The sequence below is a fragment of the Bos indicus x Bos taurus genome, chromosome 2 (assembly GCF_003369695.1).
Source record: "Bos indicus x Bos taurus breed Angus x Brahman F1 hybrid chromosome 2, Bos_hybrid_MaternalHap_v2.0, whole genome shotgun sequence".
NCBI lineage: Eukaryota > Metazoa > Chordata > Mammalia > Artiodactyla > Bovidae > Bos > Bos indicus x Bos taurus.
In genome coordinates, this window is record NC_040077.1 from 6,504,643 (window position 1) to 6,576,731 (window position 72,089).

A 72,089-nucleotide genomic window follows, 5' to 3' on the forward strand; every position below is an offset into this window, starting at 1 on the left:
AGTCGGACATGACTGAGCGACTGAATTGAACTGAACAATGAACAGAGTTAAAGTCTTTTTGCTGTTGAACTCAATGGTGAGAGTAAGGGCCTCTACATTATTCTTTTTTATCTAGTACCCCTTCTGATATAAATGCTTTATTAATCCTGAGAAAAGTAAGAGACCAGAGAAAGGCTTTAAAATTATTACAGTGAGGCTACATAAAACTGGATAAGAACAATAATTACAAATGAGAGCTGTAGATATATTTTTAGTCCTTAGAATATGTCAAGGTTTTAGAAAAATATTAGATTAGGAGTAATTTGCCATGGACTTTCCTGGTGGCTCAGATGGTAAAGCATCTGCCTACAATGTAGGAGACCCAGGTTCGATTCCTGGGTTGGGAAGACCCCTTGGAGGAAATGGCAACAAGGAAATTTGCCATGATTGGAAGTGCTTTCAAGATGAAAGGCACTTTTGGTAAATACAAAGAATGGGTTTTTTAGTTAATAATAAAAGTAATTTAGTACTTTTATATAGAGACTTCAATGCACTTTAGATACATGATTAAACATTCCAACAGGCAGACTTTTTCCTAGATGACTGAATGGACAGAAACTGATTTATGAAAGTTCACAGAACAAGTTACCAACCTAACTTGAATTTCAGTCTGTGACTTATTCCCAATCCAGGTAGCTACCTATGATTGTACACCCATAAGGTGTATGTTTATTAATCAACATTGATCCAGTAGTGACTATGTATCAAGCATTATAGTAGGTGCAGAGTTTCCAAAATGAATAATATCTAGTTCTGTCTACAAGAAGCTCATGGCCATTCTATGTTCACCTAATCACCCTGCACTGCCCACATGGTTATCATGGAAGGGGCAGTAGCCTCTTCAGTTTTACTCTGCCTTCAGCCTGGGAATTTGTCATGAAATATACCTGAGAAATATGTTTAGAGCTAGACTTGCTTAGGCTATTTGTGTAGCAAACAGTGAAAAATACAATTGTGTATGGATATTTGGGTTGGGACCAGGACTTTTTAAAAAATGTGAATATGTAGAAATGCCCTTTTGTAAGTTTTCAAATATTAAATTATTGACAAATAAAATATACTATCATCTTTCTTTCAAATTTTCTTTTCTTATTTTCCCTGAAATATTTTCCTTGAAATATTTTCCTCTGCTCTTGAGCCAGTTGGTTCTAAGCCAGCTGGTTCTTGCCACCAAAACACTCCCTATGGTTGGCTTCCTATCATAAATTTATTTAATGTTTATTTCTGACTTTGAAGATCAAAGGTTCTTAGAAAACTTCTTTTCCCTTTTCTGTGTAATAGGTAATCCAGTGATTGCTTGTTAACTTCTTTGTCTTCCAGACACAGATCCCTAAATGTTAGAGTGGAAGAGACCCTAGAAATGGAAACATCTCAACTTTCATGTTCCCTCTGACCCTAATTTATTCCCTGGAGAAGGCAATGGCACCCCACTCCAATAGGGATGCATTATGTCTCTTCAGTTTCCATATATAGTGAGCATAAACTTCTCAAAAGAATGAGAGAAGCAGTTACAAGCAACAAACCCAAGGCGGTAATTCTTACTGCTCATCAACTTTTTATATTATGTTGATATTCTACTATATTCATAGCCCAATTTAAATGGTTTTTTAAAAAAATATTTGGAATAGATGGGTAGTTGCTAAAGGAAGGCATGAAGGGAGCAAAAATATATAAACTTCTAATTATAAAATAAATGTCATAATATACAGCACATTGGCTATAGTTAATAATACTCTATTGCGTATTTAAAAGTTCTGGAGGGAGTGGATCCTAGAAGTTCTTACCTCAAGGAAAAATTCTGTAATTATATATGGTGATGGATGTCAAACAGATTTATTGTGGTGATCACTTCACTATATGTACGAATATCAAGTTACTACACTGTACCTTTGACATTAGTATAATGTATGCAATTTTATCTCAAATTCCATCAAATCCATAGAAAAGTAGTGTCCAAATAAAAGATATTTGGAGTGGTCTTTACCACTATGTTCCCTATTAGCAGGGATAATTAAGAGAGATGATTATATGGCTACACATGTCTCTGGAATGTGTTTTGAACTTTATTTTATTGTATGTCATGATGAAAATCTACAAAAATTCAGATAAAATAATGAAGCTTTACCATGAAGCTGAGACTCCTAAAATACAGAAATTGCCAGCTTTTCATGACATCGGCTTTTGCTTATTTCCTCACTTTCTACCAACCCACTCCAGTATTCTTGCCTGGAGAATTCAATGGACAGAGAAGCTGGGCAGGCTACAGTCCATGGGGTCACAAAGAGTCAGACATGACTGAGCAACTCTCACTCACTCACTACCTTATGTTTGGGATGGCCAGCATCTTCACTTGGTCTAAAGAAACATCAGCCTCAGCCTAAGCAGAGATGACTTCCTCCACTCCCATCCCGAGGACCCGCTGTTGGTCCCTCTTCTATGTTTGTTAGGAAGGTTAACTAAAATTTTTACTCTAAATAGTGGTAATTAAAATCTTTCCCCCTTAGTTTTTGGTAGGCTGTAAGGAAACATTGAGGAAGCAGTTAAACAGGAAAATAGTATCATGGACCTGTGCAACAAAAAAAAAATATGTACTGCTGTTGATAATAGGAGCAGTTAATATTTATTCATTTCTTTAATCACAAATTTTTACTATATTTGAGGATTTTTCATGTGTGATAGAAAATTTTGCAATTATATTTCTTTTTCTCAGTATTGGATTTCTTCCACTGAAATTATCTAGCCAGTCAACAAACTTTTGTCTGTAATGTGCCTGTCTGGACATGGCTCACTTATTCCAGTGAGAAGGCAAATACACTGGACAGTTTCATTTGTTTTCAAGAAGCAAATGAAATTCTTCCTCTTTTCTTCTCTTCAAAGTATGTATCCTTTGAGGTCAGAAAGGAAAGCTATCCCCTTTGTTTATGTCTTAGATTCTCAGCATCGTTCATTTTGAAGATAAGGATCAGAATCTGGAATCTCTGCTGTGATAACTGGTGCTGCTCAGGTGAAGGACCTCTTGTGACTTCATGTTGTTTGTTTATAAGGAATTCTCATGGATATAAGAAACCAGAGTTGTATAGCCTTTCGAGATTGCTGAAAACAGCCCCGCAGCCTACCTTAAATTCTCTAAGCATCTTCTTTATTTAGGCAATATCCAGGTATTGTTCCCTTTAAGAGGGAAAGACAAACACTTTTATACAGTGTCAGATCCCTTCCTAAAATACAATGAATAGTAAATAATGATGCTGAGTACTTGACAGTTTAAAAAATGAGGATTAATCATTCATTCTAAAAGTATTTACTGAGTGTCTTCTATGTGCTCACATTGCCTCAATTTGAAGATTCCAGGTATTTCTATGATTGTTATTTTCATAGACTACTGATTATAGTCCATAGTGTAGTCTTGTCTACTTAGGATCCAGCACAGGCAGGAGATCAGGATTTTTCAGTTGCTATCAAAGTTTTATCTGTTAGTCTCACAAGTCAGTTGGATGCAGAATGGTACAGTCTAGAGCTTTAAACATAGTGTGTGCACAGTAGATGTTAGTTCTTGATCTGTATCCACTACTCCATACTTTGCTACTCTGGTTGTTATTTAGTCACTCAGTCATGTCCGACTCTTTGCAACCCCATGGACCACAGCACGTCAGGCTTCCCTGTCCTTCACCATCTCCTGGAGCTTGCTCAAACTCATGTCCATTGAGCCAGTGAAGCCATCCTACCATCTCATCCTCTGTTGTGCCCTTCTCCTCCTGCCTTTGACCTTTCCCAGGATCAGGGTCTTTTCTAATGATTTGCCTCTTTGCCTCAGGTGGCCAAAATACTGGAGCTTCAGCTTCAGCTGCTTCAGGTATAAGGGATCAATATCCCAAACCCTGAGTTGTCATAGTGGATGTAAGCCTGATAGGGGTAGAGATCTTGTCTATTATACTCACTTCTGTATTTCACTACCTGGATTAATGTCTGCCACCAAGTAGGTGGCTGCCTAAATGAGTGTCCCAAAGAAAGGCAATGCCAAAGAATGTTCAAATTACTGCACAATTGCACTCATCTCACACACTAGCAAAGTACTGCTCAAAATTTTCCAAGCGAGGCTTTAACAGTATGTGAACCAAGAACTTCCAGATGTTCAAGCTGGATTTAGAAATGGCAAAGATCCAACGGCAATGATCCAACATCCGTTGGATCATTGGAAAAGCAGGAGAGTTCCAGAAAAACATCTGCTTTATTGACTATGCCAAAGCTTTTGACTGTGTGGATCACAACAAACTGGAAAATTCTTCAAGAGATGGGAGTACTAGACAACCTGACCTGCCTCCTGAGAAATCTGTATGCAGGTCAAGAAGCAACAGTCAGAATTGGGCATGGAACAACAGACTGGTTCCAAGTTGGGAAAAGAATACATCAAGACTGTATGTTGTCACCCTGTTTATTTAACTTCTATGCAGGGTACATCATGGAAATGGCAGGTTGGATGAAACACAAGCTGGAATTAAGATTGCTGGGAGAAATATCAATAATCTCAGATATGCGGATGACACCACCATTATGGCAGAAAGTGAAGGGGAACTAAAGAGCCTCTTGATGAAAGTGAAAGAGGAGAGTGAAAAAGCTGGCTTAAAACTCAGCATTCAAAACACTAAGATCATGGCATTCAGTTCCTTCATTTCACGGCAAATAGATGGGGAAAAAATGGAAACAGTGACAGACTTTATTTTCTTGGGCTCCAAAATCTTTGCAGATGGTGACTGAAGACATGAAATTAAAAGACTCTTGCTCTTTGGGAGAAAGCTATGACAAACATAGACAGCATATTAAAAAGCAGAGACATTACTTTGCCAACAAATGTCCATCTAGTCAAAGCTATGGTTTTCCCAGTGGTCATGTATGGATGTGAGAATTAGACCATAAAGAAAGCTGAGCGCCAAAGAATTGATGCTTTTAAACTGTGGTGTTGGAGAAGACTCTTGAGAGTCCCTTGGACTGCAAGGAGATCAAGCCAGTCAATTCTGAAGGAAATCAGTCCTGAATATTCATTGGAAGGACTGGTGCTGAGGCTGAAGCTCCAATAATTTGGCCACCTGATGTGAAGAACTGGTTCATTAGAAAAGACCCTGATGTTGGGAAAGACTGAAGGCAGGAGAAGAAGGGGACAAGAGAGGATGAGATGGTTGGACGGCATCACTGACTCTATGGACATGAGTTTGAGCAAGCTCTGGGAGTTGGTGATGGACAGGGAAGCCTGGCATGCTGCAGTCCAGGGCGTCACAAAGAGTCGGACACGACCGAGCGAGTGAACTAAACTGAATCAGTGTCCACAACCACAAGGATGAGCCCCCCAGCGCGGTTCAGGACCTGTAGAAGCAACTCTCCATGCCTTTTCCCCCAACCTCAGTGTAAGCACCAGGTCCTTTTATCTCTTCTCCAGATTCTTTGGACGCCTCAAGATTTATGAGGTAAAAACAATAGCAAGATTAGAAAGCCATGCCTCATGTTTTCCCTCAGTTTACCTCTTGTTTTTTGCTCTCTAGTTTGATTAATTTATGTTTTCTTTAACATTGATAATGTAACAGAAGAGGTGGCAGGGATACACAGAAGAACTGTACAAAAAAGATTTTCACGACCCAGATAATCATGATGGTGTGATCACTCACCTAGAGCCAGACATCCTGGACTGTGAAGTCAAGTGGGCCTTAGAAAGCATCATTACGAACAAAGCAAGTGGAGGTGACGGAATTTCAGTTGAGCTCTTTCAAATCCTGGAAGATGATGCTGTGAAAGTGCTGCACTCAATATGCCAGCACATTTGGAAAACTCAGCAGTGGCCACAGGACTGGAAAAGGTCAGTTTTCATTCCAATCCCAAAGAAAGGCAATGCCAAAGAATGCTTAAACTACTGCACAACTGTACTCATCTCATGCTCTAGTAAAGTAATGCTCAAAATTCTCCAAGCCAGGGTTCAGCAATATGTGAACCGTGAACTTCCAGATGTTCAAACTGGTTTTAGAAAAGGCAGAGGAACCAGAGATCAAATTGCCAACATCCACTGGATCATCGAAAAAGCAAGAGAATTCCAGAAAAACATCTATTTCTGCTTTATTGACTATGCCAAAGCCTTTGACTATGTGGATCACAATAAATGGTGGAAAATTCCTAAACAGATGGGAATACCAGACCACCTGACCTGCCTCTTGAGAAACCTGTATGCAGGTCAGGAAGCAACAGTTAGAACTGGACATGGAACAACAGACTGGTTCCAAACAGGAAAAGGAGTACGTCAAGGCTGTATATTGTCACCCTGCTTATTTAACTTATATGCAGAGTACATCATGAGAAACACTGGGCTGGAAGCAGCACAAGCTGGAATCAAGATTGCTGGGAGAAATATCAATAACCTCAGATATGCAGATGATACCACCCTTATGGCAGAAAGTGAAGAGGAATTAAAAAACCTCTTGATGAAGGTGAAAGAGGAGAGTGAAAAAGTTGGCTTAAAGCTTAACATTCAGAAAATGAAGATCATGGCATCTGGTCCCATCACTTCATGGGAAATAGATGGGGAAACAGTGGAAACAGTGTCAGACTTTATTTTTTGGGGCTTCAAAATCACTGTAGATGGTCACTGCAGCCATGAAATTAAAAGACGCTTACTCCTTGGAAGAAAAGTTATGACCAACCTAGATAGCATATTGAAAAGCAGAGACATTACTTTGCCAACAAAGGTCTGTCTAGTCAAGGCTATGGTTTTTCCAGTGGTCATGTATGGATGTGAGAGTTGGACTGTGAAGAAAGCTGAGCATGGAAGAATTGATGCTTTTGAACTGTGGTGTTGGAGAAGAGTCTTGAGAGTCCCTTGGACTGCAAGGAGATCCAACCAGTCCATTCTGAAGGAGATCAGCCCTGGGATTTCTTTGGAAGGAATGATGCTGAAGCTGAAACTCCAGTACTTTGGCCACCTCATGCGAAGAGTTGACTCATTAGAAAGGACTCTGATGCTGGGAGGGATTGGGGGCAGGAGGAAAAGGGGAAGACAGAGGATGAGATGGCTGGATGGCATCACTGACTCAATGGACGTGAGTTTGAGTGAACTCTGGGAGTTGGTGATGGACAGGGAGGCCTGGCGTGCTGCGATTCATGGGGTCGCAAAGAGTCGGACACGACTGAGCAACTGAACTAAACTGAACTGAATGTAACAGAATACTTGAGGCCCCATTTCATAGACTTAGCTCCTAAAAAACCTTCTTCTGACAAGAGTAACAAAATTTAAATGTCTTGTTGGTCAAATATAAAAGTTAAGGAATTGTTCTGACCTTACACTTTGTTGGTGTTTATTTTCAGTTAATCTATCAAAGACCTTCAGAATTATAAAAAAGAAGGAGGCACACGTCGCATTTAACTTTTAGTCATGTATTTTGTGGAATTACAGTGGTTCCAAGGGAGGCAGGAAAACTCTTACTATACTGTGTGTAAGTTTTAATTATTTGCAATTCAAATATGTAGTACTTGCAGAAGAAATTTGTCCTTATAAAGCTGACATCTTGGGTATACAGCACTGCTTCTAACCCAACAATGTAACAGTGTGAGCACAAAATTGCATGTAATATGGGCACCCTGAATAGTTATGCTATTTCAGACTGTACTCAGTGGATGCTAGGTACATGGCAGCTCGGATCATCGCTCATCCATAGCTGATCTGATAAGATGTAAATTCTGTTTGCGATTCTTTATTGCCATCTTAATTCTCAAGAGAAGACTGTACCATGTACAGAGTTATTGAGATTGTGCAAGTTCTACCTGTGTGGTAATATGATTGGAGAGATTGTTTCAAGCCAAGTATTGGAAGGTAGAGTATATTAGGGGTTCACTACTGGTCAAGGATTTAGTTTCTTAGTCCTCAGATCTAGAAACTCAGTAAAATGCTCCTCAAGAGATCTAAACCTCAGTTTCCTTGTCTGTAAGGTGGGCATAATCATCGTGCTTACTTCATGGTTTACTATGAGAATTACATTAGAAGATGTAAAGTATTTAGGGAAGTGTGAGGCACGTAGCAAGGACTCCATGTTAGCTATTATTATTGTTTATTATTATAAGCAGAATATATTGCTGAACCCAAGAGATGCCGGTTTCTACCACTGTTTTAATTTGCAGAGAGGCATATCTTTTCTAGGGAAAAGAGTCCTTCCCTAGTACACCGTCTGGCCAGCACTTTGTGATCTGTGGTATTAAATTAGTAAATATTAGACTGCTTGGTGAGAACTAAGTGAAAGGAAAGTGAATTGGATGGCTTTAAAGGATTTTTGAGTAAGTGTGGCAAAGCCAAATGAGTCTCCTGTCTACTATTATGATCTTTCTTGGGCTATTTGCCAGGCAGTTCTCTTTTCTTTGGATGGTGCTGACAATCAATTTCTCTTCCCCTTCCTTCCTTCTTTTCTTCTCTCTCTCTCTCTCTCTCTCTCTCCTGAGTAGGGACAGCTCCTTTCCAAGGAGAGTTTAATCTCTCTAGAGAGACTTCCCATCCCTAGGACAGCCTCAGATATTTCTAATTAATTGTGACTACTTATTGTATTAGTTTGCTAAGGCTGCTGTAGCAAAGTACCACAAACTGGAGGTTAGAACAGCAGAAGTGTATTTGTCTCATTGTTCTGGAGGTCAGCAGTCTGAAACCACAATGTCCACAGGGTTGATCCCTTCTGAAGGCTGAGGGATCTGTTCTCTGCCCTTGACCTGGCTTCTGGTGGTTTGCTAGCAATCTGTGGCAGTCCTGGCTTGTAGAGCTCTGCCTTCACCTTCATGCGGCATTCTCTTTATTTGTGTGTCTGTGTCCAAATTTAACTTTTTATAAAAGGATATTGGTTATATTAGATTAAGGGCCTACTCTACTCCAGAATGACCTCATCTTGACTACATCTGCAATGATACTATTCCAAATAAGGTCACATTTTGAGGTACTGGGGCTAGGATTTTTAACATAGGAATAGGGGTAGACACACAATTCAACCCAGAGCAATTATGATCCCAAGATTCCATTTTTCAAAGCTCATGTGCATGGAGACCTGTCCTTTGAGTTTGTACCCTACCTGAAAAATATATAAACAAAAATTCACCAGCCAAAAACACACAGATGAATCTATTGATCAGCTAAACAACACATTGCCAGTCATTAATTTTAAAGCTCAGTTGACAAGTTGATTGAGATAGGCTTCATCTCATAAGCACAGATTCAGAAATGACATTCTCTTACATTCTTACAAGGACCTAAAACCCAGTAGGTTGCAGTGTAAAAGGTAAGTTCTAAAAAAAGAATGAGTAAGTTGATAAAACAGAAAAGAACCTATTTTGAAAATTTTCAGATTTTATATAATCTACTGACTAGGAAACTGTAATGGTGTCACCTGTCCTGTATTCTGTGGAATTGTTCCAATCTTACCAGGAAAATCTTACATTCTATAAACAACTTTCGTATCTGAATAAATGCTTAATATGGTCTAGAGTGGCAAAACAAGTTAATGGTTGATAACAATTTATTATATTACCATCTCTTTTTTCCTGGCACATAGTATAAAGTGTGGAAAGTCTACCAACGAATAACTGAAGATATTTTTAGTAGTTGCCTTTTATAGCATATAACATTTAAAAATAAATGACCTTTAATTGTAACTATTGGCTATTTTTTAAAAGGTAGAGGTGAGTGTTTTGGTTTAATAGCCAGGTTTACCCTGACACATGTCTGTTTTTAATAAATTCTAAAAACAGATGCACTTGGGGCTGCCCTGGTGGCTCAAGAATCTGCCTATAATGGAGACCTGGGTTTGATCCTTGGGTTGGGAAGACCCCCTGGAGAGGAAATGGCTACTCACTCCAGTATTTTTGCCTGAAGAATCCCATGGACAGAGGAGCCTGGAGGGCTACGGGTCGAAAGAGTTGGACATGATTGAAGTGACTAAGGATGGACATTTGGGAGCACAGTTATAATGAACAATTAACAAATTGAGTTTTTATCCTTTTATCAAATTTATAATCCTTAATACTTATTTAAAATTACAGGTAACAGGTGCTTTTTTTTTTTTTTTTTTTCTGAGGCATCTTTACTATGACACAGGAAATTTTATCACCTAAAACTGACTCAATGACATCATCACCGACTCGGTGGACATGAGTTTGAGCAAACTCTGGGAGATGGTAAAGGACATGGAAGCCTGGTGTGCTGCAGTCCATAGGGTCTTAAAGAGTCAGACATGACTGAGCACTGAACCACAGCAATCACCTAAAACAGTATATCTGAAAACTAAGCAATGATTTTCTCACTAGTAGTAACAATCTGCAATACCTCACAAAGCAGAAAAACCCTTTTAGATCATAAATACTGCATTGACTACTAATTTCTAAAACCTTGTACTTTCTGGTTTAATTTGAGAATGATATTTTGAGACCAAGCTTGTCTTTTCATAAACAGTTTCAGTTCAGTTCAGTTCAGTCGCTCAGTCCTGTCCGACTCTTTGCGACCCCAAGGACTGCAGCATGCCATGCCTCCCTGTCTATCACCAACTCCCGGAGTCCACCCAAACTCATGCCCATTGAGTCCGTGATGCCATCCAACCATCTCATCCTCTGTCTTCCCTTTCTCCTCCTGCCTTCAATCTTTCCCAGCATCAGGGTCTTTTCAAATGAGTCAGTTCTTCCATCAGATGGCCAAAATACTGGAGTTTCAGCTTCAGCATCAGTCCTTCCAATGAACACTCAGGACTGATCTCCTTCAGGATGGACTGGTTGGATCTCCTTGCAGTCCAGCAGACTCTCAAGAGTCTTCTCCAACACCACAGTTCAAAAGCATCAATTCTTCAGTGCTCAGCTTTCTTTACGGTCCAACTCTCACATCTATAAATGACTACTAGAAAAACCATAGCTTTGACTAGATGGACCTTTGTTGGTAAAGTAATGTCTCTGCTTTTGAATATGCTGTCTAGGTTGGTCATAACTTTTCTTTCAAGGAGTAAGTGTCTTTTAATTTCATGGCTGCAATCACCATCTGCAGTGATTTTGGAGCCCCCCCAAATAAAATCTGTCACTGTTTCCACTGTTTCCCCATCTATTTGCCATGAAGTCATGGGACCGGATGCCATGATCTTAGTTTTCTGAATGTTAAGCTTTAAGCCAACTTTTTCACTCTCCTCTTTCACTTTCATCAACAGGCTCTTTAGTTCTTCTTCACTTTCTGCCATAAGGGTGGTGTCATCTACATATCTGAGGTTATTGATATTTCTCCCAGCAATCTTGATTCCAGCTTCTGCTTCATCCAGCCCAGTGTTTCTCATGATGTACTCTGCATATAAGTTAAATAAGCAGGGTGACAATATACAGCCTTAACATACTCCTTTTCCTATTTGGAACCAGTCTGTTGTTCCATGTCCAGTTCTAACTATTGCTTCCTGACCTGCATACAGGTTTCTCAGGAGGCAGGTCAGGTGGTCTGGTATTCCCATCTCTTTCAGAATTTTCCACAGTTTATTGTGATCCACACAGTCAAAGGCGTTGTCATAGTCAGTAAAGAAGAAATAAATGTTTTTCTGGAACTCTCTTGCTTTTTCGATGATCCAACAGATGTTGGCAATTTGATCTCTGGTCCCTTTGCCTTTTCTAAAACCAGCTTGAACATGTGAAATTTCATGGTTCACGTATTGCTGAAGCCTGCCTTGAAGAATTTTGAGCACTACTTTACTAGTGTGTGAGATGAATGCAATTGTGCGGTAGTTTGAGCATTCTTTGGCATTGCCTTTCTTTGGGATTGGAATGAAAACTGACCTTTTCCAGTCCTGTGCCCACTGCTGAGTTTTCCAAATTTGCTGACATACTGAGTCCAGCACTTTCAAAGCATCATCTTTTAGGATTTGAAATATAGTTTAATAGGCTCCAGTTTCATCCACCTCATTAGAACTGATTCAAATGTATTCTTTTTAATGGCTGAGTAATTATACAGAGTGAAGTAAGCCAGAAAGAAAAACACCAATACAGTATACTAACGCATATATATGGAATTTAGAAAGATGGTAACAATAACCGTGTATACGAGACAGCAAAAGAGACACTGATGTATAGAACAGTCTTTTGGACTCTGTGGGAGAGGGAGAGGGTGGGATGATTTGGGAGAATGGCATTGAAATATGTAGAATATCATATATGAAACCAGTCGCCAGTCCAGGTTCGATGCACGATACTGGATGTTTGGGGCTGGTGCACTTGGACGACTCAGAGGGATGGTATGGGGAGGGAGGAGGGAGGAGGGTTCAGGATGGGGAACACATGTATACCTGTGGCGGATTCATTTTGATATATGGCAAAACCAATACAATATTGTAAAGTTAAAAAATAAAATAAAATTAAAACAAACAAAAAAAGAGAAGTAAGAAATATAGTTTAACTAAGTTAAATTTCAAAAGGTTGGATTCCACTTTTTTGATGGCTTGTATGATACTGTATACTAGATATAATATCTAAGGCATCTATGATACTGGAAAGCTGTTTGGATTTTTCACTTTATGATTCATGATTTTATTTTTGTGGTCACTGATTGGTAGGGCAAACACAAGTCAATAGTCTTATGCTCACAATAAAAGATAAGTTTTCAGAATCAGTCCAGATCTTAATTGATTTCTTTTCGTTGAAACAGATCTTATTTCCTTTATGAAGACAAAAAGCCATTCAGATACACACCTTCAGGAATGGTAGCAACATCACAGACACGGACAAAAAATCTGAGGGATTATTAGTTGTTTTCCTTGAATTATACACAGTATTTTATTTAAATTATTTAATTAACATTAACAAATTAATTAACATTGCCTTAGTTTTGCATTCACTTCTAGCAGTGGTAACTAAAAGCACTCATTTTATGCCTAGCTATCGCCGAAGAAAATGAACAGTACACTGAGTTTTAACAATCCCTCCAGAGTAGGTTTGAGGATGGCAAAGCTGTTCTCCTATTTCTTCTTCCTTGCTCACAGATGTTAGCTGGGGATCCAATGATCTCAGGGAAAGTGGTCCTAGTTTCTGGGCCTAGGAGTGAGAATGAAACCCAGTTCTGACCAATGAAGTATAAGGGGCAATTCCCTAGAGGTCTCCTATGAAATATTTTCCTCTCTGATAAGAGACAAGGAAGCTCTCTGCTCTGTACCACTAGTTACATCTGTTCTTGCACATGGTCCTTGGAAGACATGACGCCTGGGACTCCTGCAACAATCTTGCCAGTCACAAAAGTTCAAGGACTCTCAGAGGCTCTAAACCTGACTTCATAGGGCTACTGGGCCAACATAGGCCCGAACAACCTTTCTCCAGACTGTAAGGGGGAGAAACTCTCATTTATTTAAGCCACTGTTGGATAGGCATTCTGACTTGCAGTTGAAAGCATTATTAACAGGTATAACCAGGTATAACATGTAGTATCTCACCAAAGCGAACACATGGGTAGATTCTTTTTTTAAAACTTTTTATGTTGTATTGGGTTATAGCCGATGGACAATGTTGTTGTAACTTCAGGTGATTAGTGAAGGGACTCAGCCATACGTATATATGTATCCATTCTCCCCTGAACTGCCCTCCCATCATCCAGGCCACCATAGCATTGAGCAGAGTACACGTAGGTCCATTCTCAATGGCATCTATTTGCCCATGCCTTCCTTCAGTCAACAAACATTTTTTAAGCAGCTGCCATGTGATAATCACTATGCTAGACACTAGAAACACACTGTTAGGCAAGACAAACATGTTTTCCCGAAATTCCAGTGAAATGGGGTGAGTTATTCAACTCAGTGGCTAACGGATACCCCACCCCCCTCTGCATCCCTGCTTTTAGGCTGGGTGTGCATACCCATTTTACACCCCACTTCCTGTTTGTAAAATTATCTAGGAGGTTTGGCCGGTCAGTACTACCCAACTCCTTAATAAGATCAGAAGGAAGATTGGTTGAGAATTTTTCAATGAGTTCTAACCCCTAATGTGGGACTTTAATTTGTAAATAGGAAGATTTAAAGGAGGAATGATTGAATACAAAGAAATTATAGAAGGCAGAACAAGTGAGCATGAACTTGAGCAACTCTAATCAGGGTTCTTTTCTGACAGTTTGAAAATGAGCTTTCAAGGTAAATAAAATAATGAATGTAAACAAATGGACTATTTTTTCCAGATAGGGAGTGATAATAAATTTATGTTACAAAATCAAAACACAGATTGAGGAAATGTGGAGATCAGTGAAAAGATAACTCTTAACATGTTTCTAAGGTGTCTGTCTCTAAGTTCTGATGAAGAAATTGACATTTGAGGTTCACCACATACCAATGGCATTTCATTTATGCCTTACATTGACTATGCAAAGAGACACCACTATCTCCAATTTATTCAAAAAGGAAGCTGAAGTCCAGAGAGTTTGTAATCTCATCACATAGTTAATAGGAAGTAGATTGAACTCAGATTTGTCTAGTGAATGTCCCACCCTATGTCTTACTATTAATACTTCCTTAAAGACAAAGAAGCAAGCCACTGTCGTCTTCTCACAAATTATCCCTTTGTTCCAAAGTTGGAGACTAAATCTTGGATCCAGGTTAGTTCCTTCTGACATTTAGAGTCCTGTTCTCGGGAATAGTTTAAACAACAGTGTCTAACTTCTTAACAGCAGAGCCAGCAAATAAAATTTAAGTTCAGAGAATCTGGACTAAGTATCAAAAGGATCTTCTTTTCTCTTTTAATTTCAAAATAAATGGATTTCAGTAGAGATGTTTCCTTTCCCTTGAGGAAGTAATATTTACACAGGGATAATTTGAACAAAATTTATACCCAGAGTTGACCTGAACATATATAGATAAAGGGAAATGTATCAGAGAGATATTTTGACCAGTAATCCTTATAAACTTCCCAGCATGGTTACCCACTCTTTTGTTGGTTGAGCCGTTAGTTTATATATTTGGCTGGACTTTTAGGTTTAGTAGTGTAAGCCAAACTGTCTTTTCACAAACATGAAAGTATTTTGAACTGGAAGTATCAAAACAAAAGATCAAAACTATTTTGATCTTTTTCTATAAGAAGATAGCTACTTAATTTGACCAAAAGGCATGGTTAGGGCACTTCTGGGACTTTTGTCTGTTGGGGCCTTCATATACTGTTATGGTTTGCAAAGCAGTTTGGAACAAAAGGCATTGATGAGCCAAGCAGCCTTTGAAACAGGAAACAGAAAAAATCAGGAGAGTTGTCATATACTTTTACTTTTAAAAAGTGTCAACAGTTGAAAAAGAAAATATGCCAGATTTCCCTTGGCACCATATAGCACAATCAAATAAAGATAAATACTAATTTAATTTAATTCATGAGATTTTAGTGAGGAATTATTTCCTAAATATTTATCCACCAACTCAGTATAAGCTCACAATAGGTAAGTGAATACAGTTAATTTGCTAAAGATCTGGTCAGCTACTAACTGTAGTGAGACTTTTTTTTTCAGTGGACTGAAGAGACTTCTATGATGCAAATATGAACCTTCCCTCAATCATTTTATCCTTAGCACTCAACTTTAGCTTAGATGGTCCACCCTATGAACAGCTGACACACAATTAATCATCATTATAGGTCAGTCCACTTTACCTTAAAGGGCAATCGATTGCTCACATGAGGAAAAACAAATCAGGCATGTCTAAGTAATTGGTACTAAGAAGAAACAAGCAAACTCATTTAATGATACCCTATATCCTCGTAAACTGATAATTGTAGCCCAGGTGTTTTTCATTTATAGTTTTAAATTAGTCAAAACATTAATGTTTTCTAGTGTGACTTCTTAAGGATGCATCTTAATGCTAGGAACACAAAGTAGATTACAAAATGTACATACCTCATGACCACAAGAAATGGGATGCTGAGCTTGCCGCAGCACAGTAACTGGCCATTAATGTCCATCAGAGGGAAAGGGTGGGGATGGAAAAGGGGAGACTCACAGGCAGTGTTGATGGAGGGTCAGGTGAACCTAAGAAAACAACTCTTTTTTTTTTTCTTTTGAGGCAAACACATGCTTTATTTTCATTGCCCAGCAAGGAAGAAGTGATTCATTTATGACGCATTTCCAACAACATGAACAGTGCCTGCTATACATCAGGAATCAAAAACCCAGTAGTTGAACACACTCAATTGAGTTTTAAATCACATGTATCCACTTGTAAGAAAACAACTCTTGAAGAAGCTGAAGCTGGCTTAAGCTGGACTTCCAAAATAAAAGGAAACCTAAAAGTTCGAGAACACATTCTTTGAGAGTGATAGCCTTGAAAATATTTTTGTCCATCAGTTCTAGCAGCATATTTTTTTATATTTTTGGCAACTATAGGTATGTATGGAAAACTAGTCTTCATATGTAAATACAGTTTTTCAGGAAGCAAAAATCTATTGTTAATTTCAGATGGCTCATGGACTAAACAATTAAAAAAAATTAAAGTACAGAGGCATCAAAAGAGTTACCACACAAAGGTCTCTTACTTGGTGATATTACTTTCTATCTTATAAATATTTGGACCCAGCAGATAAGTAAACTAGTCTAAAAATAAACAGGTATCATATGTTACTTTAATGACTAGCTCAAAATTCCCCAGAGATATAATAATGAGATCAATTTGAGTGCAGTATCAAAACTAGAAAGCTATCATCCATTTTCCTCTTGAATAAAATAATACCATATATTGTGGCAGAAAAATTTATTGAGAGTTACTTCAAACACATTATTGCAACTAGTTTAAAAAAAACTTAATTAATTTAATTAGTGTTTTATGGATCATTGTCCTTGAAGATAATTTACATTTAGTCCTGTTCAAAGGTTGAAGTGGCATACACTGATACAAGAAAGCCTTTCTGTGGTTGAAGGAATTAGACCACAGAAAGTTTAATCTTTTTGTTTCTGGATACATAGGTAATACATGCTCACTATAAAGGTATGTAAGTAATACATGCTCATTATGTGGAAAATTATTGAGAGGAAACTAAAAATCACTGAAGCTAACTACTGTTATTGAATCACAGACAATTTTGATAAATTTGACCCCAGAGATAAACCAAAGCCTTCATTTACAAACAAGAAAACAGACCTTGGATAGAGGCAAAGTAAGTTGCCCAAGCACACAAAGCACAAAGCTGCCAATTAAGCAAAGATGGAACTTTGTCTCCTGATTTCTAATCTGAAGCTTGTTTCTTGATGTACCATGCTGCCCACTCTCTTTCTCCCTGCTCTTTTGTTCACTTTTATCTTCAGCCCCTTAAATTCTGTTTAACCCAGTCCCCTTTCCAAACCCATAATATCCTACATTACAAGCTCCCATCACTCAAAACCTTTCCTGCTTCTAGAGGGACACGTACTGTGTGTGTGTGTGTGTGTGTGTGTGAGAGCATAGGCAATGGACTTCTTGGATTAACTTGATGTATGATGGCCATGATCAAAATGTTGTACAATTATTAGAGGATTAAGTAAGAAAATATCAAAGCACATTCTAGACTAAAGAGACCTATGCAGATATTTTGTAATAAGGAGCTGATGATCTGAGCCACAGTCAGCTCCAGGTCTTATCTTTGCTAACTGTATAGAGCTTCTCACCTTTGGCTGCAAAGAATATAATCAATCTGATTTTGGTATTGACCATCTGGTGATGTCCATGTGTCGAGTCATCTCTTTTGTTGTTGGAAGAGGGTGTTTGCCATAATCAGTGCATTCTCTTGACAAAACTCTGTTAAACTTTGTTTCATTTTGTACTCCACAGTCAAACTTGCCTGTTACTCCAGGGATCTCTTGACTTCCTACTTCTTCATTCCAATCCCCTATGATGAAAAGGACATCTTTTTTGGTGTTAGTTCCAGAAGGTCTTATAGGTCTTCACAGAACCCATCAACTTCAGCTTCTTTGGCATCAGTGACTGGGGAATGGACTTGGATTACTATGAGGCTAAATGGTTTGCCTTGGAAATGAACAAAGATCTTTCTGCCATTTTTGAGATTGCACCCAAATACTGCGTTTGGGACTCTTTTGTTGACTATCCTTATTGCAAAATTTAGGTTTAAATTGAAAAAAGTAAGGAAAATCACTAGCCTATTCAGTCATGACCTAAATCAAATCTCTTATTATTATACAGTAGAGGGACGAATAGATTTAAGAGATTAAACCTGGTAGAGAGAGTCCTGGAAGAACTATGGACAGAGGTTCATAACATTGTACGGGAGGTGGTGACCAAAACCATCCCCAAGAAAAAGAAATGCAAGAAGGCAAAGTGGTTGTCTGAGGAGGCCTTATAAGTAGCTGAGAATATAAAAGAAGTGAAAGGCAAATAAGGAGGGGAAAGATATACCCCGAGCAGAGTTCCAGAGTATAGCAAGGAGAGATAAGAAAGCCTTCTTAAGTGAACAATACAAAGAAACAGAGGAAAACAATAGAATGGGAAAGACTAGAGATCTCTTGAAGAAAACTGGAGCTATCAAGGGAACATTTCATGCAAAGATGGGCACAATAAAGGACAGAAATGGCAAGGACCTAACAGAAGCAGAAGAGATTGAGAAGTGGTGGCAAGAATACACAGAAGAACCATACAAAGAGGTCTTAATGATCCAAATAACCATGACAGTATGGCTACTCATCTAGACCCAGACATCCTGGAGTGTGAAGTCAAGTGAGCCTTAGGGAGCATCACTATGAACAAAGCTAGAGGATGTGACAGAATTCCAGCTGAGCTATTTCAAATCCTAAAAGATGATGCTGTGAAAGTGCTACAGTCAATACGCCAACAAATTTGGAAAACTCAGCAGAGGCCACAGGACTGGAAAAGGTCAGTTTTCATTCCAATCGCAAAGAAAGGCAATGCCAAAGAATATTCAAACTACCACACAATTGTGCTCATTTCACATGCCAGCAAGGTAATGCTCAAAATCCTTCAAGTGAGGCGTCAATAGTACACAACCAAGAACTTTCAGATGTACAAGCTGGATTTAGAAAAGGCAAGAATACTGGAGTGGGTTGCCATTTTCTTCTCCAATGCATGAAAGTGAAAAGTGAAAGTGAAGTCACTCAGTCATGTCTGACTCTTAGCCACCTCATGCACTGCAGCCTACCAGGCTCCTCTGTCCATGGGATTTTCCAGGCAAGAGTACTGGAGTGGGGTGCCATTGCCTTCTCCCATTAGAAAAGGCAGAGGAACCAAAGATCAAATTGCTAGCATCCGCTGGATCATAGAAAAGGTAAGGGAATTCCAAAAAAAATCTACTTCTGCTTCACTGACTTTGCTAAAGCCTTTGACTGTGTGAGTAAAAGTCACTCAGTTGTATCCAACTCTTTGGGACCCCATGGACTAGGCCATGGAATTCTCCAGGTCAGAATACTGGAGTGGGTTCAGTTCAGTTCAGTTCAGTCACTCAGTCATGTCCAACTCCTTGTGACCCCATGAATCGTAGCATACCAGGCCTCCCTGTCCATCACCAACTCCCAGAGTTCACTCAGACTCATGTCTGTCGAGTCAGTGATGCCATCCAGCCATCTCATCCTCTGTCATCCCCTTCTCCTCCTGCCCCCAATCCCTCCCAGCATCAGAGTCTTTTCCAATGAGTCAACTCTTCGCATGAGGTGGCCAAAGTACTGGAGTTTCAGCTTCAGCATCAGTCCTTTCAAAGAAATCCCAGGGCTGATCTCCTTCAGAATGGACTGGTTGGATCTCCTTGCAGTCCAAGGGACTCTCAAAAGTATTCTCCAACCCCACAGTTCAAAAGCATCAATTCTTCGGTGCTCAGCCTTCTTCACAGTCCAACTCTCACATCCATACACGACCACAGGAAAAACCATAGCCTTGACTAGATGGACCTTTGTTGGCAAAGTAATGTCTCTGCTTTTGAATATGCTATCTAGGTTGGTCATAACTTTCCTTCCAAGGAGTAAGCGTCTTTTAATTTCATGGCTGCGGTCACCATCTGTAGTGATTCTGGAGCCCAGAAAAATAAAGTCTGACACTGTTTCCACTGTTTCCCCATCTATTTCCCATGAAGTGGTGGGACCAGATGCCATGATCTTTGTTTTCTGAATGTTGAGCTTTAAGCCAACTTTTTCACTCTCTTCTTTCACCTTCATCAAGAGGCTTTTTAGTTCCTCTTCACTTTCTGCCATAAGGGTCGTGTCATCTGCATACCTGAGGTTATTGATATTTCTCCCAGAAATCTTGATTCTAGCTTGTGCTTCTTCCAGCCCAGCATTTCTCATGATGTACTCTGCATAGAAGTTGAATAAACAGGGTGACAATATACAGCCTTGACACACTCCTTTTCCTATTTGGAACCAGTGTGTCATTCCATGTCCAGTTCTAACTGTTGCTTCCTGACCTGCATATAGATTTCTCAGGAGGCAGCTCAGGTGGTCTGGTGTTCCCATCTCTTTCAGAATTTTCCACAGTTTATTGTGATCCACACAGTCAAAGTCTTCCCCAACCGAGGAATCAAACCCAGGTCTGCCGCAGTGCATGCTGATTCTGCATTGCAGGCAGATTTGACTATGTGGATCACAAAAAAATTGTGGAAAATTCTTAGAGATGGGAAAACCAGATCACCTTATCTGTCTCCTGAGAAATTTGTATGCAGAACAAGAAGCAATAGTTAGAACCGAACATGGAACAATGGACTTGTTCCAAATTGGGAAAGGAGGACTTCACGGCTGTATATTGTCACTCTGCTTATCTCACTTATGTGCAGAGTACATCATGAGAAATGCCAGGCTGGATGACTTACAAGCTGGAATCAAAATTGCTGGGAGAAATATCAGCAACCTCAGATATGCAGATGATACCACTTTAATGGCAGAAATTGAAGAGGAACTAAAGAGCCTCTGGATGAGGGTGAAAGATGAGCGTGAAAAAGCTGGCTTAAAACTCAACAGTGAACAAATGAAAATCATGGCATCCAATTTCATGGCAAACGGATGGGTAAAAAGTGGGAACAGTGACAGATTTTATGTTCTAGGGCACCAAAGTCATTGCAGATGGTGACTGCAGCCATGAAATTAAAAGCCACTTGCTCCTTGGAAGAAAAGCTATGACAGACCCAGACAGTATATTAAAAAGCAGAGACATCACTTTGCTGACAAAGGTCTGTATAGTTAAAGCTATGGTTTTTCCGGTAGTCATTATGGATGTGAGAGCTGGACCATAAAGAAGACTTAGCACCAAAGAATTGATGCTTTCGAATTGTGGTGCTGGAGAAGACTCTTCAGAGTCTCTTGGACAGCAAAGGGATCCAAGCAGTTAATACTGAAAGAAATAAACCCTGAGTATTCATTGGAAGGACTGATGCTGAAGCTGAAGCTCCAGTACTTTGGCCACCTGATGTGAAGACCTGGCTTATTGGAAAAGACTCTGATGCTGGGAAAGATTGAGGGCAGGAGGAGAAGAGGGTGACAGAGGAAAAGATTGTTGGATGGCATCACTGACTCAATGGACATGAGTTTGAGCAAACTCCAGGAGATAGTGAAGGACAGGGAAACCTTGCATGCTGCAGTCCATGGCTTGCAAAGAGTGGCACACAACTCAGCAACTTAGCAATAACCCCATGAAAGAGATAGTATTACTCCCGATACACTCTTCCCATCCAGTTTTACATTGGCCTCCACTGTCAATGCTTAGTTCCAATTCCCTACTGGTGCCTGAGTCCCCATCATCTCTAAGGGAGCCAACAGGAAAAAGCCCTATTTATGCTTACTGGCATCACCTGTGCTGTCCCAAGCTTATTAGGTGGTGACAGGCAGAATAACAAAGCAGAGGAGCAAGGGCTTTGCAACTAGACAAGTCTAGGCTTGAATCCTTTCTAACTGAGTGACCTTAGATGAGTTATTTAACCTCTCTGAGTCTCTAATTTCTTTATGTATACAATGGGGATAATAATAGTATATTTCATCAGGGTGTTGTGAAGATGAGACAAGATAATATCTGATAAGCCCCTTGTTTAATATCTGCCATGGTGCTCCACATGTGATACCTTTTGTTATATATGTAGCTCAATGCAGATAACATTGCAGTAAGACATTTCTGGCAGACATCTTTGGGAAGAACTTCTTACTGTATTTTTAATTATCCTTAAATGATTAAACAATCACTCTAGTTAATATTTTCTAATTGCATTAAACCGGAGGTTTATGTCTAGAGCACATGATAAGGGTCTTATTTGTCATATTAGGGTCTATATGTGTGCAAATTCAAGGACCCAAGATGAGGGATGCCATTAATCAAAATTTTATGGCTGTGAGACACCATTATCTTTTACTATGCCGCATTCATAATTGACATGTTGTCACAACTGGGCATCTTATGAAACTGTTAAGGAACAAATTAACACTATGGAAGTGGTATTTACTGAAATAAAAAACAAACAGAAGAGCAGGCACAATGATCACATCAGTAAGAGCCTGGGGTGGGGAAGGAGCTGGAAAACAGAGACTCTTACACTGGACATGTGGACTATGTTCCAAAGGGACATAGTTAGGAACTCTGAAATTTTTATTAAGAGTCCAGAGTGCAGACTTCACGTGTAAGTGTATGGCCAGCTTAGTGAGAATCAGCTTCAGGGTGATGCTCAGAAATAGGGATGCAGTGTGGAGTATCTGAGGCAGATGACTGAGAATATGAGCCTATATGACATGGGAACTCTACTCAAATGAGTTAGGCCCTGGGTGCTGTCTCCTGGGAAGGCCTTGCAAGCAAATGGTGCAATTGAAAAGGGTTACCAAGAAGATGAGTTAAAATGACTGAATGCCAGAGAAATCCATCCCTGTCTTTTTTTAACCCAAGGACGGCAAGTCTGGGTGAAGCCAGGCAAGGTTTGGAGAATGTGAAGGGAATATTGTGGTGGTGCTATAGGTGCTTGCCTTCTGTCTCTAAAGACAGCACACAAGAAAACGGGCACTAATGGTAACACGAGAGAAATAGATTTGCAGCAAAGGAAACCACCTATGGCAAAAGCTGAGAGATTGAAACATTCATTAAATGAAATTTGTATGTATTTTCTGGCTGCACATAGAGAAACTAAACAGTAAATTCAGTGCCATGTCTTTTGGGGTTTCCAGTGAGTGTGATGGACAAAACGTCTCTTTTTCTCCTTCAAATTCTCTTTAAGATTTTCTAAGACCACTTTTGGTTTACTTTTTATCCCAGTGAATACTATTATTGAAAAATGGCAAACTTTCCATAAATGAATACATTTCTTAAAAAAAAAAAAAGGGTACACCTGACATAACACAAAATGCATGCTTTTCAGGAAGTTTTAGTACATGCAAATGCTGTGCAACCATTGCCACTAATTACAGAACATTTTCATCGCTGCAGAAGGAAACCTCACACCCATTAAGCAGTTCCTACCCATACTCCTCTCCCTCAAACACCTTCTCTCTCTATGGATTTGTCTTAGGAATGTATTTCTTTTGGAATCTTACGAATTCTGCATTTAATTTTACAACTAGAGGTAGTAGACTGCTGAGTGTACCTGTAGTGTGTGTGGTATGAGAGAGAGAGGGAGATGAGAGGTTAGCATTCATGAGAAACTGCAAGGTAAAATCTTGTGAAATAGGATAACAAAATGGAAACGTGGGAGGATACTTACTTTTTAATTAGCTGTTCATAACTTAAATTAGGTATCTGAAGGTAAACTCCTCAAGGGTCCAGTCAATTACAGGTTCAAGAAATGGCCAACAGTTCTTGAGATATGCCTGCAACACTGAGGAAGGTTCTTGAATGGCAGTGTGGCTTTACCACTCCTACGTTAGGCTAAACAGTTTCACACCCGACAGAAGCTCTGTCCTGGATCCAAGCTTTTCCTGTAATTGCTGATGATAACCCTATTACTTTTCTTTAGAGCAGTGTTGCAGTGACCATTGCTTATTCTGCATTTATTTGTCCTGGTGAGCACATCAGATACGGCAGAGGAAACTTAGGATGCCTGACCGGTAAGTTAAACACAACTTAAAATAATGAAACTTCTTTTGTAGCCATAACTACTTATCAATTTTAAATTAAAATACACGTTTTATTCTGCCTGGAATTTTAAAAAAAGTTAGGTAACCTATTTAATTTAAAAACTTGGAGAATGAACTAGAAAATGTTTTATAGGGCATTTTTTTGTAAACTGATTTAAAACTTGCATGACTTCCTTCATTATGATTATACTGACAGGAAACTTGTGTTGTCTAAATTCTGGAAAAGATGCATACAACTTGAAAGAAATATTAATTTTCATCCAGTCAAGTAATTCCTCAGAAGGAGGAATAGCTAGTCTGTCGGGTCTTGTGACTTCAGTGGTGCCTTTGTAATCTAGACTGTCAAGGCCAGGAGATTACTGTCATTTTGCATTTTGTGTATTTTGAGGAGTTTTATTCCATTTTCATTCTCAATTCCTTTCCATTTCATAAGCCACAACTAATTATCTTAACCATTTCCACTAGTAAGAACTGATTGTGGTTGTGGTGTTACAGATCTTGCCTGTTTTCTTTCCAAATTTCTTATCCACATGCTTCACGATAGTCTCTCGCCTCTTCTTTTTGCCCCCATTCTCTCGTTTTTTGACTTCTGAGGACTCCTTGATGACGATGGAAAACAGAGTCTCTGCCTCACATTGTGAAATGTGCATGACTTAGCTACTATTCCAACAAACATTTCTCAGACAGTGTGGGCCGGAAGTAATTTTTTTTTTTTTAACCAACCGAATCTCCTTTAAGCTACCTGGAAGTTGGGGGCAGCACAACATACGTGTCTTGTGGCAAGTACAAATTAATGTAAAGCACTTGGGGGTCCTCATTGCTGAGAGACTGCGGTGAATCTTTGGTGCCTTGTTTGAGGACCTATCAACAAAATTTATCTCCTGGAAGAGACTGCCATAATGTGGAAGGTGTTTGATTCCTCGGTTCCCTTCTTCTGCATGTGCCTCATATGAGGGTGCCTTGGTTTACTTCTCAAGGACGTGTGGGTACATTACCCTATTTTCCAACTTTAGAAGACAAACCAAAACCTCTCTAGGAGTGAAGAGAAAGGACTTGCAAGTGTTGTGAAAGAAACGGGGAAAAAGAGGGCTTGAAAAGGACAAAGGCAGTTAAGAGCAGCAGCTAAACTGTAAATCACCTATCTCTGACCTCCAGACCACATCCCAACGCAGTTCAGCTGCACCCCGCCCCGCCGACCTCTGGGGCTCTTGACTGAGAGTCTAGATACAGGGCACATACATATTCACTTGTGTCTCCTTTCACTACTGGGTGGCAGTCTGGCCTTTGCGGGGAGTGGAATCTGGCTGGAGTTTCAATGTGTAGGGTCCAGTCCCCAGGTTTCGGCGAGACTGAGAAGGGTAAGTTTAACCTGGGGGTTTTAGGGGCTCCAGGGATTTTGGCAGAGAGGTGGTGGAAGGGGGTGGAAAAGTCAAGAGAGGGTCAAGTCTGGTGTTCTTTAGAGTTTTTCACTGGCCCCTCCAGGAGGCCACCGAATGGCTTTATCTGAACAGGGACACAACTGGGATAACCGGTATTCCTGGTAACTGCCTGTCCCATCCTGGGCCACTTGGAGGAGAGATGGGGAATGGCCATGTAGGTGCGGGCAGGGCTCAGGGGGCGCTGAGACAGAAGCAAGCTTGTTGGTAAAGGAAGTGCTTGGGTGCTTCCTCCCGGTTGCTTCTCCAGAAGGACATGGAGCCCCTAGCTCTGGGCTGGGGCTGGGTCCCTACGTCGTTTCGGGACTTCACCTTTCCAAAGGCTCCGTTTACTCCTCTGAAGAGGGCTGGACTCTGATCCCGGCGCCCCTTCCTGCCCTTTGATTCTAGTTCTTTGAGGGAAGCCCCGCCATGAGGTCCTGGGAAGGAAAGACATTCTCTGCCAGCAGGAGGGCCGGAACGGCAAGGCCAGGAAAACGGCCTCTGTGACACGGATTCTATTTATTTATCTATATTAAAAATGATTTTCGTTAAAAAAAAAAAAAAAAAAAAGGATGTTTCCCCAACACCTCCAAGCCGACTGGCGCTTTGCACGACGACTGTCGACCGTCGGCGGCAGCCCGCTCCCCGACCGACCAGGCCGCCTGTGCGAAGCGCGGCTCCGCAGCCGCGGCCCGGGCCTTGGCTCTCGCCTCCCCCAACACCGCCCAGCCGGCTGGCTCCCGGAGGGCGGGTAACCCGGCGAGCACAGCTCGTCCGGCGAAAGCGCTCCCAGGCCCGCGGGTCGTTTGCGGCCAGACGGACCCTAGGGCGGCGGGTAGGCGGCGACTCTAGGAAGGGCGTGGAAGGCTGCGGGGCGCCTGGCCTAGCGCCGCGGCGGCGGCCGGAGCTCCGCCCCCGTCCCCGTATAAGTGGCGGTCCAGGCCCGGCCCGCGGCGGCGGCGGCGGCGGCGGCGGTGCAGGGCTCCGAACTCGGCTCGGACGGCCTGTTGAGCCTCCCACCCGCTTCCATAAGGCTTTGCCTTTCCAACTTCAGCTACAGTGTTAGCTAAGTTTGGAAGGAAGACTAAAAGAAGACCCCCGGCCGTTTTCCTTTTTGTTTTTATCATAGTCGTCGTCAGAGGCTTTTTGCACAGAGCTGTTGTATTTTCGGCGGTGCTTTCTTCAGTTTCTTGCACTCCTGTTGACAAACACCTCAGCAGGAGCAGCAGGAACAGCAGAAGAACAAGCGGGGGGCGTCTGGTGTCATGACCAGGACAAGAGAGCAGAGCCGTCAGGGAGGATGCTGTGGTGAGTAGAGCCCACGCTTGGGGTAGAAACTGGTTCGTTGGAGACCGGCAGCTCCACGCAGGTTTTGGAGGAATGTGGCTCAGCTGTTAACCAGCGTGCTTAGCAGCTCTTTTGACTCATGTTTTGGTGGAGGTTAAGGAAGAAAGGAATTTCAAGGTTTGGGAAAGGAGTTTGCACACAAAAGAGGATGGAATCGACTGGACAGTTTGGATTGCCTTGTTAAAAATAGAATGGAGTTTAAGACTGTTGAAACAAGAGCTTTCTTCACTGTATGTGAAGTTTTGCAGGTATTGACCAATAATAATTGACCTCATGCTGAACTTTTCATTTACCCACCAGTTTCCAGGTGACTTGATGAAATCTACATGGTTTGCCCCACAAAGCAATTTTTAATTATTGTATTTAATAAGAGCAAATGAATGAACATTCCAACCTCAGTTCACTCAGGTGACTACGCTTTTTATCTCTCCACTGTGTATCTTTGCAGGATCCTTAGCAAACTACCTGACCTCTGCAAAATTCCTTCTCTACCTTGGTCATTCTCTGTCTACTTGGGTAAGTGATGATCTACAGTAATTCTTACAACATACTTGCACAATTTCTTGTTTCCTTTCATTTGGGCCAGTTGTATTAAGCCACCTTCCAGTTTTGTCATGCACCTGAAGAAATCAATTGAACACATATGCTCAAAGTTATTTTCACCAAAGATGTTTTCCCATAGGTGTTAGTGAATGCTACTTAATTGTTAGGTTATCATACTTTATGTAGACCACCAGCTATCCAAAGACAGGATTAAAAAGGGCAGGATTATCTTCATTACTTGTATTGTATTTTGCCTTACAAGGCTTAATAAATGGTAATATCTGCTACCAAGAATGGATGAATGTCTCATTGATATTACTTTCTGCTTTTACATATTTTAAGGTATTTGTTTATTTTCTTTTGTTAAGATAAGTTCCAGCATACCACACTATGAAAATACAGTAGAATAATGGTGTAACTAACAGGCTAAAAATAGCAGTTCTAAGATTAATGTGAATATGATGGACCCCAATAACAAATATCTGAGAGATGAAAATTCTGGTCTTTTCAAATGTTATCTGTAGCTAGATATATGTGAGACATCTCAGTCTATCTTAAAAGCCATCATCCAGTGAAAATGAGCAGCTGATTAAGTCGCCCTCTGACTTCTTACATGGTCTTGGAAGAGTCCCAGTGTTTCCGTGGGCCTGGGTTCTTTCACCAACACCCCCTGACCTCAAAGAATAATCCCCGAAGGATGATAGATGTCTTTTTGATTATTAAATCATTTTGGTGATTAAAATCTTTTAAACAATTGGTCTTATTGTTTAAAGCAATAAATCTGAGTATATTCTATTCATGTGTCATGTGTGATAGTTACAGAACCGTAAGTTTCTGTTTTACAGAACTGTAAGTAAGGAGAATGAATTTTGAGAATAAATTTTGTGAATGCTATTTTCTTTTTAAAGTGGAAACTTCTATTGGATCATCCTTAAGACGTGAATGCAAACTATAGTATGAGGAAATCTGTACCCAAGCCCTTGGGAAATTATTAAGCTAGGTTATCAGCTCTTTAAGAAAGAGCAGTTCAAAGATGGCTTTTTAGAAAGGCCAGCTTCTATCTCCCCAGAGGCTTAGACAGGGATGACTCTGCAAATACATGTAAACAAAGTAGACTTGGCCTGAGTTCCATTTCCGGTAACTGATGATTCTAAGTAGAAATCGAGTGAAACTGCCCTTAATTAATTTAAATCCAATTAAATTATTCTTCCAATTTAATTCAGTAGTATTGAGTATTTTTTTAAAAAAGTGTTACGTGATGGACGTAAGTGTCTGAAATTCTTATCTTGTGATCTGGACCTATCTCTTAGGGGAAGAAGGTGCCTAACTTCCAAATACTGATCAAGTTTTAGATTTATATGACCTTTCGTTAGTAGGTTGACAGGTCAGATTTGCCAAAAGAGTGGAACTGTGATTGTTCCAGGAGGATTTGTTTTTTGTCATACAAAACACAAGAAAAATGACAGATGCTTACTCCAGTCTTCAAGATAATTGAGCAAAAGGAGTTCTTGTGGGAAACTTGGATTAAAACAAGACACAGCAATTACAGCCATGTACGGTTTAGTGGATTTTCACTTCTTGGTGCAGAAGAGTGCAAAAAAGGAATGCTCTCTAATGCTAGATAATTCTGCCTTTTGAGTGTTGTCTCCTGTTTGACGCTTTGCCTGGTTTTATTCCAACAAAATATATGTATGCATATGTGTACAAATCTGTCTATCCATTGCCCGTGGTTTCCTGTACACTGAGTATATAGGTGTTAGGGTAGAAGGTTATATTGGGTTAGATTTGTTTGAGGTTGAATGCTTTTTGTTTCTGACTTCATTTCTTTCTGCCAGTGGATCAATATATTTTACTCTATGCTATCAGAATACAAAATATGGTAAGAAGCGAATCCTGTTTTCAAGGAACCTATGAAATAATTTGGTATGGGTTTTAAACAATGTATCTAATTACAAAAAGATAACTAACAGTGTAAGGCACTGAAAAAGGGTGGCCAGTGTTACTATCTTATGCATCATGCTATGGACGGTCTCCATTTATGTGCCAGATGTCTGCATGGTGCCGGCTCTTAATTCCTTGGGTTTCTACTCATAGGTATGCTTCATGCAAAATGCCACCTTCCTGCCCCACCCTACTTTATTTTTCCATGTAGCATTTATACCACCTGGCCTACTCTGGGTTTGCTTTAGGTCTCTGTTCACTAGGATGCAAGCAGCATGAACATAGATCTTGATTTTTGTGTACTGCTGAATTTCTAGTGCCTTCAGTATGGTTCGGAGAAGGCAATGGCACCCCACTCCAGTACTCTTGCCTGGAAAATCCCATGGACGGAGGAGCCTGGTGGGCTGCAGTCCATTGGCTAGCTAAGAGTCAGACACGACTGAGTGATCTCACTTTGACTTTTCACTTTCATGCATTGGAGAAGGAAATGGCAACCCACTCCAGTGTTCTTGCCTGGAGAATCCCAGGGACGGCGGAGCCTGGTGGGCTGCCGTCTATGGGGTCGCACAGAGTCGGACACGACTGAAGCGACTTAGCAGCAGCAGCAGTGTGGTTGGGTACATAGTAGCCTCTCAAAAAGTATTCAGTGCAATAATGACATTCATTTGGCCTTTGGCTCAGTGCACTGGATGTAGATGAACATGTAAACAAATCCTCAAAGTATGATGAGAGCTTGTGGGAGGGCAGGAAATGGAGGTTAGGAAAGAATGGATGGGTGGGCCTGAGAGCTCGCTTGGTCAATATTTACAGAGACTTTACCTGATTCTTGGGCTTTGTGAATATTGAGCCTGTTACTTCTTAAAGCCTGAGCCTTTGGAAATTGGAGCAAGTGGAGAAGTTTTATTCTTCTCCATCAAGGAGGAGGCAAGAGAGAAAACTTTTGTGGCATTTGTTTCAAAGTCCTGCTTTAAAAAAACCTAAACAAATTCTTTTGGAAAAAAATATAGAAGTAAAACAACAAAGAAAGGAAGAAGCACCTACTGTATAGCACGGGGAACTGTATTCAAAATCCTGTGATAAACCATAATGGAAAAGAACGTGAAAAAGAATGTGTAACTGAATCACTATGCTGTACACCAGAAACCAGCACAGCATAGTAAGTCAACTGTTCTTCAATGGAGTAACTGTACAAAAGGAAAGAAAGAAGCAATAGGAATAATATTTCTTATTCTTTATGATAAATTCTCTCATGGAGGCAGGCTATCATTTGAGGCATTTATGTGTTTTTATCTTTTTAGAGGATGGAGATTAGGATAAAGCACCTCTGCTCTCCTCATCCCATTTTCTTCTAATCAAATATAAATTTACTTCTCATGTTAAAGGTTAAGAAAATAGGTTAATTTGTTACTCTTATTGACATTTTTATCTTAATGTAAAATTGTCTTTTTATTGTTTTCAAACAAGCTGTATCGTATATTTTTAGTCATTTAGTATAATGGTATTTGAAATGTTATTCCTACTTAAGTGGAAGAAATTTTCCATTATCAAAGCAAACTTTAAAAAGCTGTATGAGAAATACGAATTATGGTTCTAATTAAACGTCAAACTTCTTGAACATTCATGTAACAAATCTAATGTACCAGAACATTATGGTTGATGAATTAGTCTTACTCTGTACTCATTTACAGCCAGGATTCACTGCGCATCCATTTCTTTGCTGATTCCACAGTTATTTGCTGTGCTTCTAGTCTGGGCTTTTGCCCTGTGCTGAGGCTTGTGCTAGAGCTCACATCCCAGACCATCAAGTGAGAATCAGTCTTTCAAACACGGTGCTTCCACTGGTTTCCAGATGTTTACTCGTCCTGGTTCACCCCATCCCTCAAGACCCTACTCTTAGGTTAACTTTGAGCTGTGGTTCTAAATAATGTTCATAATCCTCTACACCAAAGCTTCTGTACCTTGGCACTACTGATGTCTTGGCCTGATTAATTCTTTGTTGTAGGGACTGTAGATGCCAGTAGTAAACCCACCCTCACAGTTGTAACAACCCAAAACAGATCCAGACATTGCTAAGCAATCCCAGGAGGTTCACCCCCGTTTGAGAAATACTGGTCTATATGAAGTTTATTGTAAATGTTTGCTACAATATGCGCATCCATTTAACTTGGGATGCATCAGATTGTTGTCTTGGCTTTATTAAATGTTTAAAATCATACGACATAGCAGGATAATACATTGCTCCTTATACACTAACTTTGTTGAGAGGATGTTAAGACGTTGGAAAGAACTAGGAGTGTAGTACTACTTCCAATCCGTAACTGTGGAGGCTAGCCTGGGAATTTATTTTCCTGTAGTGATTCCTCATAGCGATAGGTTATGATAGAACATTATTGTCCTGGTTTAGGTTAACCTTACAAGTCAGCAGTGGGGCCTAAAAACTCATAATAAAGTCCATTTTAGACTTCTTACACATTAATTTGCTCAACTCATTTAAAAGTTTCTGTTACTCATTTTGCAGCAGTGAATTCCAGCATTTCCTGTATACTCTGGAGAGAAGAAATAGGTTTTTTTTTTTTTTTTTCCCTTTTAAAACTCATCTATGTCAAAAAGTTAAATTATTTATGTATTTATTTCTGACATCTTCATATGGTGCCAGAATTTGAAAGTATTAACTTCATCTTTTTGATTGTCCTGATGTTTTATGTCTTTGAAATTTATTTCTGAAGTAGAACATGGATTTTAGAATGTTATAGGTAAAAGAAACTTGAAAGGTAATGTAGTGCATTCTTACCATGTACAAGTTGGGAAACTAGCTTTTGCTTGACATCCAAGGCATACTGATGTTTGTAAACTACGATACTGTAGTTTCATTCTGGTTCAGTAGCAAACTCCTTTATGCCTCTCAATCCCAGGCCTGGCTAGAAACCTGATTAAAAAAAAGGGAACAGGTTTTATCTCAAAAAAACCTTCTTGAACTTGGAAACTATGCTTTTCTGGAATGATAAGTATGTTTGTTTCATTAATATGCTTTTTCTCTCAGGTTTACTTAGTCATTGGGCAGGAATATTTTCCGCTGTGCCTGGATGAACAGTTTTAACACCTGACCACGTTCAATCCATAGAGGAATTGTTGACTTTGAAAATCTCCTGATAGAGTTGGAAAATGCTCTTTTGTTAGGGAAACGATTTTTTGAGTGTAATTGGCTAGAAACCCCCACCGCCCGAATCTGTCAGCACCTTTTCTCCTGTCCTGTTTCCAGGGGGACCGGATGTGGCACTTCGCAGTGTCCGTGTTCCTGGTGGAGCTCTACGGGAACAGCCTTCTCTTGACGGCGGTCTACGGGCTGGTGGTGGCAGGCTCGGTGCTGGTCCTAGGGGCCATCATTGGCGACTGGGTGGATAAGAATGCCAGACTGAAAGGTGAGTGGTGTCATGGGAGCCTCTGTGTTCATGGGACCAGTGCCTGTGCTAGAGAGAAGCCACTGTGACTCACCCACTGAACCTCTGCAGCCCCTACCTGGGTGGTAGGGTGCTCAGGGGCAGCACCCCTGCTTGGAGGGTCCTGGGACTCCCGCAGAAAGATGGGATATCAGGATATTGAGTTTACAGATTTGGGGAGGTATCTTTTTTGGCTGTTCATAAATTACAAATGTTAATGATTAACATCATAGCACTTTTCTGTGAACCATGTTAAACATTAAAAGTTTACTTAACTCTGGCATCTTTTTAACCAGGACTTGCATTGGAGTTCACTTAATATAATGTTCCTGGGACAGCTTTAACATCTGTTTTCTGGGGTACTGTGTTTCATATAGGCGGGTGTTTAGGGGAAATGGAAACAATGGGTTTAAAAAAGAGTATCTGATCACAGCTGAATTATTAATTTTTTAAGAAAAAAGAAGAAATGATAGTATACTGACATTAATCTAGAGCATTAATCCTGAAATCATTAAGTATTGTATAAGAAAGAGAACAGTTCAGTTATTCAGAATATAAGGGCAATTTGGGTAATAATTCAGGGCAGAATTTCCCAGAATTATTCAGTTGATAATGCTAAGACCTGGCCATGTCTGTCTTAGTCATTGGGGAAAGATTGAGGTATCTGTTTCTTTCAATGCAGGATGACTGCCCTTGGTTAAAGAGCAACTGGATTATCAAATTCTAGGACTTGATGCTATTAGTAAAATGGCCAAGATGGACATTATTTTATTTTGAGAATCAACAGACCAAAGAACATATAAAAAAAGGTTTTGTATCCTAGAAAAAAAATTCCCAGTTATTTACATCATTATACATAGGGGCATGGGAATGTTATATATAGAGACCTTTAATCTTATGATTGTTGAACACTGAAATTGTAAGTTAGGAAAGAATGTTGAGTTGGATGAAGAGGAGTTCGGTGGGATAGCAATCTTGCACTTACCCGATGTAATCAACTCATGTGTCTGCCTCCATGAAAATCTTTGATGTCTCTAGGCTGAGTTAGCTAGAGACACTGTTTTTTCTGCACTCTCATTACAGCTTAGTTACTATCTCACTTATGCTCTTACAATTATCTGTTCATTTGTGTACCCTTCCTGTGGTCTGTGGGGTTCTGAAAGCCAAAAATCTCATTCAGTTGGTATTTAAGCCTTGTACAATAAAAGGATGACTTATATGTTGGGATTTTATTTCAAACTAATTTCAGAAAGCAGTTTGTTTTGTCTCGAGGCTTTGATATAACCTTCTAAGCCAGAATGAGCTTTACTGTCCTTAAAGGCAAGAGCTATAATCATACCTTTCATATACAGCCCTCTGTGTTTTTCAGAGTGCTTTCATGAGTATTTTATTTGAGCATCATAATGACCCCATAAAGTAAGGAGGGCAGATAGATGTGTATTATATCCTCACTTTATAGACACAGACACAAGAGTTAAGTATGCTGCCCTAGATCATCTGTGTAGTGAGCGGCAAAGCAAAGACTCCATGGTGTCCTTTCCTGGTATCCTGACCCACGCTTGTGTCAGCTCTTTGTCTACTCGGATGCCTCACTCTCAGAAAGTTGGCATTTTCTCTGAGGAAAGGTGTAGTTTAGAATTTCATAGCAAAGCAAATAGCTTTAGTGTTCTAAAAGGAACACACTGCTGCCTTATTCTTGGCAATTTTTTATATGTCTTTCCTACTCATCCGTACCATCTTATCAAATTCAGCCCGCCATCTAGGAGGTTATGAATTTCATGACCTCTTCCTTAGCTTCTTCCACGTTCTTAGTTTTGCCTAAGCTACAAAGGGCTGAGACGTGGGTCTTGTTTATCTAATATAGTTCTGTTTATGACAGTATACTTTCAAGAAAATAAATGAAAATACGGTCGTTATGAATGGCTTTATCAGGGAAAATGAGAAGTACTTCTTTATTCTGTCTGCAAGTTTTACTGGTCTGATGTGATATGCTGGGTCCTGCTAGAAATAGTTCAGGTAGGAATGTTTTCATTTCTTGTAATTTGCATATGCATTAATACAGTAAAACAGTGATGCATGGATGAAAACAGCTCCGTTGAGATGCTTTGGTGTGTGAACACTTTGTTTCTCCTTCTGTGTAGTGGCCCAGACTTCACTGGTGATCCAGAATGTTTCGGTCATCCTGTGTGGAATCATCCTGATGATGGTTTTCCTACATAAGAACGAGCTTCTGACTATGTACCATGGATGGGTTCTTGTAAGTTCTCAACAAGATTTTTGATGGCAGAAAATTGATGTATCTGTTAGTGATAAAAGAGGAAAACTCTCAAGGCTAGGGAATGTCTTTTGCAAATAAGCCCTGTTAATTTTAATCTCATAGTTTCGTTGAGTTAGACAAGGCTGTGATCCATGTTACTTTAATATCCCCTACCACTTTTGTTTGGGTTTTTTTTTGCCCATAACAGGCATTCATTATGTGTTGTTTGAATTTAAATTTTGTTCTATTGGTTTTTTTTCCCTTTTTGTTTTAATGGCAGTTCAAAGAGTTTATTACATAATCCAGTTGCTAGCTTTCAGATCATTAGTATTAACCTATAATTTGTTCACACCATATAAGAAATGTTATCCATATATATAAATCAGTCATGATTGTGGTCCTCCACTAATAATTGGTATTTGTATTTGAGGACGTGAGTAGATAACTTCTCACACTTTAATCTCATGATAGCTTGACAGAAAAGAGCACAGAAATGGGTGTAGTGGAAAACAATAAATTTGGTGTCACTAGTAAATCTTAGGTATATTTGAATTGATATTGTAGAGTTCCAAAGCTAGATGGACAAGAAATCTTCTACTCTATTCCCTTTATTTTGTTGATGAAAAAATGAGGCAAGGTGATGTTAGCTGATTGCCTGTGGTCATGCAACTGGAAAATGTCAGAACACTGATTTAAATGCAAGACTTTTCACTTCCCCTTCAATGTTTCTTCCAAAGGACATATTTATGGGAGGAATTAAAAACTACCCTGAGGTTAACACTGTGATAACTAGGTCATATAAATGTGCATATGACTCTTTTGTATCATGTATACTACGGATGGGGCTTCCCAGGTAGCTCATTGGCAAAGTATCCACTTGCCAAAGCAGGAAACGCAGATGTGCTTTGATCCCTGGGTTGGGAAGATCCCCTGAAGTAGGAAATGGCAACCCATGTCAGTATTCTTGCCTGGATAAGTCCATGGACAGAGGAGCCTGGCAGACTACAGTCCATGGGTCACAAAGAGTCAGATGTGACCAAGCACTCAATATGTTTTTGTACCACAGAAGATACGGATTAGAAAGATATTATGCCCTTTAACTTGACCACTGCTATCTTATTGTTTCATGTCTACAAGTAAGATGATTTTTTTTTATAATTTATGAAATTAAGTTAAAATAAAAATTTTATTATGCTACCAAAGACCAGTCGGTACAGTGTAGTAACACTGACATTTTAATGTTTTTCCTGTAATTCCTTAGACTTCATGCTATATCTTGATCATCACGATTGCAAATATTGCAAACTTGGCCAGTACTGCTACTGCAATCACAATCCAAAGGGATTGGATTGTGGTTGTTGCAGGAGGAGACAGAGGCAGATTAGCAGGTAATTTGCTTTTCTCTTTCTACCAAATGGTTTATATTAGGATTCACTTTAGATCAGTGGTAATAACTGAGGCTTAAGCCTTTTTTTATGAGTAATTTTAAGGAATAATAAACTGAAAGAATAGTCTTTTTCTTACATTATCAATCTTAGCACAAAGATGTATCTCACTGTTAAGAAGCTAATTTATAGGCTAGTGACCTTCTCTTTTATTCTATGAAAACCTGGCAAATAGAAGAATATTTCTTTTGAGCTTTTTCTTTCTAATACTTAAAACAGTGAATATCTGACATGAATTTTATCATTATACTATGGTTATTATTACCAGTACCTATTGGTCATATTGTGGATATTACTTTTATCCAAACAAATAGAAGCAAATATGTGGCTCAGCTGGTAAAGAACCCTCCTACCAATGCGGGAGATGCGAGAGATGTGGGTTCAATTCCTGGTCAGGAGTATCCCCTGCAGAAGGAAATGGCAATCTGCTCCAGTATTCTTGCCCGGGAAACTCCGTGGACAGAGGAGCCTGGAACACAACAGCCCATGGGGTGGCGAAGAGTCGAACATGACTGAATATGCAGCACACACACACACAATTCTAGGATAGACTGTAGAAGTTAATTCCTTCAACTTTAAAGTTATAGTTGATAACTTTTATTACATTATGTATGATGCACTGTAACTGCTGTTATGAACACTAAAGAAGTAGAGGATAGAATGTAGGTCTTACAAAGCTTGCATTTTAGTTGTCCATTGGAAATGTACAGGAGGGCAAACAAAGGCTGAAGGGTGCTTACAGAGCAGTATATCCATTACATCAGTAACACCTGGGCTTAGAGTAACCTACTTACTCAATATTCCCTACTTACCCCCTACTGCATAGAGCACCCAGACACAGATGGATTGAAATCGCGCCGAGTAAAGGAGGAATGCGCACTTATTTACCCATCAGGTCAGCTGGGTCAGCTCTGCTAGTCACTGAGATTAATGGGTATCACAAACTCATTGCCAACCACCCTGACTGACAAGACCATTCCCGATCACTTTAGTGGCTTATCCCAGGACACAGAGGCTGGGGTTAGCAAGCAACTTTGTTTGACTAGACGTGTGGTTTAAAAAAAAAAGTTGAGAGAAAGGGAACAAAATCTGTGAAAGGTCTACATGAAGAAAAAGAAGGATTTGTTTAAGTCATCACTTTGTGATAGCAGTAATAACACTGCTTCAGATAGAGATACCACGGTGATTTTAGAGGTCAGTGAGTATGGAAGATGAATTTAGCACAGGAAAGCCTGTATTGCAGAAAATTCTCTCTGGAGCTAAAGTAGTGATTCTCATTGATTTTTCTTCCTATGATCATTTACTAATAGGAAATAATTCCATATCTCTTTTTGTCACATAGAATTAAAAGATAAGATTTTGTCCTTTTTAGGGTATTTTTCCCTGTTATTTTCTTTCTCTTTCAGTGTGTTGTTTTAAGGATGTAACGTATGTCCATGTTCTGAAATTCAAAGGGTACGAAAGGATATGTTTTAAAAATAGATCACATATATCTGTTGAAATGTATTTGGGGGAAAAGTTAGTTTTTAAGATGATTTTCTTTCTCATATCTGAATTTCTTAACTCATGCTGACTCTGTGAAGTGTGTAGAGTCTGTAATTGGGAAAAAAAATAAAAGCCCCGAGTAAAGAGAAAGTTACTCAGAATCTTTCACATCAGATCAGATCGGTCACTCAGTCATGTCCGACTCTTTGCGACCCCATGAATCGCAGCACGCCAGGCCTCCCTGTCCATCACCAACTCCCGGAGTTCACCGAGACTCACGTCCATCGAGTCAGTGATGCCATCCAGCCATCTCATCCTCTGTTGTCCCCTTCTCCTCCTGCCCCCAATCCCTCCCAGCATCAGGGTCTTTTCCAATGAATCAACTCTTTGCATGAGGTGGCCAAAGTACTGGAGTTTCAGCTTTAGCATCATTCCTTCCAAAGAAATCCCAGGGCTGATCTCCTTCAGAATGGACTGGTTGGATCTCCTTGCAGTCCAAGGGACTCTCAAGAGTCTTCTCCAACACCACAGTTCAAAAGCATCAATTCTTTGGCACTCAGCCTTCTTCACAGTCCAACTCTCACATCCATATATGACCACAGGAAAAACCATAGCCTTGACTAGACAAACCTTTGTTGGCAAAGTAATGTCTCTGCTTTTCAATATGCTATCTAGGTTGGTCATAACTTTCCTTCCAAGGAGTAAGCGTCTTTTAATTTCATGGCTGCAGTCACCATCTGTAGTGATTTTGGAGCCCAGAAAAATAAAGTCTGACACTGTTTCCACTGTTTCCCCATCTATTTCCCATGAAGTGGTGGGACCAGATGCCATGATCTTTGTTTTCTGAATGTTGAGCTTTAAGCCAACTTTTTCACTTTCCACTTTCACTTTCATCAAGAGGCTTTTGAGTTCCTCTTCACTTTCTGCCATAAGGGTGGTGTCATCTGCATATCTGAGGTTATTGATATTTCTCCGGCAATCTTGATTCCAGCTTGTGTTTCTTCCAGCCCAGCATTTCTCATGATGTACTCTGCATATAAGTTAAATAAACAGGGTAACAATACACAGCCTTGACGAACTCCTTTTCCTATTTGGAACCAGTCTGTTGTTCCATGTCCAGTTCTAACTGTTGCTTCCTGACCTGCATACAAATTTCTCAAGAGGCAGGTCAGGTGGTCTGGTATTCCCATCTCTTTCAGAATTTTCCACAGTTTATTGTGATCCACACAGTCAAAAGCTTTGGCATAGTCAATAAAGCAGAAATAGATGTTTTTCTGGAACTCTCTTGATTTTTCTATGATCTAGCGGATGTTGGCAATTTGATCTCTGGTTCCTCTGCCTTTTCTAAAACCAGCTTGAACATCAGGAAGTTCACGGTTCATTTGTGCTAAATATCTACATAAATAAATAAATAAATAACAAAGCAAAGATCCCATGTAACTTTCTGGGACCTTTCTGACTATAAAGTGATATTCCAGGAAAACAACAAAAATACGACTGGCCACTTCTCAGCTGTCTTTCTTTATTTGAGGAATTATTGCATAATGGAAGAATCTGGGCTAACCGGTCTATTTTCTGGCACCCCACTCCAGTACTCTTGCCTGGAAAATCCCATGGACGGAGGAGCCTGGTAGGCTGCAGTCCATGAGGTTGCTAAGAGTCAGACACGACTGAGCGACTTCCCTTTCCCTTTCCCTTTTCTGGAGTTTCTCGAGTTTAAAAAAGGAAGGAAGCTGCCTGTTGAACTCTTGTCCACTGTGGATTAGTTTAGGAAGTGGTGCTGTTTCAAATTCAGCTGCAAGTACAGGATAGAGCCTAAAGAAGCTCTCCATGTTGTTTTTCCTCAAGTTTTGACCTCCATATTTGTTTAAAAACTAATTAAAAACGGTCCTTCAAAATAGGAGCAGATAATTATTCCATGCTGGGGATCAACAAGGCTCTCACCATGGATTTTGGTACTATTCCTGCTATAAGTCAGAGATACAGAAAAGATAAAAAAAGAGGAGGGTAAAGGAAAAATAGAAGAGAAAGGGGAAAAGTACACTAGGAGGGGACTCCACCTGCCGCCTGTGCTACCTCTGGTTTTGTGTCTCTGTACACAGATGCACATCTGTTCCAGGCAGAAGTAATTTATGTTCATGCAGGCCGATCTTTGAGGTTGCTGGCAAAGACTGTTAGAAACCAAGTGGGAGACTGGGCAGGACCAACTGAACGCATGTGCATCGCACATGTGTGTGTGTGTGTGTTTATGTTGTAAAGTGTATGTGATGGGGTAAGAGTGTGCCCATTAAGAGGGAGGGTTGTCAGCTGGAAGCTAATTGTTCCCAATCCCACATCCCAATGTTTCTTGTTTTCAGAGTAGTTTATAAAAGTGGAAGTTTTATCACTGAGGGTAAAGAACAAGAGAGATGTTCCCTGGAAGGTTGAAAAGTTTTATAATTTCGGTGCATCAGGTCAAAATATAGTTGTTACCATCCAGTTTAGACAGCTCCAGAAAAGGTACTCTTTTTCCACATACATACTGTTAATTAATCTGTCAACTAATTTGTCTAAGTACTTTATTTAGTTAGTGTCTAATTAAAGCCTTCTCTTGAGCCATGACCCTTAGCCTGTCAAATCTGTTTGAAACTCACTTCCTTTCCCTGACTTTTTATTCCATCTGTTGTTTTATTTCCTTCTTCATTTCCTTTGTTAATCACTTTTTGTTCATAGTGTCTGAGATTTTTCTTGTCCATCATTCCAGAGAAACATCTGCTGGTTGGCTTGATCAAGTAAGGTAGATACATTTCTTGTTTGAACTCCATTGACTGAAAATTGATTTCATATTTGAGGTAGACAAACCTGCGAGGTGCTATTTGCTCAGCAAATCTGTTCTTTATTATTCTATGAGAAATATACCCTTTATAACAGCAAGTAGTTACTGATGTCCTGCTCTGTCACAGCTGCAGCTGAAAACAGTTAATTGAAATTAAATGAGCACACTTCTGTGTGTTTGCATAAGAGTCAATACAAGCCTGTGAAAAAGAGTATGTTTGCACATTGAGAGGACCAGTTCTTCTCTAGCCTGTTACCAGTAAAATGGTTAGGTCTGTTTCAAAAATTATTTAATTAATTCTACTTCAGAAAAATGAAATCTCTTTTCTGATACTACATTACATCTAAACATTATTAGCTTCCTTAGATAGAAGTTTCTAAATTTTGATAATAAAGAAAAGAAATTGGTGGCATTAGGAAGTTTCATGAGCACTTGAAAAGGGAGGTAGTAAAAAAGTAACAAATCATTTTAGTTAAATTTCATTGTTGTTCTGAGGCCTTCAGATCCAAGTGTATGTTTTCATTAGTATTTGATTTTTGAATTCAAGTTATTGAGTTATTAGGAGGAATCCTACGTTTCCATGTTAGGAAATTGTTAGCAGGGGCAGATGGAAGTTAATGAGGCCTCTGCAAAATTGGTTATGTATAAGATCGATGAAAACTGCCTTTGCTTCTCAAGTGAAAGGTGAAATATGTCAAAGTTCTCCTGTTATCATGCAGGTGTTCTGCATGCATAGGACTAATTGGAAGGCAGTTGAGGACCAGGAAGAGTGCGAGAAAGAATAATGACAGTTTTCTGTTAATGTGCCTATTAGTCACATAATGCTTTTCCAAGGTGCCCCACGTGATTGATAAGAACTTTCTCAGTTTTCACTCTGTGAGGTAGAAAATGAGAAAGTAGGTTATTTTCTTGATTTCCTCTCCTTTATGCATCTCGTCCTCCACCCTAACTCAGCTGTATGTTCCCATGGTCATACCCAAAGACCTTGTTATCACTGCGAAACCCTCCCCTTCCCTAATCTCAATCTTTGGCATCCAAGACTTGAACTATACCTCCTGCCTTATCGGCTCCCTCCTCCTGGTTCCCCAGCCACAGCAGTGCTCCAGCCTCATTGGCACCTACAAGTCATCGATTCCAGTGCCTTTCCACTGCTCGTGACCCCCTCTTGTCTCCTCTCCTTGCTGCTGCTGCTGCTGCTAAGTCGCTTCAGTCGTGCCCGACTCTGTGCAACCCCATAGACGGCAGTCCGCCAGGCTCTGCCATCCCTGGGATTCTCCAGGCAAGAACATTGGAGTGGGTTGCCATTTCCTTCTCCAATTCATGAAAGTGAAAGGTGAAAGTGAAGTCGCTCAGTCGTGTCCGACTCTTAGCTACCCCATGGACTGCAGCCTACCTGGCTCCTCCGTCCATGGGATTTTCCAGGCAAGAGTACTGGAGTGGGGTGCCATTGCCTTCTCTGGTCTCCTCTCCTTACCCAGTTTAAATTCCAAACTCAGTGGTTCCAACCATATGAACACCTCCTAGTATATACCCTCAGCTCACTTGGCCTCCTCTTCTTTTGTTCTTTTCCTTTCCTAAGATCCTGCTTAAATCCAACTCTCCATGGTAGCACATGGCTGGTGAAAAAAAAAATGCACAATTTTGCTCACTGCTCTCGCTTAAAGTTCATGACCACTGGGTTCAAGCCAGCCCTTTCATGCTGCTGTGTGATCATACAATTGCCTCTGGCCCCTTCCTCCTCCCACTGTCCTAAAGGACTGTGTCTCACTTTTTCCTCATACATTCAGTACCGCCTCTCCCATCCTCACTTTCGCTGATGACCTTGCCTTGCATTCTACTGAGAAAGTGGGAAAATGAGAAGAGAATTTTCACGTGCTCCCATCTTCACGTCTCTCTTCCCACTTGTACCTACAGCCGTTCACATGACCTACACTCGTGAATTGCTTGTGGTCCTATCTAAGAACAGCTCTGCAGCTTGTGCAGTAGACTCAATTCTGTCCTTTCTCATCTACTGAATCATTCACATTAGCATACAAACATGCTGTAACTTTGCTTATCTTAAAAATGCCCTTCTTTACCCCCTCTATCACTCCCATTTCTTTATTCTCCTTTTGAACAAAACTTAACCAAAAGAAATATCTGTGTTCACTCTTTCCAATTCCTTTGCTTGGTTGGGGCCTTGCTTTCCATAATACCGGGGCTGGGTGGGGGGGGGTGGGCGGGGGCAACTTTCACATTGTGAAGCTGGACGGTGCCACTCACTTAGAATATGATAGAAATGGTGTCCCCTGGAGTTGGCACCAACCTCTTTAACCAGCTTCAATGAGGCATTTGCCCTTATTGCTCACCAGAACTATTCTTTTTAAGGTCCTCAGAACCTTCCATGTGACCTGTCTAGAGATGCTTCTCAGTGCTCATCTTTCTTGACTTAACGGCATTGATTGCCAGTTGATCACTTCCTCCTCTTTGAAACATTGCTCCCTCTTGGCTTAGGACACTACAGTCTCCTGGTTTTTCTCCTCTTTTGCTCGTTCCTCTTCATCTTCCTGACCTCTGAATATAGACTCAGTCCTCAGACCTTATCCGTCTATACTCACTCTCTCGGTCACCTCCAGTGTCTTTGGTTTAAAAATCAAGCAGCTGGTGGTGACTCGCAGATCTGGTACCTACTTCTTCTCTGGACTCCAGACCTGTATGTTTAATTGTCTGCTTGACAGAGCCTCTTGAATGTCAGTCGACTTAGAGAAATCAATATCTCTAGAACCAAATGCTTATTCTTTTGTCCAAACCTGATTCTTCTGAAGTCTTCCCTTTCTCGGTAAGTGGAAACTCTATCCTTCCAATTGTTGCTCAGTATGAAAACTTTAGAGTCATCTGTAATTCCTCTCTTTCTCTCGCATACCATATCTAATCTGTTTCAAGTCTTCCTGATTCTCCTTTAGATTATATCCAGTGTCTGTTTCTCTGTTTCCACTGTTACTGTCTCGCTCCCCCTACGTCGTCTCCCACCTGTCTCCTTGGCTCCACTGTTGTCTACACCCCAACCTGACCCACGCACACACACACACACTGCACGCTGTTTTCTTATCACAGCAGCCAAAATGAACCTTTAAAAATACAAGTCATGTGGTACCACCTCTCTGTTCATTAGCTTCGAAAGGTTTCCTGAGTCATCCGGCATAAAAATTGATTTCCAAGTAGTGGGGTAAGATCCTGCATGATTGGGCCAGTCCGTCCCTCTCTGACCTCATCTCTTATCCTCTCCCTTCCTCATTCTGCTGCAGTCTTACTGTCCTCACTGTTCCTGTGGGCATGCTCCTCCTGTTCCAGGATTTTTGCACTTGCCTTGGCCTGGGATCGTCTTTTCCCTGATACCCACAGGACTCACTCTTTTACCTCCTATTGCTTCATGCCTTTGCTATGATGTTCTCTTTTTGTTTGTGAGTTCTTCCCTGACCTTGCCATATATAGGACTGAAGTGTCCCCCTTCCCCTGAGCACTCTCTATGCCCTTCTTTTGCATTATTTTTCACTCTAGTCTTTAATGAACATCTGACTTGCTGTGTATTTATATGCTTGTTGACTGTCTTTGTTTTCCCATTTGAGTATAAACTTCATGAAGATGGGAAGCGTATTCATTTTTTGTCATAGCCTAATTCATGATAAGCATTTAATAAATGCTTGTTGAAGTAAATGAATATAGAGTTACTATTGAATTCATTTTAAAAAAGCTGATGTTAGACTAACTTACATAATCCTAGAGAATCATGATTTTTGAGGCAAGTTTAATGTGACTTGCTCCAAACAGCAATTGATTTTCTAACAAAATAGTTTGCTTGCAGAGTGCTTTTAGAAATTTACATCTTAGGAATCAATACACTTGGTTTATGAGTTGTGTTATGTACGTGGGCAGTCTCTCTTTGATAGATTTGCACACTTAACTGCCTTTTTCACCTATCTCTGTAGATATGAATGCTACAATACGAAGGATTGACCAGTTAACCAACATCTTGGCCCCCATGGCTGTTGGCCAGATTATGACATTTGGCTCTACAGTCATTGGCTGTGGTTTCATTTCGGCATGGAATTTGGTATCCATGTGTGTGGAATACTTTCTGCTCTGGAAGGTTTACCAGAAAACCCCTGCTCTAGCTGTGAAGGCTCCTCCTAAAGAGGAAACTGAGTTGAAACGACTGAATTTACACAAAGGTAAACTCAACAAAATGTTTGGTCCCTTTATTTTGATCTTATTTTGATTTTATTTGCAGATCTTGTATGTTGGTTGAGACCAAAATAAATTTGAATTTATGTCAGGTTTAGTTATTATTGATGGTCTGCATGAGGTTAACTATATCAACATGGTAATAAGTTAAAACCCAGTCTTTTGAGGATCTGTGGAACAAATCTGGGTTGAACCTCAAGGGGTTGGAATGGGACCTCTGGCCCTTTTTCTTAATGTGAATAGCAGGCACAGAGGGGCAATTAATTGGGGGATGGGCAGAGTTGGGCATGGTAATGGGAGGAACACTGGGGGGAAAGAGAAGAGAATTCCTAGAAGTCTGTAAAGAAGGGAGTTGCCTGCCATTTGTGGGACAGTGGAAGAGAGTGAGGATATGAGGGTGGGCATTTTTCAAGAAGAGAAGAGGAAGTTAGGCTTCTGAGCAAATGGAAGCTTAAATGGGCCCCAGACATAAGGTTGTGTATTTTTCTCAGACAATTATTAGATTTTATCTGTTAAGTTTTCCTGCTGTTTACTTTGGTGGGATTATAATTCTGAGAGAGAGGGGGAATGGGGAGGGGAGAAGTATCAATAGTATTTTGTTTATAATGTAAGTACTTGGAGTTTATTGCTTGGCTGAAATCCTTAGATGAGTACAAGAAAATACATATTATATTGTAGTAGCCGAGGGTGTCCATGGGTGTGCCCTCCATAGGTGAGGGAATGGGGAGAAGAAAATTACTGAGTAAGGTAGTTAGCTTTTTCTTCCATGTCCCCTCCCTCAAATAATAATGTCTTTTATTAACAGAATCTGAGCCAAAACCCCTGGAGGGAACTCATCTAATGGGTGAGAAAGACCCTGACATCCATGAACTTGAACATGAGCAAGAGCCAAGCTGTGCCTCCCAGATGGCTGAGCCCTTCCGCACTTTCCGAGACGGATGGGTCTCCTATTACAACCAGTCTGTGTTTCTGGCGGGCATGGGTCTTGCTTTCCTCTATATGACTGTCCTGGGCTTTGACTGCATCACTACAGGGTACGCCTACACTCAGGGGCTGAGCGGGTCCATCCTCAGTATTTTGATGGGAGCATCAGCCATAACTGGAATAATGGGAACTGTGGCTTTTACATGGCTGCGTCGAAGATGTGGCCTGGTTCGGACTGGTCTGATCTCAGGACTCGCACAGCTTTCCTGTTTGATCTTGTGTGTGATCTCCGTGTTCATGCCTGGAAGCCCCTTGGACTTGTCTGTTTCACCTTTTGAAGATATCCGTACTAGGTTCATTCAAACAGAACCACTTTCAGTTACACCTACAAAAATACCTGAAATCATCTCTACAACTGATACACACATGTCAAACGGGTCTGTTCCTGCTAGTGTTGTCCCAGAGATGAGTTCTAAATCCGTGCCTATAATCTCTGTCAGCCTGCTGTTTGCAGGCGTCATTGCTGCTAGAATCGGTAAGAAGTCTCCTTTTGTATATTAATGAATTAAAGTGTCTTTTTGCAATGGAGGGTCAGATAATTCAGCAGAAATTGGGCTAAAATATTCCCTGAATGTTAATTTAAGCAAAATCCACTCTTTATTCTTATGTATAATCCAGTCATTTATTATGAAAATTTAACTTTATAGTTTGAAAGAACCTGTATTTTGTAGAGTGTGTATGTATATATACTTTCCTAAAACATGGTTAGGGCTTGAAGCTTTTTACTGAGTGGATATCTTTCTCTTTTAATGTAATTTAGTTAATTTTTAAAAAGATATTATCAATAATAATTATACTTTTAGTAATTTAGAGCCTTTTTATTATTATAACTCTACCAAAAGGACTGTAATTTAGCAAATAGTTCAATGTAATAAAGTTAAAAAAAGTGGGGTTTAAATTTAAAAAAATAAGACACAATAGTTAGAGAAAAATCCTTCAGAGGTCTTCTCTAGCTGATGTTTCTTTGTTGTATACTTTGCCAAACAAATGATTTTTATAGCCCTGAAAGGAAGCATAATGTAAAAACCTCTTACAAAGGAAAGTTTAAGTAATCATTAATAGACTACTGATGAATTATCTCTGTCTGAATTCGTTCTTGAAATGAAACCATATTTATCTTGTGATACACAGCAGTTCATTAATTTATTAAGGATATTAATATTAAAGCAAGACAGCTTTATTGTAGGGGCTTTAGGACTGAAGCAGTAAATGTATTAATGGCTTAAAGTTTCCTTACACTTTAAACCTAACAATATATCAGGTCCGTTCATTTTAAACTTTAAAAATACTAGTAATTATAATAAGGTTTATTATGTCTCTGATTTCAGAGTTTTGCCTTCAGAGTATGAATAATCACAGAAAAGAATTATTTCTTATGGCTGTAAAAACAATTTCTTGAAACCAGTAATAGCACAGTATTTATTAATGAAAAATAATTCTCTAAAACTCAGCTATGATAAATATACATATGGTGACTTTAAGGTAATAGAGTTAAGGATGTATTTTGTGTATGTCAACAGATATTTAATGTATAGTTCTGAAATGTATGGCTCTAAGTTAAAATTAAGTTTCTAAGAAATATCTTTTATTTTAGGTCTTTGGTCCTTTGATTTAACTGTGACACAGTTGCTGCAAGAAAATGTTGTTGAATCTGAAAGAGGCATTATAAATGGTGTACAGAACTCCATGAACTATCTTCTTGACCTTCTGCACTTCATCATGGTCATCCTGGCTCCGAACCCTGAAGCTTTTGGCTTGCTCGTGTTGATTTCAGTCTCCTTTGTGGCAATGGGCCACGTCATGTATTTCCGATTTGCCCAGAAAACTCTGGGCTCCCAGCTTTTTGCCTGTGGTCATGATGATAAAGAAGTTACAGATGCAGATCAAGCTAATACTTCTGATGTGTAAGACAGTTCAGCTGTTGCTGCCCCTGTTACTAGATTATGTAGAGCACATGTGCATATTTTGTTCTTCAGAATTCCAATAAATTGCTGGGTGTCTCTCTCTGGTTTGACCATAGCTATGCCTTGAGGGCCAAAAGCTAGTTAGGAAACAAGCCAGGAGAAATGAGCTGGTTAATTTCCCTTATATTTAAGGATAGAAAAAAAATAGAGAAAGAGAAACTCAGTTTAAATACAGAGACTAGAAGAGTAACACTGACTTTCCCTATTTCTCATAAGAGTGTAAAATTTTCCATAGGAGAGTGATTAGTCAGGTGAGTTAAGTTATTTTTTGGCAGATATTTATTATCTGTACTAGAATTCAGATATGTCAGTTTGCCCTAACACTCTTGTTCAAGTCTAGTTAATTTACTTTAAAAAAAAAATCTTATTCTCAGTTATACTATAAAAACGAATTCTCTTCCAAGTTTGAAAATTCAAGTTGGATAACCAGTATTATCCTCGTTGGTCCTGTTGCTGTTAAGGCATTGACATATATGTGGAGGAATGAAATACTTAACTAGAATTCTTTAATAGGGTTTATGGTTTAACTTTAGAGAGCACCTTTGTATTTTTCTTATCAGCTAGGGCAAAATATTGTATTAAGCATATGTAGCACTTCATAAAATGGCTATTGTGTAAGCTACAGGTAAAAACAAAGCTATAGGGTAGATTTATAATACAGTGAAGGCATGAGGACTCCAAACGTGCCAGCAGTTTGGCCATAGAAACTGGAAGTTAAAAGTCACATGAAGGTCAAGATCCAGACTTAACTCATGCCACTGTCCTTCAGGATCTCTGTCTTGGAGCATGAGGGAGTTGGCAAGTTAAATGTAGAAAGCAGGCCCAAACTTGGAAAGGTTTTGTTTTTGTAAATCATTTGGTTTACTTTTAACATGCTCAGTAGAACGTTTTTACTTTTACTGTTTTGTACCCAGGAGTTCTTTTTACCTAGTCGTAGAGCAAAACTGTTCATAAATGTATCCCTTTCAAATGTCTTTGAGAAAAATGGAGGGAAAAACTCCTTTTATATATATATTTTTTCAAAGCTGTTTTGCAAGTCATTTTGCAGCATGCCAGTGCCAGCGGCATGCCTTGCCCTAACCATTCATGCACTTTCATGGAGACTGCAATACATTGCACTGAGCACTTTCTCTTTTCTTGAGGTTTAATCTTTTTCTTCTTTCTACAGTATGATGTAATGATTTGCCATGTTGTAAAATCTTTGTAAAATATTTCTATATAAAAACATTAAAAAAAATCTTGACTTCTTTTTCCTGAGTTGCGTTCCCTTGTTGTTTAATATTGCTTTTGTTAACAGAACATCTGTTTTAGATACTATCTGTTTCCCTCTAAAGATCTATAATGTTGTAATAATTCACACTTTTAAGTGTTATCTCCCTGCTCATATGTCTAGTTTATGGTGGCTGGCATAACAGTATAGTAAACATGAGCCCCAGAACTCATTCTTTGACCTTGAAGAAGTCACTTTAAGCTCTCTTGAATTCTATTTTCTCTTCTGTAAATTGGAAGTGTTATTATAAAACCAGCTGTACCTACATCACAGTTTCCCTGAATGAGTCAAGTAAGGTACTTCTTGTAGAAGCACTTTGTGGACTATACGATGAGGTAGTATTAATAGTATTACTAGAAGTCGGGTCTAACTAATAACAGAGAGTTAGATTGCTGTTGAGAAGCCAGAGAGAGTAGAGCCACATTCTGTATTCAGCAAATGTTTGCTAAACAACCAATCTGTGTCCCAGACTGATTGGTCTTGGAGATGCACATTTGACTCAAAACATGGTTGATCAGAGACTCCTTTTCTTTTCCCCCCAAATTGGGAGCTTGACGACTTCTGGCATCACCCATAATTACTGATCAGCTGCTGACTTCTGAGTAGACAGTAGACGTTTCTGTTAGGTCTGGCTACTGTCTTGAACAGGTCATCCACTTCTTCCTGCAGGGGTCGAGCTACGGTTGGAGGTCTGCCCTGAGTGTTTGTAGCTGTAATTGAAGGCCTGTGACCTTGTGAATTGAGTAAAACCATCTTAGCAAAGGAAGGTCCCATCTCTCAATGTGGGCATTTTGCCAGACTGTGGGCCTGGTGAGAGCGGCTCTGTGTGAGAGGAAGGGAAGTGGAGTTAGTTAACAGAAATGTTTATAGCTGCTGCCCTTATCTTTGCAGAGCGTTGCTCAGAGCAGGAGGAGAAGGGAAATGGAGAAAATAACTGCTGGACAAGGTAGCCTTTGCTGGGTACTGCCCCCCAGGCATACTAGGGCTGGGTGGATGATGTGTGTTATTCTGGGTATGTTTCTAACTAGGGAGACAAACTCAGATACCTACAGGGTCAGTAGGTAATACAAATGAGTGAAGTGAAAACAGTCTTACATTTAACATGTAATTGCATTTCACAAAAGTATCACTTATTTGTTCCCACTTAAAAACAAATTATTACCATTTTTTTTTCTTAATTCTGGCTCCGTCAGTAAAGAATCTGCTGGCAATGCAGGAGACCCAGGTTTGATCCCTGGGTCAGGAAGATCCCCCAAAGAATGAAATGGTAATTCATTCCAGTATTGTTGTCTGGGAAGTCCCACGGACAGAGAAGCCTAGTGGGCTACAGTCCATGGGGGTCACAAGAGTCGAACACAATTTAGTGACTAAACCACATACCACCACAATTCCCATGGAGGCTTCTTATGGTTATTAAAATTGATTCTTTCCACATAGACCTCCTTTGCATAGGAAAAATATTCATTTTCTGAAGAAATACTCCTATTCTCCCTTTTTTTCTTGGGGCATCTGGCTTCCTTGATATTCCTTTCATTTCCTGCCCCCTGACCCACTTAAAGAAAGAAAAAGGTATAAGAAATAACTTTCCTGTTCACCCTAAGAAAAAACAATACAAGAGGGGAGCTAAAGCCCTGAACATGCTTTTGGGGAGGTCACAGGGTATGCGAGCTGGCGAGCACATAACCAGGATAAAGAAACAGCTAAGCAGCACGGAATGTGAGCCTCTCTAGTCATATCTTTTATCTTTCAAGAGAAGCTGGGATTCTGAAATTTTGTGTGACATCTCCAAATCCTTCAATTCTGGCAATTAATTTGAAAATACGTATACCTGTAGGCTACTGAGGAGCCACCCATGGAGTGCCATTTTTAAAGTTTTTCTTTAAGAGGACAGTTGTTTGCAAGAGAATGGTATTTGAAAAATGTATAGATAAAAGGAGATATATATACAAAATTGGTGGAGCACAAAGAACAAGAATGAACTTGGCAAACAATGGTGAAAAACATTAAGAGATTAGGCATCCTTTGTTAGAGATCATTTAAGATCAAATAATCTATGCATTTGTTACCTGCCACATTGATGTCAGTGAGAATTCTGCCCCCTGTCCCTTATTCCATGTGTTGTTTATACAGTTGTGTTAAAGGGTAATGACGATTTAATTTAAAAATACTTTTAAAGTTTGTCTTAAGTATAAACATAATATGCTCCTATTTTAAAAAAGAAGCAGCACAGACTTTACTCAATTCCTCTCTTCCTACCCTGCTCCTCGAATCCCCAGTACCCACTGTGAACAGTTTAGTGTATACTTCCAGAGAATTTTTTAATGAAAGTTGGAAAAATAATTTGTTGTATCATTTGGTTTATTCACCAAGATTGTATCATTCTGTCTGTCTGTTGCTTGATCAGTCAATCAATGTATATTCCCCACCCCCCTCAAATTCAGAGGGCTCTATTAAAGTCATGTTTGCATTAAGGGTGTTGATATAGTAATTAGAGAAGGAAATGGCAACCCACTCCAGGGTTCTTGCCTGGAGAATCCCAGGGACTGGGAAGACTGGTGGGCTGCCGTCTATGGGGCCACACAGAGTCGGACACGACTGAAGTGACTTGGCAGCATAGTAAGTTAGAAACTTTAAAAAGTGACATAGGTATACAAATTACCAAGTCTAATTTTATTGTCATTGAGAAGGAGATTTAGTCTGATATTCCTTTCAGCAAGACAAAAGACCACTGAATTTTACCTTTTTCTCCTCAAATGACACTTACTTGAAACTCATTACTTCAGTTAAGCATTGCTTTTCCATGTATAATGTCTCCTTTTTTTTCCTCTTGATCCACCATTCAGAGTAATCTTTGCTAGCAGAACAGTTTTGTTTTACAAGATAGCAATTCAAGAATAGAGTTGAAATGTTAGAACCTTGTGACAACACATATACTTTTATTACAAACAAGTCTGAACTGGTTACATTTAGTCACACTTTGAAAGCTAAACAAATTTTATCCCTTATATGGGTACTTATTTACATTTTCCAAGTCCAAAAGACAGCAAGTATTTTATCTAAAGAATGGACAAATGAGAGGTGCAAAGTTCAAGTACTTTTTTCCAGTTCTTCACCTAAGCTCTATGGAAGTTATTACATATCTTCCTGTTTGAACATTTTCCTTATTGCATTTCACTAGGATAAAAGTGCATTGCAAACTTCTTGAAATAGTTACTTTCAAAAATTGTCTTAGAAAGTGGTTGTCCTTAACGTATGTATGCAGTTGTAGTGATGATAATGCAAAAATAATTAAACAGATTGAAGATGCAAGAGGATGAATATGTTTTATAGTAACTAAAAGACTCCAGGAGAAATACGTTTTCAAAGACCTTATGATAAATGATCCCTAATGAACAGGACATGGTCACATAGTAAATCATACATAAAGGAATATTTGAGCTTAATGTATATATATTCTAAAAAGAAAGGTTGTCCTATGATAGATTTATTTTTATTTAGTACTATGTATTCACCAAATATACACATAATATATCTTTTCTATTAATTCTAAGTTGTTTAAGTAAAAGACACTATGGTGGAAAGGAAATAATATTTAACATCTGTATTTGTCAGCATTTTATTCATTTAATCCTCACCATAACTCAGTGGAGAAGGTATTATTATCTGTGTTTTATAGATGAGGAAACTGAGTCTTAGGGTGTCATGCACTTATATAGTTAGTAAGTATAGAATAGAGTCTAAAATAATTTCTGTCTGCCTCCAAAGGCTGTCTTCTTTGTTTCATAACACAACTCCAGCACATTTTTTCTTTTTTCTAACGGGAAAGGTCAGAAAATCCTAAGGGGGTCTATTTATTTATGACAAACATTTAAACTTATATAGTGCAGTGAGTGTAACTCTGTTAACTGACTCATTGAGCATGAGAATTTCTAACTGTTTTTCCCGACAGCTCAAGTTTTTCCAGGATTCATGACTGTCCCCTGTTTTAAGCGTCTTCGTGGGTCTTTGTGCAGTGCTTACAGTACTTTGGGACGTTCTTAATGCCTATAGGAGGTGGAATACAGAAATAGTTAGGAGTGGCAGAGAGACCTGGGTTCAGATTTTGGCCTTGCTATTAGTAATTACTAGCTTCTGTGCTCTGGGAATGTTGTCAAACTTCCCTGAACTTGTGCTCTTCATTCACATACTGGGAATATTAATATCTAACATATAGGGGATTAGAACTCTTAGTAAAGTACCAAATATATGCCCCAGAGTGTTTCTTAAATTCATATGAGGAATAATTAAGAATATTTTCTGTTTCAACATATTTATTGTTACATGAATTATCTTTATGCAAAGTGTCATGTTGGAAGAACTATTTAGTTAAATATACCTGTTAATTTTTTTCTTCAAATGTGACATATTTTCTTTGATAGTAGGAGTCTACAAAGAGATTTGTTTAAAATAGAGAAACTAAATTGTTTACTTTCTGTTCTTTGGAAAACAGCTGAAATTTCTACTGTGGTCATTGTAAAGAACCTCTATGGTAAAAAAGGAGGAAAATTTTCATCACTGTTTTTTACTTTTACTAAAGTATAGTTGATTTACAATATAGTATTAGTTTCAGGTGTGCAATACAGTGATTCAAGATTTTTATAGATTAGACTCCATTTGAAGTTGTTATTAAGTTATTGGATATATTCTCTGTTGTATATTACATCCTTATATATTATTTATTTTATTCATAATGGTTTGTACCTCTTTAATCCTCTAATGTCATCTTGCCTCTCCCCTCATTTCTGTTCCCACTGGTAACCACTAGTTTGTTTTCTATATCTGTGAGTCTATTTCTGTTTTGCTATATTCATGTATTTATTTTGTTTTTTAAATTTCACATAAAAGTGAAAGCATACAGTATTTGCCCTTCTTTGTCTGCTTTATTTCACTAAGCATAATACCCTCCAGGTCCATCCATGTTGTGACAAATGGCAAAATTCATTCTTTTTATGACTAATATTCCATGGCATATATCACATCTTTATCCATTCATCTATTGATGGAACTTAAGTTGCTTCCTTATTGTGGTTGGCTACAGTAAATAATGCTGTTGTGAATATCAGGGTAACTTTTCAAATTAGTGTTTTCTTTTTCTTTGACTATATTCCCAGGGGCATAAACAGCTCATAAAATTCTATATCAGAAAAACAAACAACTTGATTAAAAAATGGGCAGAAGACCTAAATAGTCATTTTTCAAAAAAAGACATAAAGATGGTCAAACAAACACATGCAAAGATGCACTACATTGCTAATTATCGGGGAAATGCAAATCAAAACTACAATAAGGTATCACCTCACACTTGTCAGCAAGGTTATTGTCAAAAAGACAACAAATAACACATGTTGGTAAGGATGTGGAGAAAAAGGAATCCTTGTACCTTGTTGGTACAGCCATTAAGGAGAACAGTATGGAGGTACTGCACAAAACAAAAAATAGATCTACCATATGATCCGGCAATTTCATTCCTGGGTATATATCCAACATCATTTCTGAGACTTCTAGGTAGTGATCTGTAAAAGAAAAGGTTAGAGAAAAAGATGGAGAGAAGGAGTGAAGGTTATTGGGGAGAGTGGGGAGGGAATTCCCAGCCCACGTTGTTAGTCAATGGTAGATAGCAAACAAAGTAGTACATCTATTTATCCAATCTACTCCTCAAATGTGGAGAAGTAACCCCAGGAAAAATGCAGAGACAGAGCCAAAGCAAAAACAACACCCAGCTGTGGATGTGACTGGTGATGGAAGCAAGGTCCGATGTGGTGAAGAGCAACATTGCATAGGAAGCTGGAATGTTGGGTCCATAAAAAAGGTAAATAGGAAGTGGTCAAACAGGAGATGGCAAGAGTGAACGTCGACATTCTAGGAATCAGCGAACTAAGATGGACTGGAATCGGTGAATTTAACTTAGATGACCATTATATCTACTACTGTGGGCAAGAATCCCTTAGAAGAAACAGAATAGCCATCATAGTCAACAAAAGAGTCTGAAATGCAGTACTTAGATGCAATCTCAAAAATGACAGAATGATCTCTGTTCATTTTCAAGGCAAACCATTCAATATCATGGTAATCCAAGTCTAGGCCCCAACTGGTAATGCTGAAGAAGCTGAAGTTGAATGGTTCTATGAAGACCTATAAGACCTTCTAAAACTAACACCCCCAAAAGTTGCCCCTTTCACTACAGAGGACTGGAATGCAAAAGTAGGAAGTCAAGAAATACCTAGCAAATTTGGCCTTGGAGTACAGAATGAAGCAGGGCAAGGGCTAATAGAGTTTTGCCAAGAGAATGCACTGGTCATAACAAACACTCTCTTCCAACAATACAAGCGAAGATTGTACACATGGATAACACCAGATGGTAAATTCTGAAATCAGATTGATTATATTCTTTGCAGCCAAAGAAGGAGAAGCTCTATACAGTCAGCAAAAACAAGACCGGGAGCTGACTGTGGCTCAGATCATGAACTCCTTATTGCTAAATTCAGACTTAAACTGAAGAAAGTAGGGAAAACCACTAGACCATTCAGGTACGACCTAAATCAAATCACTTACGATTATACAGTGGAAGTGAGAAATAGATTTAAGGGACTAGATCTGATAGACAGAGTGCCTGATGAACTATGGATAGAGGTTTGTGACACTGTACAGGAGACAGGGATCAAGACCATCCCCATGGAAAAGAAATACAAAAAAGCAAAATGGCTGTCTGAGGAGGCCTTACAAATAGCTGTGAAAAGAAGAGAAGAGAAAAGCAAAGGAGAAAAGGAAAGATATACCCACTTGAATTCAGAGTTCCAAAGATAACAAGGAGAAAAAAGAAAGCCTTCCTCAATGATCAATGCAAAGAAACAGATGAAAACAATAGAATGGGAAAGACTAGAGATCGCTTCAAGAAAATTAGACATACCAAGGGAACGTTTCATGCAAAGATGGGCTCAATAAAGGACAGAAATGGTATGGACCTAACAGAAGCAGAAGACATTAAGAAGAGGTGGCAAGAATACACAGAAAAACTACAAAAAAGATCTTCATGATCCAGATAATCACGATGGTGTGATAACTCACCTAGAGCCAGACATCCTGGAGTGCAAAGTCAAGTGGGCCTTAGGAAGCATCACTACAAACAAAGCTAGTGGAGGTAATGGAATTCCAGTTGAGCTACTTCAAATCCTAAAAGATGATGCTGTGAAAATGCTGCACTCAATATGCCAGCAAATTTGGAAAACATAGCAGTGGCCACAGGACTGGAAAAGTTCAGTTTTCATTCCAATCCCCCAAAAAGGCAATGCCAAAGAATGTTCAAACTACCTCACAATTGCACGCATCTCACACACTCATAAAGTAATGCTCAAAATTCTCCAAGCCAGGCTTCAACAACACGTGAACCATGAACTTCCAGATGTTCAAGCTGGTTTTAGAAAAGACAGAGGAACCAGAGATCAAATTGCCAACATCCGTTGGATCATCAAAAAAGCAAGAGAGTTCCAGAAAAACATCTATTTCTGCTTTATTGACTATGCCAAAGCCTTTGACTATGTGGATCACCACAAACTGTGGAAAATTCTGAAAGAGAAGGGAATACTAGATCACCTTACCTGCCTCTTGAGAAATCTGTTTGCAGGTCAGGAAGCAACAGTCAGAACTAGACATGGAATGACAGACTGCTTCCAAATAGGAAAAGGAGTACGTCAAGGCTGTATATTGTCACCCTCCTTATTTAACTTATATGCAGAGTACATCATGAAAAATGCTGGGCTGGATGAAGCACAAGCTGGAATCTGGATTGCTAAGAGAAATATCAATAACCTCAGATATGCAGATGACACCACCCTTAAGGCAAAAAGTGAAGAGAAACTAAAGAGCCTCTTGATGAAAGTTAAAGAGGAGAGTAAAAATGTTGACTTAAAGCTCAACATTCAGAAAACGAAGATCATGGCACCCAGTTCCATCACTACATGGCAAATAGATTGGGAAACAGTGGAAACAGTGACAGACTTTATTTTCTTGGGCTCCAAAATCACTGCAAATGGTGACTGCAGCCATGAAACTAAAAGACACTTACTCCTTGGAAGAGAAGTCGTTACCAAACTAGACAGCATATTCAAAAACAGAGACATTACTTTGCCAACAAAGGTCCGTCTAGTCAAGGTTATGGTTTTTCCAGTAGTCAGGTATGGATGTGAGAGTTGGACCATAAAGAAAGCTGGATGTCGAAGAATTGATGCTTTTGAACTGTGGTGTTGGAGAAGACTCTTGAGAGTTCCTTGGACTGCAAGAAGATCCAACCAGTCCATTCTAAAGGAAATCAGTCTTAATATTCATTGGAAGGACTGATGTTGAAGCTGAAACTCCAACACTTTGGCCACCTGATGTGAAGAAGTGACTCACTGGAAAAGACCCTGATGCTGAGAAGGATTGAAGGCAGGAGGAAAGGGGGATGAAAGAGGATGAGATGGTTGGATGGCATCACCGACTCAATGGACATGAGTCTGAGTAAACTCCGGGAGTTGGTGATGGACAGAGAGGCCTGGTGTGCTGCAGTCCTTGGTGTCACAAAGAGTCGGACACGACTGAGTGACTGAACTGAGTTGAACTGAACCGAACTCCTCAAATGCCAATGATATGAAAGGAAAAGAGTACAAAAATATGTCAGCTCCTTCTTTTAAAAGCAGGATAGCCTGGAACCATTAGTGGATCAAAAATAGAAAGAAAAACACCAATACAGTATACTAACGCATATATATGGAATTTAGAAAGATGGTAACAATAACCCTGTGTACGAGACAGCAAAAGAGACACTGATGTATAGATCAGTCTTATGGACTCTGTGGGAGAGGGAGAGGGTGGGGAGATTTGGGAGAATGGCATTGAAACATGTATAATATCATGTATGAAACGAGTCGCCAGTCCAGGTTCGATGCACGATACTGGATGCTTGGGGCTGGTGCACTGGGACGACCCAGAGGGAGGGTATGGGTAGGGAGGAGGGAGGAGGGTTCAGGATGGGGAACACAGGTATACCTGTGGCGGATTCATTTCGATATTTGGCAAAACTAATACAATTATGTAAAGTTTAAAAATAAAATAAAATTAAAAAAAATAGATTTCTGATTATGTCAAATGTCACATAAGCCATTTTGACATATATTGACATAGAAGTCCCCAAAGCTGCAGCACAGTTGTAAGCCATCTTTCCTGGAAAGCCTTGGGTCCCCAGTGAGAGGAATGGGCAGATGGATTGTATTTAGTATTTAAAATGGCTGCTCCTTCCCATCTAAGCAGACCTTGTTTGCAGTGCTAATTAGCCTTGGAAAGTCTCTTAGTGAGGGTGTGGGCAGTAGAAAAGAGCCTCCTGCTCTTATATTGAGAGTGAAACCCTGATTGCCTTTGTGTTCTTGCTCACATATCTTAAAGGAGCCTACCTGTCAGCATGACTTGCCCACTTACTCTGAAATCTTCCCCATCAGTAGGACCTTTTGAGAAAAAAACCACCTACTCAACAGTGGCGGAAATCCACCCAAAGTCCTTGAGTTCATTAACCTAGACTTTCCTTTGTAAGTATGAACAGATGATACCGGGGGTAAAGCAACAGCACCAAATAATAGAACTAAGATGAATGAAGAAGGTGATGGATCAAAAAAGAATCAAACAAAGTGATAATTCAGGTAAGAAAATGACTTTTTTTTTAACTCTAGTTAATATCCTCAGAAAGATTTCTTAAAAGGATGGCATCTATTAAGAAAGTGTTGTATGCAAAAAGAGAACAGGAGAAAGTGGTTGGAAGTTAAAAATATTGCCCCCCCCCCACCTAAGTTCAATGAAAAGATGAATTTAAAAGTAGAGCAGGGGAGCTTGCTGCGGCCCTGGGCACCGGCCCACCACCCTTTGTCCTGGAGTGCAGTGGAGTGGGCACTTGAGTCCTCCTCAGACCCCCGCGAGCCTGGCCTGTGGTCGCAGCAAGCACAGGTTCCTCCCTGGCTTTGCCTGCCCCCATGGGGCGGGCTTGCTCTGACAGCTGTCGGGGTTCAGGGAGTCGGGTGTGCAGTGCAGTTCTTAGACAAGCAAAAGCTGAGAGAATTCAGCATCACCAAACCAGCTTTCCAACAAATGCTAAAGGATCTTGCCTAGACAGGAAACACAGAAAAGGTGTATAAACTCAAACCCAAAACAATAAAGTAAATGGCAATGGGATCATACTTATCAATAATTACCTTAAATGTAAATGGGTTGAATGCCCTAACCAAAAAACAAAGACTGGCTGAGTGGATACAAAACCAAGACCCCTATATATGTTGTCTAAAAGAGACCCACCTCAAAACAAGGGACACATACAGACTGAAACTGAAGGGCTGGAAAAAGATATTCTATGCAAATAGAGACCAAAAGAAAGCAGAAGTAGCAATACTCATATCAGATAAAATAGACTTTAAAACTAAGGCTGTGAAAAGAGACAAAGAAGGACACTACATAATGATCAAAGGATCAATCCAAGAAGAAGAGATAACAATTATAAATATATATGCACCCAACATAGGAGCACTGCAATATGTAAGACAAATGCTAACAAGTATGAAAGGGGAAATTAACAACAACACAATAATAGTGGGAGACTTTAATACCCACTTGCACCTATGGATAGATCAACTAAACAGAAAACTAACAAGGAAACACAAACTTTAAATGATACTATAGACCAGTTAGACCTAATTGATATCTATAGAACATTTCACCCCAAAACAATGAATTTCACCTTTTTCTCAAGTGCACACGGAACCTTTTCCAAGATAGATCACATCCTGGGCCATAAATCTAGCCTTGGTAAATTCAAAAAAATTGAAATCATTCCAAGCATCTTTTCTGACCACAATGCAGTAAGATTAGATCTCAATTACAGGAGAAAAACTATTAAAAATTCCAACAAATGGAAGCTGAACAACACACTGCTGAATAACCAACAAATCACAGAAGAAATCAAAAAAGAAATCAAAATATGCATAGAAATGAATGAAAATGAAAACACAACAACCCCAAAACCTGTGGGACACTGTAAAGCAGTCCTAAGGGGAAGGTTCATAGCAATACAGGCATACCTCAAGAAACAAGAAAAAAGTCAAATAATAACCTAACTCTACACCTAAAGCAACTAAAAAGGAAAAAATGAAGAACCCCAGGGTTAATAGAAAGAAAGAAATCTTAAAAATTAGGGCAGAAATAAATGCAAAAGAAACAAAAGAGACCATAGCAAAAATCAACAAAGCCAAAAGCAGGTTCTTTGAGAAGACAAGTAAAATTGACAAACCATTAGCCAGACTCATCAAGAAACAAAGGGAGAAAAATCAAATCAATAAAATTAGAAATGAAAATGGAGAGATCGCAACAGACAACATAGAAATACAAAGGATTATAGAAACTACTATCAGCAACTATATGCCAATAAAATGGACAACTTGGAAGAAATGGACAAATTCTTAGAAAAGTACAACTTTCCAAAACTGAACCAGGAAGAAATAGAAAATCTTAACAGACCCATCACAAGCACAGAAATTGAAACTGTAATCAGAAATTTTCCAAAAAACAAAAGCTCAGGACCAGACGGCTTCATAGCTGAATTCTACCAAAAATTTAGAGACGCACTAACACCTATCCTACTCAAACTCTTCCAGAAAATTGCAGAGGAAGGTAAACTTCCAAACTCATTCTATGAGGCCACCATCACCTTAATACCAAAACCTGACAAAGATGCCACAGAAAAAAGAAAACTACAGGCCAATATCACTGATGAACATAAATACAAAAATCCTTAACAAAATTCTAACAAACAAAATCCACCAACACATTAAAAAGACCATGCATCATGACCAAGTAGGCTTTATCCCAGGGATGCAAGGATTCTTCAATATCCGCAAATCAATCAATGTAATACACCACATTAACAAATTGAAAAATAAAAGCCATATGATTATCTAAATAGATGCAGAGAAAGCCTTTGACAAAATTCAACATCCATTTATGATAAAAACCCTCCAGAAAGCAGAATAGAAGGAACATACCTCAACATAATAAAAGCTATATATGACAAACCCATAGCAAACATTATCCTCAGTGGTGAAAAATTGAAAGCATTTCCCCTAAAGTCAGGAACAAAACAATGGTGCCCACTCTCACCACTACTATTCAACATAGTTTTGGAAGTTTTGGCCACAGCAATCACAGCAGAAAAAGAAATAAAAGGAATCCAAATTGGAAAAGAAGAAGTAAAACTCTCACTATTTGCAGATGACATGATCCTCTACATAGAACACCCTAAAGACTCCACCAGAAAATTACTAGAGCTAATCAATGAATGTAGTAAAGTTGCAGGTTATAAAATCAACACACAGAAATGCCTTGCATTCCTATACACTAATAATGGGAAAATAGAGAAATTAAGGAAACAATTCGATTCACCATTGCAATGAAAAGAATAAAATACTTAGGAATATATCTACTTAGAGAAACAAAAGACCTATATATAGAAAACTATAAAACACTGGTGAAAGAAATCAAAGAGGACACAAATAGATGGAGAAATATACCATGTTCATGGATCAGAAGAATCAATATAGTGAAAATGAGTATACTACCCAAAACAATCTATAGATTCAATGCAATCCCTATCAAGCTACCAATGGTATTTTTCACAAAGCTACTGCTACTGCTAAGTCACTTCAGTCATGTCCGACTCTGTGCGTCCCCAGAGACGGCAGCCCACCAGGCTCCCCCATCCCTGGGATTCTCCAAGCAAGAACACCGGAATGGGTTGCCATTTCCTTCTCCAGTGCATGAAAGTGAAAAGTGAAAGTGAAATCGCTCAGTCGTGTCCGCCTCTTAGTGACCCCATGGACTGCAGCCCACTAGGCTCCTCCATCAATGGGATTTTCCAGGCAAGAGTACTAGAGTGGGGTGCCATTGCCTTCTCAAAGCTAGAACAAATAATTTCACAATTTGTATGGAAAAAAAAAAAAAAAACAACTCAAATAGTCAAAGCAATCTTGAGAAAGGAGAATGGAACTGGAGGAATCAACCTGCCTGACTTCAGGCTCTACTACAAAGCCACAGTCATCAAGACAGTATGGTACTGGCACAAAGACAGAAATATAGATCAATGGTACAAAATAGAAAGCCCAGAGATAAATCCACACACCTATGGACACCTTATCTTTTTTTTTTTTTCTAATTTTATTTTATTTTTAAACTTTACATAATTGTATTAGTTTTGCCAAATATCAAAATGAATCCGCCACAGGTATACATGTGTTCCCCATCCTGAACCCTCCTCCCTCCTCCCTACCCATACCATCCCTCTGGGTCGTCCCAGTGCACTAGCCCCAAGCATCCAGTATCGTGCATTGAACCTGGACTGGCAACTCGTTTCTTACATGATATTTTACATGTTTCAATGCCATTCTCCCAAATCTTCCCACCCTCTCCCTCTCCCACAGAGTCTATAAGACTGTTCTATACATCAGTGTCTCTTTTGCTGTCTCGTACACAGGGTTATTGTTACCATCTTTCTAAATTCCATATATATGCGTTAGTATACTGTATTTATGTTTTTCCTTCTGGCTTACTTCACTCTGTATAATAGGCTCCAGTTTCATCCACCTCATTAGAACTGATTCAAATGTATTCTTTTTAATGGCTGAGTAATACTCCATTGTGTATATGTACCACAGCTTTCTTATCCATTCATCTGCTGATGGACATCTAGGTTGCTTCCATGTCCTGGCTATTATAAACAGTGCTGCGATGAACATTGGGGTACACGTGTCTCTTTCCCTTCTGGTTTCCTCAGTGTGTATGCCCAGCAGTGGGATTGCTGGATCATAAGGCAGTTCTATTTCCAGTTTTTTAAGGAATCTCCACACTGTTCTCCATAGTGGCTGTACTAGTTTGCATTTCCACCAACAGTGTAAGAGAGTTCCCTTTTCTCCACACCCTCTCCAGCATTTATTATTTGTAGACTTTTGGATTGCAGCCATTCTGACTGGCATGAAATGGTACCTCATAGTGGTTTTGATTTGCATTTCTCTGATAATGAGTGATGTTGAGCATCTTTTCATATGTTTGTTAGCCATCTGTATGTCTTCTTTGGAGAAATGTCTATTTAGTTCTTTGGCCCATTTTTTGATTGGGTCATTATTTTTCTGGAGTTGAGCTGTAGGAGTTGCTTGTATATTTTTGAGATTAGTTGTTTGTCGGTTGCTTCATTTGCTATTATTTTCTCCCATTCTGAAGGCTGTCTTTTCACCTTGCTAATAGTTTCCTTTGATGTGCAGAAGCTTTTAAGGTTAATTAGGTCCCATTTGTTTATTTTTGCTTTTATTTCCAATATTCTGGGAGGTGGGTCATAGAGGATCCTGCTGTGATGTATGTCGGAGAGTGTTTTGCCTATGTTCTCCTCTAGGAGTTTTATAGTTTCTGGTCTTACGTTTAGATCTTTAATCCATTTTGAGTTTATTTTTGTGTATGGTGTTAGAAAGTGGTCTAATTTCATTCTTTTACAAGTGGTTGACCAGATTTCCCAGCACCATTTGTTAAAGAGATTGTCTTTAATCCATTGTATATTCTTGCCTCCTTTGTCAAAGATAAGGTGTCCATATGTGTGTGGATTTATCTCTGGGCTTTCTATTTTATTCCATTGATCAATATTTCTGTCTTTGTGCCAGTACCATACTGTCTTGATAACTGTGGCTTTGTAGTAGAGCCTGAAGTCAGGTAGGTTGATTCCTCCAGTTCCATTCTTCTTTCTCAAGATCGCTTTGGCTATTCGAGGTTTTTTGTATTTCCATACAAATTGTGAAATTATTTGTTCTAGCTCTGTGAAGAATACTGTTGGTAGCTTGATAGGGATTGCGTTGAATCTATAAATTGCTTTGGGTAGTATACTCATTTTCACTATATTGATTCTTCCAATCCGTGAACATGGTATATTTCTCCATCTATTAGTGTCCTCTTTGATTTCTTTCACCAGTGTTTTATAGTTTTCTATATATAGGTCTTTAGTTTCTTTAGGTAGATATATTCCTAAGTATTTTATTCTTTCCATTGCAATGGTGAATGGAATTGTTTCCTTAATTTCTCTTTCTGTTTTCTCATTATTAGTGTATAGGAATGCAAGGGATTTCTGTGTGTTGATTTTATATCCTGCAACTTTACTATAGTCATTGATTAGTTCTAGTAATTTTCTGGTGGAATCTTTAGGGTTTTCTATGTAGAGGATCATGTCATCTGCAAAGAGCAAGAGTTTTACTTCTTCTTTCCCAATTTGGATTCCTTTTATTTCTTTTTCTGCTCTGATTGCTGTGGCCAAAACTTCCAAAACTATGTTGAATAGTAATGGTGAAAGTGGGCACCCTTGTCTTGTTCCTGACTTTAGAGGAAATGCTTTCAATTTTTCACCATTGAGGATAATGTTTGCTGTGGATTTATCATATATAGCTTTTCTTATGTTGAGGTATGTTCCTTCTATTCCTGCTTTCTGGAGAGTTTTTATCATAAATGGATGTTGAATTTTGTCAAAGGCTTTCTCTGCATCTATTGAGATAATCATATGGTTTTTATTTTTCAATTTGTTAATGTGGTGTATTACATTGATTTGCAGATGTTGAAGAATCCTTGCATCCCTGGGATAAAGCCCACTTGATCATGGTGTATGATCTTTTTAATGTGTTGTTGGATTCTGATTGCTAGAACTTTGTTAAGGATTTTTGCATCTATGTTCATCAGTGATATTGGCCTGTAGTTTTCTTTTTTGTGGGATCTTTGTCAGGTTTTGGTATTAGGGTGATGGTGGCCTCATAGAATGAGTTTGGACGTTCACCTTCCTCTGCAATTTTCTGGAAGAGTTTGAGCAGGATAGGTGTTAGCTTTTCTCTAAATTTTTGGTAGAATTCAGCTGTGAAGCCGTCTGGACCGGAGCTTTTGTTTGCTGGAAGATTTTTGATTAAAGTTTCAATTTCCGCGCTTGTGATGGGTCTGTTAAGATTTTCTATTTCTTCCTGGTCCAGTTTTGGAAAGTTGTACTTTTCTAAGAATTTGTCCATTTCTTCCACGTTGTCCATTTTATTGGCATATAATTGTTGATAGTAGTCTCTTATGATCCTTTGTATTTCTGTGTTGTCTGTTGTGATCTCTCCATTTTCGTTTCTAATTTTGTTGATTTGATTTTTCTCCCTTTGTTTCTTGATGAGTCTGGCTAATGGTTTGTCAATTTTATTTATCCTTTCAAAGAACCAGCTTTTGGTTTTGTTGATTTTTGCTATAGTCTCTTTTGTTTCTTTTGCATTTATTTCTGCTCTAATTTTTAAGATTTCTTTCCTTCTACTAACCCTGGGGTTCTTCATTTCTTCCTTTTCTAGTTGCTTTAGGTGTAGAGTTAGGTTACTATTTGACTTTTTTCTTGTTTCTTGAGGTGTGCCTGTATTGCTATGAACTTTCCCCTTAGGATTGCTTTTACCGTGGACACCTTATCTTTGACAAAGGAGGCAAGAATATACAATGGAGAAAAGACAATCTCTTTAACAAATGGTGCTGGGAAAACTGGTCAACCACTTGTAAAAGAATGAAACTAGAACACTTTCTAACACCATACACAAAAATAAACTCAAAATGGATTAAACATCTAAATGTAAGACCAGAAACTATAAACCTCCTAGAGGAAAACATAGGCAAAACACTCTCTGGCATACATCACAGCAGGATCCTCTATGACCCACCTCCCAGAATATTGGAAATAAAAGCAAAAATAAACAAATGGGAGCAAATTAAAATTAAAAGCTTCTGTACAACAAAGGACACTATAAGCAAGGTGAAAAGACAGCCTTCAGAATGGGAGAAAATAATAGAAAGCAAAGCAACTGACAAAGAATTAATCTCAAAAATATACAAGCAACACCTGCAGCTCAATTCCAGAAAAATAAACAACCCAATCAAAAAGTGGGCCAAAGAACTAAACAGACATTTCTCCAAAGAAAACATACAGATGGCTAACAAACACATGAAAAGATGCTCAACATCACTCATTATCAGAGAAATGCAAATCAAAACCACAATGAGGTACCATTTCACACCAGTCAGAATGGCTGCGATCCAAAAGTCTACAAGCAATAAATGCTGGAGAGGGTGTGAAGAAGAGGGAACCTTCTTACACTGTTGGTGGGAATGCAAACTAGTACAGCCACTATGGAGAATATCGTGGAGACTCCTTAAAAAACTGGAAATAGAACTGTCATATGACCCAGCAATCCCACTGTTGGGCATACACACCGAGGAAACCAGAAGGGAAAGAGACACATGTCTCCCAATGTTCATCGCAACACTGTTTATAATAGCCAGGACCTGGAAGCATCCTAGAAGTTCATCAGCAGATGAATGGATAAGAAAGCTGTGGTACATATACACAATGGAGTATTACTCAGCCATTAAAAAGAATACATTTGAATCCGTTCTAATGAGGTGGATGAAACTGGAGCCTATTATACAGAGTGAAGTAAGCCAGAAAGAAAAGCACGAATATAGTATAACAACACATATATATGGAATTTAGAAAGATGGTAACAATAGCTCTGTATGTGAGACAGCAAAAGAGACACAGATGTATAGAACAGTCTTTTGGACTCTGTGGGAGAGGGTGAGGGTGGGATGATTTAGGAGAATGGCATTGAAACGTGTATATTATCATATATGAAACAAATTGCCAGTCCAGGTTTGATGCATGATACAGGATGCTCGGGGCTGGTGCACTGGGATGACCCAGAAGAATGGGATGGGGAGGGATGTGGGAAGGGGCTTTAGGATGGGGAAGACATGTACACCCATGGCGGATTCATGTCAATGTATGGCAAAACCAATACAATATTGTTAAAGTAATTAGCCTCCAATTAAAATAAATAAATTTATATTAAAAAATAATAAAAGTAGAGCAGTGAGACAAAAACATAGAATGAGAAAAAAACACGTGACCTTAAACATTAATCCAGGATGCCAAACATCTTTCTACTAACAAATCAAGTAGTTCAGTTCAGTTCAGTTCAGTCGGTCAGTTGTGTCTGACTGTGCTGCTAGCTCAGCTGGTAAAGAAATCAAGTAAGAGGAGCAGAAAAATGGAGTTGAATGGGAGGGGAAGGAAAAAAAACTGAATTGCTTTAATAATATAAGTAAGGGTGCATATGTTTCTTGTCTAATAGGGGGAAAAAGCAACTAGAAAACTCAGAATAAAACCTAAAACTTGTATAAGAAAGTCATTCCCATATATGAAACAAAGGAAACTTTGCTTGATTCAAGTTGAATTAATTTTACTTTAATTCTTTGGTCATTTTCTTTAAATGGCAAAGTTTTCCTAATAAATTTTTAATAAACATAGGATTACATTTCCTTCTCCTGAGGTTCAAACGTCATACTTGAATATGCAATGAATAATCATGACATGATAATAGTACCGGCTGTTTGTTTTTAATTTTTAGAATTAACCTCTAAACAAAGCTCAGAGTCTTCCATACAAGTTATAAACAAGGTCAGGGTGGCTGTAGATAAAATTGTTCTGCTGCTGCTGCTAAGTCACTTCAGTCGTGTCCGACTCTGTGTGACCCCATAGACAGCAGCCCACCAGGCTCCCCCGTCCCTGGGATTCTCCAGGCAAGAACACTGGAGTGGGCTGCCATTTCCTTCTCCAATGCATGAAAGTGAAAAGTGAAAGAAGTCGCTCAGTCGTGTCTGACTCTTTGCGACCCCATGGACTGCAGCCTATCAGGCTCCTCCGTCCATGGGATTTGCCAGGCAAGAGTACTGGAGTGGGGTGCCATTGCCTTCTCAAAAAATTGTTCTAAATACTGATAATTTAAAAGTTCTGGTGTAGTTGACAAAGTTGGGAACTGGGGGTAGAGAAAGGTAAAGGTAACATAGGGGTCTTATTCCTCCATTACACTTAAAGAGAATTAAGATACAGTCTAAAATAATGAAACAATAATGTAAGCATTTTATTTGAAATTATATGCATTGTATTATTTGCAATTCTATGAAATTATGAAATAATTCCTATTATATGATTTAAGTAACCAATAAAAAGAGCTAAGAAACCAACAAAACCTGGGAGAAGGGGTAGGTGAGAAGTAAGGAGTAACATAAGGTGAATCACTTCTCTGTAATAGTGGTCATTGAGAGATACTGTCTTAGGTCGCTAAATTGAGAAATAGAGATAAATTAGTAGTTTGAGAATTAGATGTAGCTGGCTTACTCTCCGCCTCTCTAGCACATCCTGGTAGCTATCTGTCTTTTATCTACACATTTATTAATAAGCTCAGTTCTTTTCAAGTACAACTCCCAGGGAGCCCATTGATCGAATTTTTTAGAGGATAATTTGTTGATTTGAACCTACACATTTAGGAAGGCATGAACAGACATTTTCAAAAGTTTATTGTTGTGATATGTTAATGGCCACTGATGACTGAATATGTAACAGACTGCCTTCTTTTTTTATATAAATTTATTTATTTTTGGCTGTGCTGGGTTTTCGTTGTTGAGTGGGCTTTTTCTCTGGTTGCAGAGAGCAGGGGCTCTTCTCTAGTTGCAGTGTGCAGGCTTCTGGTTGTGCTGGCCTCTCTCATCGCAGAGCATGGTGTTTAGGGCACATGGGCTTCCACAGAAATGGTCCTGAGGTTCTTAGGCTCAATAGTTGTTGCACAGGGCCCAGTTGCTCCGAGGCATGTGGGATCTTCCCCAGATAAGGATTGAACCCATGTCCCCTGCATTGGCAAGCAGATTTTTTACCACTGAGCCACCAGGGAAGCCCCAGACTGCCTTCGCTTAAAAGTGAAAAGTATATTTGTGTAAAGTGGAAGGAAAAGTCTGTGTGACCTTAGATCCGTATCTAAGTGAATTGCAGTATTTATGCTATAAATATATGCCATGCATGTGTGCTCAGTCATGTCTGACTCTTTGTGACCCCATGGACTATAGCCTATGAGGCTCCTCTGTCCATGGAATTTTCCAGGCAGGAATACTGGACTGGGTTGCCATTTCCTACTCCAAGAAATATATGCCATAATGTGCTATAAATTATAGTCATATATAATTGTGCTGACTATAGCTTGTATGTTCCTTGTGTCTGATACTTCTTTTTCATGCTTACTTCTAAACATCCTTTCTCTAACTTTCTCCCTCTCTTTCTTTTCCCTGGAAGTATTTCATTCATATTCCCCAATATTTTACATTTCTTAAAACTTTGGGTGACTTCACTGGCTGTCCAATGGTAGAGAGTTTGCCTTCTAATGCAGGGATTGTGGGTTTGATCCCTGGTTGAGGAACTATCCACCCCACATACTTTGAGGCCAAAAAACCAAAACATAAAATAGAACCAATATTGTAACAAATTCAACACAGACTTTAAAAGTGGTCCACGTCAAAAATAAATAAATAAAATTTTTGGACCGTTGATTTTTAAATAAATAAATATTTAGCAATGCATATGTCTTAACAAGCTTTTCTGTACTATGTTAAGATTAAAATGATAACACATGCTTAACGTGTTGGAATTCCAAACTTAATTTCCAAAAAATTAAGTAAACAAACACTAAGGAAGGCATGACTCCCCCATTAGTGTCAATATTTATAAAACGGGAGTCATAGTTTTCATGTTACCCTTAACAGCTGGTGCTTCCATTGGCTGGAAGAGCGTGTGAAAATCACACCCACCTTAAACTCAGGGAGACAAACCCAGTGGTGAAGTAACCACCTGAATATCTATGAATAACATGAAATGATTACCTCTAGTTGGTGTGTTGGGGGCTAAAGCTTTTTACTTACTACCATTCTGTCTGCTGCTTTTTAAAGCAACAATAGCACCATCAACACCAAAACTAACATGGTCCTCTACAATATGTTCAGGAATACACTAACACTTTGAATATGGACTTTTAGTCTCTCTGTTTTTAACTAATTTCATTTAGAGGACTCCTTTGCTGTATCTGATATGTTATTTACTCCCCTTTTCACATATTTAAAATGTCATATTACTATCTGATAATAATTATAATATAGTAGTAATTAGAGATGATTTGTTGTTGTTTGGTCATTGAGTCATGTCTGACTCTTTTGCTGCTGCTGCTAAGTCACTTCAGTCATGTCCGACTCTGTGTGACCCCATAGACGGCAGCCCACCAGGCTCCCCCGTCCCTGGGATTCTCCAGGCAAGAACACTGGAGTGGGTTGCCATTTCCTTCTCCAGTGCAGGAAAATAAAAAGTGAAAGGGAAGTCGCTCAGTCATGTCTGACTCTTAGCGACCCCATGGACTGCAGCCTACCAGGCTCCTCCGTCCATGGGATTTTCCAGGCAAGAGTACTGGAGTGGGGTGCCATTGCCTTCTCCCATCTGACTCTTTTGTGACCCACTAAACTGTAGCCTTATATGCAGAGCACATCATGAGAAACGCTGGGCTGGAAGAAGCACAAGCTGGAATCAAGATTGCCGGGAGAAATATCAATAACCTCAGACATGCAGATGACACTACCCTTATGGCAGAAAGTGAAGAGAAACTCAAAAGCCTCTTGATGAAAGTGAAAGAGGGGAGTGAAAAAGTTGGCTTAAAGCTCAACATTCAGAAAACGAAGATCATGGCATCTGGTCCCATCACTTCATGGGAATTAGATGGGGAAACAGTGGAAACAGTGTCAGACTTTATTTTTGGGGGCTCCAAAATCACTGCAGATGGTGATTGCAGCCATGAAATTAAAAGACGCTTACTCCTTGGAAGGAAAGTTATGACCAACCTAGATAGCACGTTCAAAAGCAGAGACATTACTTTGCCAACAAAGGTCCATCTAGTCAAGGCTACGGTTTTTCCTGTGGTCATGTATGGATGTGAGAGTTGGACTGTGAAGAAAGCTGAGCACCGAAGAATTGATGCTTTTGAACTGTGGTGTTGGAGAAGAGTCTTGAGAGTCCCTTGGACTGCAAGGAGATCCAACAAGTCCATTCTAAAGGAGATCAGTCCTGGGTGTTCTTTGGGAAGACTGATGCTAAAGCTGAAACTCCAGTACTTTGGCCACTTCATGCGAAGAGTTGACTCATTGGAAAAGACTCTGATGCTGGGAGGTATTGGGGGCAGGAGAAGGGGACGACCGAGGATGAGATGGCTGGATGGCATCATTGACTCGATGCAAGTGAGTTTGAGTGAACTCTGGGAGTTGGTGATGGACAGGGAGGCCTGGCGTGCTGCAATTCATGGGATCGCAAAGAGTTGGACATGACTGAGTGACTGAACTGAATAGAAACTGTAGCCCACCAGCCCACCAGCCCTCTGTCTGTGGGATTTCCTAGGCAAGAATACTGGAGTGGGTTGCCATCTCCTTCTCCAGGAGTCTTTCCAGCCAAGGGGCCAAACCTGGGTCTCTATGTTGGCAGGCAGATTCTTTTCCACTGAGCAACCCGGGAAGCCCAGTTAGGGACCATGGCTACCTATAATTCCTATCTGCTACTATAGTTCAAAAGCACTAACTCCAGAATGTATTTGCCGTCTGGCTAGAGGAAAACCTCACATGACAAAGTCAACAAGCTGATAAGAAGAGCTTGTTGTGAAACATTTTTGAGTGTTACTCAGTGCCAAAACATTTTTTCAATGTCAAAATAGAGACAGAGTTCACTGGAAAATTTGGAGCTGAAAGAAAGCATGTCTAGAGCAAGGCCCTCAAGCAAACACTTCCTCGCCCCCACAGCCATTGGCGGTAGATGTCTGTTGCTGGGCATTTCCAGTTTGCAGAAGCAGAGAGTGAGACATGTTCCCAGGAGCAAATCAGTGTCAGGCCCTGTCATAGCTGAGACAGCAGTACTCAAAGAAGGGTTCTGAAGGATG

At 39.5% G+C, this 72,089-nt stretch overlaps 1 protein-coding gene across 1 annotated transcript; it reads left to right on the top strand.

The window, feature by feature from the left end:
- Nucleotides 1-26,366: 26,366 nt before the first annotated feature.
- Nucleotides 26,367-49,151, top strand: SLC40A1 (solute carrier family 40 member 1). The gene is made up of 8 exons (XM_027555628.1): nt 26,367-26,763; nt 27,251-27,318; nt 32,546-32,705; nt 34,865-34,980; nt 36,242-36,368; nt 44,691-44,933; nt 45,752-46,405; nt 47,525-49,151. Exons 1-8 carry the CDS (start codon nt 26,721-26,723, stop codon nt 47,836-47,838), a joined length of 1,725 nt encoding a protein of 574 aa, XP_027411429.1. The 5' UTR covers nt 26,367-26,720; the 3' UTR covers nt 47,839-49,151.
- The last annotated feature ends 22,938 nt before the right edge of the window (nt 49,152-72,089 follow it).

Coding starts and splice junctions, on each gene's coding strand:
- SLC40A1 (XM_027555628.1), top strand. CDS start 26,721: ATGACCAGGACAAGAGAGCAGAGCCGTCAGGGAGGATGCTGTG. Junction 27,319..32,545: donor GTCATTCTCTGTCTACTTGG/GTAAGTGATGAT, acceptor TCCTGTTTCCAG/GGGGACCGGATGTGGCACTT. Junction 34,981..36,241: donor TGTACCATGGATGGGTTCTT/GTAAGTTCTCAA, acceptor GTAATTCCTTAG/ACTTCATGCTATATCTTGAT.